Raw genomic sequence first — 72,089 nt, 5'->3', positions numbered from 1 at the left:
ATTTGAATAATAGTTTTTCAATGAAAGACCTTGGTGAAGCATCGTATATATTAGGCATCAAGATTTATAGAGATAGATCAAGACGTCTAACAGGGCTATCACAGAGTACATACCTGGACAAGATTCTAAAGAAGTTTAGAATGGACGAAAGTAAGAAAGGGTTCTTACCTATGTTACCAGGCAAGGTCTTGAGTAAGACTCAAGGACCGGCTACGGCAGAAGAAAGAGAAAGGATGAGTAAAATCCCCTATGCCTTGGCAGTAGGCTCTATCATGTATGCCATGCTATGTACTAGACCGGATATAGCACATGTTGTTAGTTTAACTAGCAGATATCAAAGTGATCCAGGGATAGAACACTGGACAACGGTCAAGAATATCCTGAAGTACTTGAAAAGAACTAAGGATATGTTTCTTTGTTATGGAGGTGACCAAGAGCTCGTTGTAACCAGTTACACCGATGCAAGTTGGAACACTGATCCTGATGACTCTAAGTCACAATCTGGGTACATGTTTATATTGAATGGTGCTGCAGTAAGCTGGGCAAGCTCGAAGCATTGCACGGTGGCGAAGTCTTCAACAGAATCAGAGTAAATAGCGGCTTCAGAGGCTTCATCAGAAGCGGTATGGATGAAGAGGTTCATTGTAGAGCTCGGTGTGGTTCCTAGTGCATTGGACCCACTAGTCATCTACTGTGACAACATGGGTGCCATAGCCAATGCACAAGAACCAAGGTCACACAAGAGGCTGAAGCATATCAAGCTGCGTTATCACTCGATTCACGAGTACATCGAAGATCGAGAAGTAAAGATTAGCAAAGTACACACTGATCTGAATGTAGCAGATCCATTGACTAAAGCTCTCCCTAGGGCAAAGCATGACCAACACCAGAATGCCATGGGTGTTAGGTACCTTACAATGTAATCTAGATTATTGACTCTAGTGCAAGTGGGAGACTGTTGGAGATATGCCCAAGAGGCAATAATAAAAGTGGTTATTATATATCTTTGTGTTTATGATAAATGTTTATATACCATGCTATAATTGTATTAACCGAAACATTGATACATGTGTGTTATGTAAACAACAATGAGTCCCTAGTAAGCCTCTTAACTAGCTTGTTGATTAATAGATGATTAGAGTTTCATAATCATGAACATTGGATGTTATTAATAACAAGGTTATATCATTATATGAATGATGTAATGGACACACCCAATTAAGCGTAGCATAAGATCACGTCATTAAGTTATTTGCTATAAGCTTTTGATACATAGTTACCTAGTCCTTTCGACCATGAGATCATGTAAATCACTTATACCGGAAAGGTACTTTGATTACATCAAACTCCACTGCGTAAATGGGTGGTTATAAAGATGGGATTAAGTATCCGAAAAGTACGAGTTGAGGCATATGGATCAACAGTGGGATTTGTCCATCCCGATGACGGATAGATATACTCTGGGCCCTCTTGATGGAATGTCGTCTAATGTCTTGCAAGCATATGAATAAGTTCATAAGAGACCACATACCACGTTACGAGTAAAGAGTACTTGTCAGGAGACGAGGTTGAACAAGGTATAAGAGTGATACCGATGATCAAACCTCGGACAAGTAAAATATCGCGTGACAAAGGGAATTGGTATCGTATGTGAATGGTTCATTTGATCACTAAGTCATCGTTGAATATGTGGGAGGCATTATGGATCTCCAGATCCCGCTATTGGTTATTGGTCGGAGAGAGTTCTCACCCATGTCCACATAGTTCGCGAACCGTAGGGTGACACACTTAAGGTTTGATGTTGTAATAGTAGAACTTGAATATGGAATGGAGTTCGAAGTATTGTTAGAAGTCTCGGATGGGATCCCAGACATCACGAGGAGTTCCGGAATGGTCCGGAGAATAAGATTCATATATAGGAAGTCATTTTATAAGTTTGAAAATGATCCGGTGATTTTATGGAAGGTTCTAGAAGGTTCTAGAAAAGTCCGGAAGAAATCACTAAGGAAGGAGGAGTCCCGGAGGGACTCCACCTCCCATGGCCGGCCAACCCTAGAGGGGTGGAGTCCAAGGTGGACTCCACCAAGGGGGCCGGCCACCCCCCTCATGGAAGGTTGGGAATCCCACTTGAGGTGGGAGTCCCACCTTGGGTAGGTTTCCCTACACATGGAAGGTTTTGGGTTGGGGTCTTATTCGAAGACTTGTAGTCCAACACTTGGGGGTTCCACCTATATAATGAGGGGCATAGGGGAGGGGGCCGGCCACCACAAGCCCTCAAGCTGGCCGCACCCCATAGAGGCCGGCCACCCCCCTAGCCACCCCACTCCTCCCCCTCTCCCGCAACGCATAGCGAAGCTCCGCCGGAGATCTCCATCGCCACCGCCACCACGCCGTCGTGCTACCGGATTCAAGGAGGAGCTACTACTTCCGCTGCCCGCTGGAACGGGGAGGTGGACGTCGTCTTCATCAACACCGAACGTGTGACCGAGTACGGAGGTGCTGCCCGATTGTGGCACCATCAAGATCTTCTACTTGCTTTTGCAAGCGGCAAGTGATCGTCTATCGCAGCAACAAGAGCCTACTCTTGTAGGCTTTGGAAATCTTCAAGGGTGAGTCTCGATCATCTCCTCGTTGCTCCCGTCTTCTAGATTGCATCTTGGCTTGGATTGCGTTCTCGCGGTAGGAAATTTTTTGTTTTCTATGCAACGAATCCCTACAGGATAGATATACTCTGGGCCCTCTCGGTGGAATGTCATCCAATTAGCTTGCAATCATATGACTGGTTCACAAGGGATGTCATATCACGGTACGAGTAAAGAGTACTTATCGGTAACGAGGTTGAACTAGGTATAGAGATACCGACGATCAAACTTCGGATAACTAAAATATCACGCGAAAAAGGGAATCCGTATCATATGTTAATGGTTCTTTCGATCACGAAGTCATCGTTGAATATGTGGGAGACATTATGGATCTCCACGTCCCGCTATTGATTATTGATCAGAGAGGTGTCTCGATCATGTCTGCATAGTTCACGAACCGTAGGGTGACACACTTAAGGTTCGATGTTGTTTAAGTAGATATGGAATATGGTATGGAGCTTGAATGTTGTTCAGAGTCTCGGATGGGATCCAGAACATCATGAGGAGGTTCGGAATGGTCCGGAGAATAAGATCTATATATAGGAAGTCATTTTCCAGGGTTCGGAAAAAGTTCGGTGTTTTGACCGAAGCTTCTAGAAGGTTCTAGAAAGATCGGAAGGGTTTGGAATATTATGGAAGGTTCCGAGATGACCCGGGATGTCTAAGGAAGTCCAGAGGGTTCCATAATAGGTGTATCCATTTTTTCCTTAAGGGTTAAGGAGTTTCCCCTAAGGAAGATTCAGATTTGGCAAAAGAGTCCTAGTTCTAGTAGGTTTCGGCTGATAGAAACCTACCGGAACTCTCCCAAACTTTGGGGCAGGTCTTGGATGACCCAAGGGCCTTTTCCACCTATAAAAGGAGGGCAAGAGGAGCCCCAAGAGCTGCACAAGTCGCAGCCCCTGCCCCCTCTCCCCAAACCCTAGCCGCCCTTCCTTCTCCTCCCTCTTTCACGGCTACGGCGAAGCCCTGCAGGATTTCACCACCACCACTGCCACAACGCCGTCGTGATGCCGGGATTCCAAGGATGATCTAATATTTTTGCTGTCCACTGGAACAGGGAGAAGGACATCTTCATCGACACCGTACGTGTGATCGAGTGCGGAGGTGCTGCCCGATTGTGGCACCGTCAGGATCTTCTACGCGCTTTTGCAAGCGGCAAGTGATCGACTACATCCACCACGAGATTTATCTCGTTAATGCTTAGAGATCTTCGAGGGTATGTTGATCTTCAACTCGTTGCTACCATCTACTAGATTAGATCTTGGCTTGTTATTCGTTCTTGCAGTAGGAATTTTTTTATATGCTACGAATCCCTACAGATACAAAACAAGTCCTAAGAAAGGGGCTTTTTTTTAGTGTCTAACCAATAGATTGTTAATGCGAGACTGGGACGTGCCATCGACATGTTCAAGCTATGACAAAAAAAAAACACAATATATCACAATTTTTTAATGAGAGTTTTTGCTTTTCTTTTAGGGTTGCACGGCCATATGCATCACATTTTTGATGCATGTCTCCTATGGGTTTAGCGGCCAGACACCTTGAATATCTCCTTTCCACTAATGCGGCAAATTTAGAATCTAGGTAGTATATGTGAACGGTGAACCTGCATATAGAACTTTTTTCTCTCCATATATTTTAGTTTCAGAAAACATGAAAAATAGTCGTACTGAGTAGAAATTAAACAATGTAAATTTTCACAAAAGGTTATGACCATTTAGAGCATGTGTCTTAGCTACTAGGTCTCCATTTCTTCACTTGCCCGATGTCGTGTCGACCAGCATGCACATGGGCATGAGGGAAAACGGGCAAAACCAAATAGTCTCTTGGTCCTAGAATATAAGATGTATTTTTTTTTATCAAAAGTTAAAGTTTTTTTAGCTTTTCCATGTTTACTGACAAAAATGTCAACGTCTATAATATATCAAATCAATATCAATAGATACACATGTTTTATAGCGTATTTAGTCGATAATGTTCATAGTAAAATTTGTGGAACTTTGACTTTAACAAAAGTTGTGTGCATTTTTACTTTAGACCGAGTGAGTACTTGATAAATTTTTAGCAATATTTGGTAAGACAAATTGTGTACTACAGTTAGTTTCATCTGCACGTCGTGGCTTATGTCCGGTACATAGGAGTAGGACGAGACTAACGAACAACGTCGCCCGGTTATCTCTTGGTCCATGGAAACATCAGGCGAGTACTCCACTAGATCACTGTACCACTCTCTCTCGGCAGGGGCCGTGCTGACTGGCTTCTCGGATGTTTGGAAATAGAGAGTCCCCCAAAGATACATATCTTTCTTTGGCAACTCATCCGGGGTAAACTTCCAACTTGCGAGCAGGTTGCCAAGGGACGTGGCTCATTGGATGGGATGTGCACCCTTTGCAGGGAGCATGAGGAGTGCAATCATATTTTCTTTATGTGTCCAATAGCTACGTTTACGTGGGCGGGAGTGAGGGAACTCCTTAGCTCCGACTGGAACCCAGCAGGGGCTGCGGACTTCCTGGCCCTATCGCAAAGCTTCTCTGGCTCTTTTTGTAGGGTAGTATGGTTTACTTCTGCAGCCCTTGTTTGGGCCTTATGGAATATACGCAATAAACTAACTATTGAGGAAAGTGCATAGGCAACCCGACTGATGTCTTCGTCCAAATGTGTTTACACTTGCAGCTCTAGAAGGTTCGGGTCAGACTGAAGGACAGACCGCTGTTGGACGAGGCGCTGGGCAAGATTAGGAGGCTACACGCGTCGCTCCGAAGTGAAGATGGAGCTCCCACTACTTGATTCGAGCCTCTTTAGTTTGAGTGAGCTGTAGTTATTCCTAGCTCGAGTTGGTCGGGATAACCATGGATGATTTGTAATGAACTATCTTTTGACTATGCGTGTGGTGTGTGTTCTATCCAAACTATGTGGGTGTCGATCATGAATTTATATATAAAGCCGGGCTAGAAGCCTTAATTTAAAAAACCTTGGAGGCACACCAAGTTGCTTTCATGGTGATATATGCATATGAATGAACGGCATAGCCTTTTATTTTCCTCATCATCATGACTGTCGTCGGCAGCCATAAGAGCAAATACAATAAGTTTAGGCAGCTAGGTATAAGGATTAAAATAATATATTGTTTCTTAGTTGGAGGAGAGAGAAGAGGATGCAAGAACCATCTCTAGCACGTGTTTCTAAACATTTTGTGAGAGTGAAAGATATAACAAGCATTGATAAAGTAGTATAATTTTGTAGCTCACTATTATATATGTTGGGTCTATGCATGTTAATTATAGATGATATGACACTTGGCTTAGGCTGACCATAGTGCAAAGTATCATATAGTAGTATCATCCATATGATACCAGTCTATGATACTACATCTATAATGGTTAGTATCATCTAGTAGTATCATAATCTCATGATATTTAATTATTTGTAGAATCTCAATGCAAATATAATAGGATGATTTAACATTAAATTATCTAGTTTCACGTGCTATGATACATTATCATATTAGGCTGATCATAGTGGTAAGTATCATGTAGTAGTATCATGCATATGATATTTGTGTATGATACTATCTCTATAGTGGGTAGTATCATAAAGTAGTATCATAGGCATGCTATATTTATTGTTTTTTAGAATCTCAATGCAAATTTGTATCCAAGATTTGTTTGGCATTCAATTTTCTTGTAATATGTGCTATGATACAGTATCCACCTATGTTACTCTAATCTTCTCTCTCCTCCTTAATTAGCTGCCACATCATCATTTTTATGATACCACTAGCATATCTGTATTCATTAATTATAGCGCCACAACAAATTTTTACCAAGGTGGCATGCATGATACTTCTTACGATACTAGCACTATGAATAGCCTTATAGTTGGACGATTGACTTCACTATTTAACTTGCTCTAAACAGAATAGAAGTAGCACACGCACTTCTATGTACACACCACGCCCGATCGGATCGATCGATCAAAGCGTTGTTCCGAAGCATGTCTGCGCTGCGCGTATCATCAGTCGCCGTCACGCAGTGTACACATTCCACTCGACGATCGAGTCAATTGCTAGCGAGCATCCTGACCTGATCAGTGATCTGTATAGTTGCGGTCCCCTACACGACGAACGTACGTACGTACGTACACTACCTAGTTGTACGTACCAGCGTTGCGTGGGGGTTATGGGGGCAGCATGGGCTTTGTAGCTGCAACACTTCCTTCCATCCGTTATTTTTTCTCCGTCGTTGCGGGCGTGTTTCTGTGCCATGATTCGGCGTCAGAGCCATCGTGCTAGCCTGGCTACTACTTGCTGACCATTTCTCCATGGTTGCATTGTATCACACTTGAAGGTCGGCTGTTTAGCTCAAGCTATTCTTGTTTAGCTCAAGCTATTCTCTGACAGGTTGGACCCTCCTGTATTTATTTTCTTCTTCTTTGTAAAAGAGATGCTATTTTAGCCCATATATATCAGCCAATACATAAGAAATTGAAAAATTACAAGCCCGCGACCATAAGCCTACTTTTGCTGATTACGGAGCTCATGGTTATGGCTATTCCTCTAGTGCCGTGGTAGACCATCTCCGGTCGCGTCCCCAAAACGGCGTTGAATTGAGCGTTTGGGGACGTTTTTTCTTCGTGCCGCGTTTGCGGGACGTCGCTCCCAGACGCGTCCCCCAAACTTGGCTCCCAAACTTGTTTTTACGTTAAATTTTTTTTTTTGCATTTTTATTTCAATAGAGAGGAGGAACATTACACAAACTAATACATAATTGGGAATATGGTTGTACACAAATTAATACATAATTTGAAACATGGTTTACACAAACTAATTCATAGTTTTGCAAAATAAGGAAACCTAACTAGAGTTGGTCTCGCAGATTTCATATGTTCCCTGCTAAGAAAGAACACTCTCAAGCACTTTCACTCACCCAAACTGGAAAATCCAGCGGCTAATGATAGCCATGTTGGTCCTATGCAGGGAGAACATACAGAAACCTCAGTGACCATTTTCGTTGCGAAGAAAGATCACTCGACGTGTTCAATCGTCGTCCTCTTCGTCGTCGCATTGGTAGTGTCGGCGGTAGGACGTGTCGTTGAACACCTTCACGCTCATCTCCGGGTCGCCTTGGTAGGAGAATGTGAGGACACAACCGGCTTGGAGGTCGTGGAAATGCGCGAACTTCTCCCAGCCGGTGTGGAGGTACATCTTGCCGCGCCCGTAAAGAGCACGTCCACCGGGCACCGGCAGAAGCCGCAGCCAGCCTCCTGCAGCAAGCGTGGCCGGATCAATGTCGGTGATGAACTCGGTGAACTTGTTCGGCAGCCTCTTGATATGTCTCAAATGTATCTATAATTTCTTATGTTCCATGCTAGTTTTATGACAATACTCACATGTTTTATACACACTTTATATCATTTATACGCATTTTCCGGCACTAACCTATTAACGAGATGTTGAAGCGCCAGTTCCTGTTTTCTGCTGTTTTTGGTTTCAGAAATCCTACACAGGAAATATTCTCGGAATTGGACGAAACGAAAGCCCAGGGTCTTATTTTCCACGGAGCTTCCAGAAGACCGAAGGAGATACGAAGTGGGGCCACGAGGCGCCGACACCATAGGGCGGCGCGGCCAAGGAGGGGCCCGCGCCGGCCTATGGTGTGGGGCCCCCGTGCCTCCTCCGACTCTTCCCTTCCGCCTACTTATACTATCCGTCGTGAAAACCCTATTATCGAGAGCCATGATACAAGAAAAGTTCCAGAGACGCCACCGCCACCAATCCCATCTCGGGGGATTCAGGAGATCGCCTCCGGCACCCTGCCGGAGAGGGGAATCACCACCCGGAGGACTCTACATCATCATGATCGCCTCTGGACTGATGTGTGAGTAGTTCATCCTTGGACTATGGGTCCATAGCAGTAGCTAGATGGTTGTCTTCTCCTCATTGTGCTATCATGTTAGATCTTGTGAGCTGCCTATCATGATCAAGATCATCTATTTGTAATGCTACATGTTGTGTTTGTTGGGATCCGATGAATATGGAATACTATGTCAAGTTGATTATTGATCTATCATATATGTGTTGTTTATGATCTTGCATGCTCTCCGTTGCTAGTAGAGGCTCTGGCCAAGTTGATACTTGTAACTCCAAGAGGGAGTATTTATGCTCGATAGCGGGTTCATGCCTCCATTGAATCTGGGAGAGTGACAGAAAGTTCTAAGGTTGTGGATGTGCTGTTGCCACTAGGGATAAAACATCAATGCTTTGTCTAAGGATATTTGTGTTGATTACATTACGCACCATACTTAATACAATTGTCTGTTGTTTGCAACTTAATACTGGAAGGGTGCGGATGCTAACCCGAAGGTGGAATTTTTAGGCATAGATGCATGCTGGATAGCGGTTTATGTAATTTGTCGTAATGCCCTAAGTAAATCTCATATTAGTCATCATGATATGTCTGTGCATTGTTATGCTCTCTATTTGTCAATTGCCCAACTGTAATTTGTTCACCCAACATGCTATTTCTTATTGGAGAGACACCACTAGTGAACTGTGGACCCCGGTCCATTCTTTTACATCTGAATACAATCTACTGCAATCATTGTTCTTTACTGTTTTTTGCAAACAAACATCATTCTCTACACCATACATTTAATCTTTTGTTTACAGCAAGCCGGTGAGATTGACAACCTCACTGTTAAGTTGGGGCAAAGTATTTTGATTGTGTTGTGCAGGTTCCATGTTGGCGCCGGAATCCCTGGTGTTGCGCCGCACTACACTCCGTCACCAACACCCTTCACGTGGCCTTCGTCTCCTACTGGTTCGATAACCTTGGTTTCTTACTGAGAAAAAACTTGCTGTTGTACGCATCACACCTTCCTCCTGGGGTTCCCAACGGACGTGTGCTTCACGCGTTATCAAGCTCTTTTTCTGGCGCCGTTGCCGGGGAGATCAAGACACGCTGCAAGGGGAGTCTCACACATCCAATCTCTTTACTTTGTTATCGTCTTGCTTTACTTTACTTTATTTACTGTTTTGTTTGCTTTCTTTATATCGAAAATACAAAAAATTAGTTACTTGCTTTACTTTACTTACTGTCTTGTTTGCGTTCTCTATATTAAAAACACAAAAAAATTAGTTACTTGCATTTACTTTATTTAACTTTTGTTCATTTCATCATGCTTCCTCCTAAGTTCACTCTGAAAGATATACCAGTAGGGCATGGGTCTATCATTGGAAGAGATAATATAGAAGCATTTTTCACTCATGTTAGTACGGTTAGAGATTTTGAAGATAGACACTTGGTAAAACTTGTTCCTACTTATGAAAGTGCTACTGCCTCTTTAGTACACATGTTGGAAAATAGATTTGTTAATCTCAATCCTATAATGCAACATATGTTTCTTACACTCTCTGGTATGGGAATGGGAGAAAAGAGAGATTTTGTTTTAGAGGTCCTTCTTAGAGAATTTGGTGATATAGCTAAAGAAGCTAGGAAAGTTTTTATTAAGCATAAGAGGCTTGGCATTTATACCGATTTTGAAAAACACTTGAAAAGATGGACAAGGATAGATTAAAGTACACTAATAACGTCAATGGTGAGGGGGAGATTAAAGTACCAACACCTAGTAAGCTCCTAGGAATGCATGAAGCTCTAGAAAATAACTATGCTTGGCTTGTTCCTGAAAATTTGTTTGATGAGGATAGTAAGCCTAAGAGTAACGAAAGAGGAGTTCCTTACATAGATAATATACAATGAATAGTTGAGAAAACTCTAAACCCCTCTGTTAATGCTTCATCTCTTGATAATACTTGATTCACACTTTCTGCGCCTAGCTGAAAGGCGTTAAAGAAAAGCGCTTATGGGAGACAACCCATTATTTTACTTCTGCAATTTTGTTTTATATTTGAGTCTTGGAAGTTGTTACTACTGTAGCAACCTCTCCTTATATTTATTTTATTGCATTGTTGTGCCAAGTAAAGTCTTTGATAGTAAGGTTGATACTAGATTTGGATTACTGCGCAGAAATAGATTTCTTGCTGTCACTAATTTGAGTAGGTCTCTCTGTAGGTAACTCAGAACAATCTGCCAATTTTCATGAGTGATCCTAAGATATGTACGCAACTTTCATTCAATTTTAGCTTTTTCATCTGAGCATGTTAAGTGCCACTAAAAAATTTGTCTTTACGGATTGTTCTGTTTTGACAGATTCTGCCTTTTATTTCGCATTGCCTCTTTTGCTATGTTGAATGGATTTCTTTGTTCCATTAACTTTCAGTAGCTTTGAGAAATATCCAGAAGTGTTAAGAATGATTGTGCCACCTCTGAATATGTGAATTTTTGATTATGCACTAACCCTCTAATGAGTTTGTTTTGAGTTTTGTGTGGAGGAAGTTTTCAAGGGTCAAGAGAGGAGGATGATACAATATGATCAAGAAGAGTGAAAAGTCTAAGCTTGGGGATGCCCCCGTGGTTCATCCCTGCATATTTCAAGAAGACTCAAGCATCTAAGCTTGGGGATGCCCAAGGCATCCCCTTCTTCATCGACAACTTATCAGGTCACCTCTAGTGAAACTATATTTTTATTTTGTCACATCTTATGTGCTTTACTTGGAGCGTCTGTATGTTTTTGTTTTTGTTTTTGTTTGAATAAAATCGGATCCTAGCATTCTTTGTGTGGGAGAGAGACACGCTCCGCTGTTTCATATGAACACTGGTGTTCTTAGCTTTACTTTTAATGTTCATGGCGAAGGTTGAAACTGCTTCGTTCATTGTTATTTGGTTGGAAACAGAAAATGCTTCATGTGGTAATTGGTATATGGTCTTGAATAATTTGATACTTGGCAATTGTTTTGCTCAAATAGATCATGTTTAAGCTCTTGCATCATGTACTTTGCACCTATTAATGAAGAACTACCATAGAGCTTGTTGAAATTTGGTTTGCATGATTGGTCTCTCTAAAGTCTAGATATTTTCTGCTGAAGTGTTTGAACAACAAGGAAGACAATGTAGAGTCTTATAATGCTTGCAATATGTTTTTATGTAAGTTTTGTTGTACCGGTTCATACTTGTGTTTGCTTCAAACAACCTTGCTAGCCAAAGCCTTGTACTGAGAGGGAATGCTTCTCATGCATCCAAAACCTTGAGCCAAAACCTATACCATTTGTGTCCACCATACCTACCTACTATGTGGTATTTATCTGCCATTCCAAAGTAAATTGCTTGAGTGCTACCTTTAAAATTCCATTCTTTGTCTTTGCAATATATAGCTCATGGGAAAATAGCCTTAAAAACTATTGTGGTAAATAATATGTAGCTTATGTATCTTATTTCTTATAAGTTGCTTGTTGAGCGGTAACCATGTTTCTGGGGACGCCATCAACTATTACACCTTTGTTGAATATCATGTGAGTTGCTATGCATGTTCGTCTTGTCTAAAGTAAGGGTGATTTATCATGATCAAATGGTTTGAGTATGCATATTGTTAGAGAAGAACATTGGGCCGCTAACTAAAACCATGTATCATGGTGGAAGTTTCAGTTTGGACATTAATCCTCAATCTCTTATGAGAATATTATCTGTTGTTGAATGCTTATGCATTAAAGAGGAGTCTATTATCTGTTTTCTATGTTGTCCCGGTATGGATGTCCTTAGTTGAGATCTATCAAAAACGAGAAATCAAATGCGATCTATCTCCTTGGACCTTTGTACAGGCGGCATAGAGGTACCCCTTTGTGACACTTGGTTGAAACATATGTTATGCAATGATAATCCATGTAAATCCAAGCTAATTAGGACAAGGTGCAAGCACTATTGGTATTCTATGCATGAGGCTTGCAACTTATAGGATGTCTTATGAATAACACATATGAATTATTACTACCGTTGACAAAATTGTTTCTATGTTTTCAAAATGAAAAGCTCTAGCACAAAAATAGTAATCCATGCTTCCCTCTGCGAAGGACCTTTCTTTTACTTTTATGTTGAGTCAGTTTACCTACTTCTTTCTATCTTAGAAGCAAACACTTGTGTCAACTGTGTGCATTGATTCCTACATACTTGCTTATTTGCATTCATCATATTACTTTGTGTTGACAATTATCCATGAGATATACATGTTGAAGTTGAAAGCAACTGCTGAAACTTATATCTTCCTTTGTGTTGCTTCAAAACTTTATACTAAGAATTTATTGCTTTATGAGTTAACTCCTATGCAAGTCTTATTGATCCTTGTCTTGAATGTACTATTCATGAAAAGTCTTTGCTATATGATTCACTTGTTTAGTCATTGTCTTTACCATTGCTTCGAATCACTTCATTCATCTCATATGCTTTACAATAGTATTGATCAAGATTATGATAGTAGCATGTCACTTCAGAAATTATCCTTATTATCGTTTACCTACTCGAGGGCGAGTAGGAAGTAAGCTTGGGGATGCTTGATATGTCTCAAACGTATCTATAATTTCTTATGTTCCATGCTAGTTTTATGACAATACTCACATGTTTTATACACACTTTATATCATTTATACGCATTTTCCGGCACTAACCTATTAACGAGATGCCGAAGCGCCAGTTCCTATTTTCTGCTATTTTTGGTTTCAGAAATCCTACACAGGTAATATTCTCGGAATTGGACAAAACGAAAGCCTAGGGTCTTATTTTTCCACGGAGCTTCCAGAAGACCGAAGGAGATACGAAGTGGGGCCACGAGGCACCGACACCATAGGGCGGCGCGGCCAAGGAGGGGCCGCGCCGGCCTATGGTGTGGGGCCCCCGTGCCTCCTCCGACTCTGCCCTTCCGCCTACTTATACTCTCCGTCGCGAAAACCCTATTACCGAGAGCCACAATACGAGAAAAGTTCCAGAGACGCTGCCGCCACCAATCCCTTCTCGGGGGATTCAGGAGATCGCCTCCGGCACCCTGCCGGAGAGGGGAATCATCACCCGGAGGACTCTACATCATCATGATCGCCTCTAGACTGATGTGTGAGTAGTTCATCCTTGGACTATGGGTCCATAGCAGTAGCTAGATGGTTGTCTTCTCCTCATTGTGCTATCATGTTAGATCTTGTGAGCTGCCTATCATGATCAAGATCATCTATTTGTAATGTAGGATAACGTTGCATAGAAAACAAAAATTTTCCTACGGCGAACACGCAATCCAAGCCAAGATGCAATCTAGAAGACGGTAGCAACGAGGGGGTATCGAGTCTCACCCTTGAAGAGATTCCAAAGCCTACAAGATGAGGCTCTTGTTGCTGCGGTAGACGATCACTTGCCGCTTGCAAAAGCGCGTAGAAGATCTTGATCACGATCGGTTCCGGCGCCACGAACGGGCAGCACCTCCGTACTCGGTCACACGTTCGGTTGTTGATGAAGACGACGTCCACCTCCCCGTTCCAGCGGGCAGCGGAAGTAGTAGCTCCTCTTGAATCCGACAGCACGACGGCGTGGTGTCGGTGGCGGTGTAGAAGTCCAGCGGAGCTTCGCTAAGCTACGCGGGCAATATGAAGTGGAGGAGCAAAGCTAGGGTTTGGGAGGGGGTGGCCGGCCACTCAAGGGGGGCGGCCAAGCTATGGTCTTGGGGGTGGCCGGCCCCCTCCCTTGGCCCCTCATTATATAGGTGGATCCCAAGTGTTGGTGTCCAAGTCTTCGAATAAGACCCGAAACCAAAACCTTCCATAGGATGGGGAAACCTAGCCCAACTAGGACTCCCACCCCAAGCTGCGATTCCCACCACCCATGTGGGGGGTGGCCGGCCCCCTATGGTGGAGTCCACTTGGGACTCCACCCCATCTAGGGCTGGCCGGCCATGGAGGTGGAGTCCCTTGTGGACTCCACCTTCCTTGGTGGTTTCTTCCGGACTTTTCTAGAACCTTCTAGAACCTTCCATAGAACCTTCCGCGACATTTTATTTCACATAAAATGACATCCTATATATGAATCTTATTCTCCGGACCATTCCGGAACTCCTCGTGATGTCCGGGATCTCATCCGGGACTCCGAACAAATATTCGAACTCCATTCCATAATTCAAGTGCTACCATTTCAACATCCAACTTTAAGTGTGTCACCCTACGGTTCGAGAACTATGCGGACATGGTTGAGTACTCACTCCGACCAATAACCAACAGCGGGATCTGGAGATCCATAATGGCTCCCACATATTCAACGATGACTTTAGTGATCGAATGAACCATACACATATATTACCAATTCCCTTTGTCTCGCGATATTTTACTTGTCCGAGGTTTGATCTTCGGTATCACTCTATACCTTGTTCAACCTCGTCTCCTGACAAGTACTCTTTACTCGTACCGTGGTATGTGGTCTCTTATGAACTCATTCATATGCTTGCAAGACATTAGACGACATTCCACCGAGAGGGCCCAGTATATCTATCCGTCATCGGGATGGACAAATCCCACTTTGTTGATCCATATGCCTCAACTCATACTTTCCGGATACTTAATCCCACCTTTATAGCCACCCATTTACGCGGTGGTGTTTGGTGTAATCAAAGTACCTTTCCGGTATAAGTGATTTACATGATCTCATGGTCATAAGGACTAGGTAACTATGTATCGAAAGCTTATAGCAAATAACTTAATGACGAGATCTTATGCTACGCTTAATTGGGTGTGTCCATTATATCATTCACACAATGACATAACCTTGTTATTAATAACATCCAATGTTCATGATTATGAAACTAATCATCCATTAATCAACAAGCTAGTTTAAGAGGCATACTAGGGACTTCTTGTTTGTCTACATATCACACATGTACTAATGTTTCGGTTAATACAATTCTAGCATGATATATAAACATTTATCATAAACATAAAGATATAAATAATAACCACTTTATTATTGCCTCTAGGGCATATCTCCTTCGATCTCCCACTTGCACTAGAGTCAATAATCTAGATTACATTGTAATATACCTAACACCCATGGCATTACTGGTGTTGGTCATGCTTTGCCCTAGGGAGAGCTTTAGTCAACGGATCTGCTACATTCAGATCGGTGTGTACTTTGCAAATCTTTACTTCTCCATCTTCGATGTACTCGCGAATCGAGTGGTAACGCAGCTTGATATGCTTCAGCCTCTTGTGTGACCTTGGCTCTTGTGCATTGGCGATGGCACCCATGTTATCACAGTAAATGATTAATGGGTCCAATGCACTAGGAACCACACCGAGCTCTACAATGAACCTCTTCATCCATACCGCTTCGATGAAGCCTGCGAAGCCGCTATGTACTACGATTCTCGTTGAAGACTTCGCCACCGTGCACCGCTTCGAGCTTGCCCAGCTTATCGCAGCACCATTCAATATAAACACGTACCCAGATTGTGACTTAGAGTCATCGGGATCAGTGTTCCAACTTGCATCGGTGTAACCGTTTACAACGAGCTCTTGGTCACCTCCATAACAAAGAAACATATCCTTAGTTCTTTTCAAGTACTTCAGATATTCTTGACCGCTGTCCAGTGTTCCATTCTGGATCACTTTGATATCTGCTAGTCAAACTAACAAAGCATGTGCTATATCCGGTCTAGTACATAGCATGGCATACATGATAGATCCTACTGCCGAGGCATAGGGGATGTTACACATCCTTTCTCTTTCTTCTCGTAGCCGGTCCTTGAGTTTTACTCAATACCTTGCCTGGTAACATTGGTAAGAACCCTTTCTTACTTTCGTCCATTCTAAACTTCTTTAGAATCTTGTCCAGATATGTACTCTGTGATAGCCCTATTAGGCGTCTTGATCTATCTCTATAAATCTTGATGCCTAATATATATGATGCTTCACCAAGGTCTTTCATTGAAAAACTATTATTCAAATAACCCTTAACACTTGCTTAATAGTTCTATATCATTCCCGATCAATAATATGTCATCTACATATAATATCGGGAATGCTACAGAGCTCCCACTCACTTTCTTGTAAATACAGGCCTCTCCATGACCTTTGTATAAACCCGAAGTCTTTGATCACCTTATCAAAGCGTCGGTTCCAACTTCTTGATGCTTGCTTCAGTCCATAGATTGAACGCTGAATTTTGCATACTTTGTCAGCATTTTTAGGATCGACAAAACCTTTGGGTTGTACCATATACAACTCTTCCTCAATGTCTCCATTAAGGAACGCCGTTTTGACATCCATCTGCCAAATCTCATAATCGAAAAATGCAGCTATTGCTAACAAAATCCTCACAGATTTTAGCTTCGCTACAGGTGAGAAAGTCTCATCGTAGTCAACTCCTTGAATTTGTCGGAAACCCTTTGCGACAAGTCGAGCTTTATAGACAATATTACCATCGGCATCTGTTTTTCTCTTGAAGATCCATTTATTCTCGACAGCCTTTCGGCTATCGGGTAAGTCTACCAAAGTCCATACTTTGTTATCATACATGGATCCCATTTCGGATTTCATGGCTTCTTGCCATTTGTTGGAATCTGGGCTCATCATCGCTTCTTCATACGTCAGGGTCCTCATCATTGTTATCTACAATCATGACATTTAGACAAGGATCATACCAATCGGAGTGGCACGTTCCCTTGTCGATCTGCGAGGTTCGTAGTTTCCTCGTTCGAAGTTTCATGATCATTATCATTAGCTTCCTCTCGTTGCCGGTGTAGGCGATTGTGCACAACTTCGATCGCGCTACTACGATCAACGAGTATAGATTCATCAATCTCATCGAAGTTCTACTTTTCTTCCAGTCACTTCTTTAGTGAGAAATTCTTTCTCAAGAAAGGTTCCGTTCTTAGCAACAAAGATTTTGCCTTCGGATTTGTGATAGAAAGTGTACCCTATAGTTTCCTTAGGGTATCCTATGAAGACGCATTTCTCCGCTTTGGGTTCTAGCTTGTCCGGTTGTAACTTCTTTACATAGGCTTCGCAACCCCAAACTTTCAGAACGATGACTTAGGTTTCTTATTAAACCATAATTCATACGGTGTCGTTTCTACGGATTTTGATGGTGCTCTATTTAAAGTGAATGCGGCTGTCTCTAATGCATAACTCCAAAATGATAACGGCAAATCTGTAAGAGACATCATACTACGAACCATATCTAAGAGAGTTCGATTACGACGTTCGGACACACCGTTTCGTTGAGGTGTTCCCGGTGTCAATTGTGAAAGTATTCCGCATTTCTTTAAATGCATGCCAAACTCATAACTCAGATATTCACCTCCACGATCAGATCGTAGAAATTTGATCTTCTTGTTACGTTGATTTTCTACTTCACTTTGAAATTCCTTAAACTTCTCGAAAGTTTCGGATTTATGTTTCATGAAATAGATATACCCATATCTACTCAGATCATCTGTGAAGGTTAGAACATAACGATAACCACCGCGCGATGCTACGCTCATTGGTCCACATACATCTGTATGTATGATTTCCAATAAGTCAGATAGCTCGCTCCATCATACTGTAAAATGGAGTCTTTGTCATTTTACCCATTAGACATGCTTCGCATCTATCAAGTGACTCAAAGTCAAGTGATTCAAGTAATCCATCAAGATGGAGTTTCTTCATGCGTTTCACTCCAATATGACCAAGACGACGAGTGCCACATATAAGTAGAATTATCATTAAGTTTAATTCGCTTAGCATCAATGTTATGTATATGCGTATCACTACTATCGAGATCTAATAGAAATAAGCCATTCTTTTGTGGTGCTCGACCATAAAAGATATTATTCATAAAAATAGAACAACCATTATTCTCAGACTTGAATGAATAACCGTCTTGCATTAAACAAGATCCAGATATAATGTTCATGCTCAACGCAGGTACATAATAGCAATTATTTAGGCTTAAAACTAATCCCGAAGGTAGATGTAGAGGAAGTGTGCCGACTGCGATCACATTGACCTTGGATCCGTTTCCAACGCGCATCGTCACTTCATCTTTCAGCAGTTGTCGTTTATTCTTTAGTTCCTGTTTCGAGTTACAAATATGAGCAACCGAACCGGTATCAAATACCAGTGTACTAGAACGAGAACCATGAAATGAACATCTATAACATGTATATCAAATATACCTTCTTTCTTCTTCTTGACAAGGCCGCTTCTTCAGATCAGCCAGATACTTGGAGCAATTACGCTTCCAGTGTCCCTTCTCCTTGCAGTAATAGCACTCAGGATCAGGCTTAGGGCCGTTCTTAGGTTTCATAGGAGGCGTGGCAGCTTTCTTGCCACCCTTCTTGAATTTTCCCTTAGACTTGCCCTGTTTCTTGAAACTGGTGGTCTTGTTGACCATCAACACTTGATGTTCTTTCTTGATCTCAATCTCAGCAGCTTTTAGCATGCCAAAAAGTTCAGGTAACTCCTTGTTCATGTTCTGCATATTGTAGTTCATCACAAAGTTCTTGTAACTTGGTGGCAGTGATTGAAGGACACGATTAATCCCCAGTCTGTTAGGAATCACTATTCCCAAGTCACTGAGTTTCTTCGCATGCCCGGTCATGGCTAGCATGAGCTCACTAAAGGACCTCCCTTCTACCATCATACACATGAAGAAAAGTTTCGATGCTTCATAGCATTCCACAGCCGCATGAGTCTCGAATATAGCTTTCAGCTCATTCATCAACTCATGAGGATCATGGTGCTCAAAACGTTTTTGAAGATCGGATTCCAGACTGCACAGGATGGCACACTGAACTTGAGAGTACCGAGTTTTCCGAGTCGCGTAAACAGCTTTTACTTCATCGGATTCATTTTCTGCAGGAGGGTCACCTAGCGGTGCATCAAGCACAAATTGCAGATTTCCGCCAGAGAGGAAGATCCTCACATGACGGAACCAGTCGGTGAAGTTGCTACCGTTGCTCTTAAGTTTCTCTTTCTCTAGGAACTGATTAAAATTGATTGGGGACGCCATCTCTACAACATATATTTGCAATAGTTTAGACTAAGTTTATGACAAATTGAGTTCAAATTTTAATTCAACATAATTAAAAACCTAAGTGAACTCCCACTCAAAATAATATCCCTCGCATTGTCTTAGTGATCACACGAACCAAATCCACCGCACCTAAACCCGATCATCACGAGAAAAGGTGTGATTTCAATGGCGAACACTCAAAGTGTTCATCATATCAACCATATGATTCATGCTCTACCTTTCGGTATCACGTGTTCCGAGACCATGTACGTACATGCTAGGCTCGTCAAGGCCACCTTAGTATCCGCATGTGCAAAACTGTCTTGCACCCGTTATATGTACTTATTGAATCTATCACACCCGATCATCACGAGGTGCTTCGAAACGACAAGACTTGGCAACGGTGCTACTAAGGATGAACACTTTATTATCTTGATATTTTAGTGAGGGATCATCTTATAATGCTACCGTCGCGATCTAAGCAAAATAAGATGCATAAAAAGGATTAACATCACATGCAGTTCATATGTGATATGATATGGCCCTTTTGTTCTTGCGCCTTTGATCTTCATCTCCAAAGCACGGATATGATCTCCATCATCTTCGGGCATGATCTCCATCATCGTCGGCGTAGCGTCAAGGTCAATGGCGCCGTCTTCATGATTGTCCTCCATGTAGCAACTATTACAACTACTTTGAAATACTACTCAACATGAAATTTAAAGACAACCATAAGGCTCCCCGCCGGTTGCCACAATACAATAATGATCATCTCATACATATTCATCATCACATTATGGCCATATCACATCACCAAACCCTGCAAAAACAAGTTAGACGTCTCTAATTTGGTTTGCATATTTTACGTGGTTTAGGGTTTTCGAGAGAGATCTAATCTACCTACGAACATGAACCACAACGTTGATACTAATGTTTTCAATAGAAGAGTAAATTGAATCTTTACTATAGTAGGAGAGACAGACACCCGCAAAGCCTCTTATGCAATACAAGTTGCATGTCGAACGAGGAACAAGTCTCATGAACGCGGTCATGTAAAGTTAGTCCGAGCCGCTTCATCCCACTATGCCATAAAGATGCAAAGTACTCAAACTAAAGATAACAAGAGCATCAACGCCCACAAACCATTGTGTTCTACTCGTGCAACCATCTATGCATAGACACGGCTCGATACCACTTTGTAGGATAATGTTGCATAGAAAACAAAAATTTTCCTACGGCGAACACGCAATCCAAGCCAAGATGCAATCTAGAAGACGGTAGCAACGAGGGGGTATCGAGTCTCACCCTTGAAGAGATTCCAAAGCCTACAAGATGAGGCTCTTGTTGCTGCGGTAGACGATCACTTGCCGCTTGCAAAAGCGCGTAGAAGATCTTGATCACGATCGGTTCCGGCGCCACGAACGGGCAGCACCTCCGTACTCGGTCACACGTTCGGTTGTTGATGAAGACGACGTCCACCTCCCCGTTCCAGCGGGCAGCGGAAGTAGTAGCTCCTCTTGAATCCGACAGCACGACGGCGTGGTGTCGGTGGCGGTGTAGAAGTCCGGCGGAGCTTCGCTAAGCTACGCGGGCAATATGAAGTGGAGGAGCAAAGCTAGGGTTTGGGAGGGGGTGGCCGGCCACTCAAGGGCGGCCAAGCTATGGTCTTGGGGGTGGCCGGCCCCCTCCCTTGGCCCCTCATTATATAGGTGGATCCCAAGTGTTGGTGTCCAAGTCTTCGAATAAGACCCGAAACCAAAACCTTCCATAGGAGGAAACCTAGCCCAACTAGGACTCCCACCCAAAGGTGGGATTCCCACCTCCCATGTGGGGGTGGCCGGCCCCCTATGGTGGAGTCCACTTGGGACTCCACCCCATCTAGGGCTGGCCGGCCATGGAGGTGGAGTCCCTTGTGGACTCCACCTTCCTTGGTGGTTTCTTCCGGACTTTTCTAGAACCTTCTAGAACCTTCCATAGAACCTTCCGCGACATTTTATTTCACATAAAATGACATCCTATATATGAATCTTATTCTCAGGACCATTCCGGAACTCCTCGTGATGTCCGGGATCTCATCCGGGACTCCGAACAAATATTCGAACTCCATTCCATAATTCAAGTGCTACCATTTCAACATCCAACTTTAAGTGTGTCACCCTACGGTTCGAGAACTATGCGGACATGGTTGAGTACTCACTCCGACCAATAACCAACAGCGGGATCTGGAGATCCATAATGGCTCCCACATATTCAACGATGACTTTAGTGATCGAATGAACCATACACATATATTACCAATTCCCTTTGTCTCGCGATATTTTACTTGTCCGAGGTTTGATCTTCGGTATCACTCTATACCTTGTTCAACCTCGTCTCCTGACAAGTACTCTTTACTAAATACCGTGGTATGTGGTCTCTTATGAACTCATTCATATGCTTGCAAGACATTAGACGACATTCCACCGAGAGGGCCCAGAGTATATCTATCCGTCATCGGGATGGACAAATCCCACTGTTGATCCATATGCCTCAACTCATACTTTCCGGATACTTAATCCCACCTTTATAGCCACCCATTTACGCAGTGGTGTTTGGTGTAATCAAAGTACCTTTCCGGTATAAGTGATTTACATGATCTCATGGTCATAAGGACTAGGTAACTATGTATCGAAAGCTTATAGCAAATAACTTAATGACGAGATCTTATGCTACGCTTAATTGGGTGTGTCCATTATATCATTCACACAATGACATAACCTTGTTATTAATAACATCCAATGTTCATGATTATGAAACTAATCATCCATTAATCAACAAGCTAGTTTAAGAGGCATACTAGGGACTTCTTGTTTGTCTACATATCACACATGTACTAATGTTTCGGTTAATACAATTCTAGCATGATATATAAACATTTATCATAAACATAAAGATATAAATAATAACCACTTTATTATTGCCTCTAGGGCATATCTCCTTCATGTAATGCTACATGTTGTGTTTGTTGGGATCCGATGAATATGGAATACTATGTCAAGTTGATTATTGATCTATCATATATGTGTTGTTTATGATCTTGCATGCTCTCCGTTGCTAGTAGAGGCTCTGGCTAAGTTGATACTTGTAACTCCAAGAGGGAGTATTTATGCTCGATAGTGGGTTCATGCCTCCATTGAATCTGGGACAATGACAGAAAGTTCTAAGGTTGTGGATGTGATGTTGCCACTAGGGATAAAACATCAATGCTTTGTCTAAAGATATTTGTGTTGATTACATTACGCACCATACTTAATGTAATTGTCTGTTGTTTGCAACTTAATACTGGAAGGGGTACGGATGCTAACCCGAAGGTGGACTTTTTAGGCATAGATGCATGCTGGATAGCGGTCTATGTAATTTGTCGTAATGCCCTAAGTAAATCTCATATTAGTCATCATGATATGTATGTGCATTGTCATGCTCTCTATTTGTCAATTGCCCAACTGTAATTTGTTCACCCAACATGCTATTTCTTATTGGAGAGACACCACTAGTGAACTGTGCACCCCGGTCCATACTTTTACATCTGAATACAATCTACTGCAATCATTGTTCTTTACTGTTCTTTGCAAACAAACATCATTCTCTACACCATATATTTAATCCTTTGTTTACAGCAAGCCGGTGAGATTGACAACCTCACTGTTAAGTTGGGGCAAAGTATTTTGATTGTGTTGTGCAGGTTCCACGTTGGCGCCGAAATCTCTGGTGTTGCGCCGCACTACACTCCGTCACCAACAACCTTCACGTGGCCTTCGTCTCCTACTGGTTCGATAACCTTGGTTTCTTACTGAGGGAAAACTTGCTGCTGTACGCATCACACCTTCCTCTTGGGGTTCCCAACGGACGAGTGCTTCACGCGTTATCAAGCAATTTTTCTGGCGCCGTTGCCGGGGAGATCAAGACACGCTGCAACGGGAGTCTCCCACATCCAATCTCTTTACTTTGTTATTGTCTTGCTTTACTTTACTTTATTTACTGTTTTGTTTGCTTTCTTTATATCGAAAATACAAAAAAAATAGTTACTTGCTTTACTTTACTTACTGTCTTGTTTGCGTTCTCTATATTAAAAACACAAAAAAATTAGTTACTTGCATTTACTTTATTTAACTTTTGTTTATTTCATCATGCTTCCTCCTAAGTTCACTCTGAAAGATATACCAGTAGGGCATGGGTCTATCATTGGAAGAGATAATATAGAAGCATTTTTCACTCATGTTAGTACGGTTAGAGATTTTGAAGATAGACACTTGGTAAAACTTGTTCCTACTTATGAAAGTGCTACTGCCTCTTTAGTACACATGTTGGAAACTAGATTTGTTAATCTCAATCCTATAATGCAACATATGTTTCTTACACTCTCTGATATGGAAATGGGAGAAACGAGAGATTTTGTTTTAGAGGTCCTTCTTAGAGAATTTGGTGATATAGCTAAAGAAGCTAGGAAAGTATTTATTAAACATAAGAGGCTTGGCTTTTATACCAATTTTACAAAAACACTTGAAAAGATGGACAAGGATAGATTAAAGTACACTAATAACGTCAATGGTGAGGGGGAGATTAAAATACCAATACCAAGTAAGCTCCTAGGAATGCATGAAGCTCTAGAAAATAACTATGCTTGGCTTGTTCCTGAAAATTTGTTTGATGAGGATAGTAAGCCTAAGAGTAACGAAAGAGGAGTTCCTTACATAGACAATATACAATGCATAGTTGAGAAAACTCCAAACCCCTCTGTTAATGCTTCATCTCTTGATAATACTTGATACACACTTTCTCCGCCTAGTTGAAAGGCGTTAAAGAAAAGCGCTTATGGGAGACAACCCATTATTTTACTTCTGCAATTTTGTTTTATATTTGAGTCTTGGAAGTTGTTACTACTGTAGCAACCTCTCCTTATCTTTATTTTATTGCATTGTTGTGCCAAGTAAAGTCTTTGATACTAAGGTTGATACTAGATTTGGATTACTGCGCAGAAACAGATTTCTTGCTGTCACTAATTTGAGTAGGTCTCTCTGTACGTAACTCAGAAAAATCTTCCAATTTTCGTGAGTGATCTTCAGATATGTACGCAACTTTCATTCAATTTGAGATTTTTCATCTGAGCATGTTAAGTGCCTCTAAAAAATTCATCTTTACGGACTGTTCTGTTTTGACAGATTCTGCCTTTTATTTCGTATTGCCTCTTTTGCTATGTTGAATGGATTTCTTTATTCCATTAACTTTCAGTAGCTTTGAGCAATGTTCAGAAGTGTTAAGAATGATTGTGTCACCTCTGAATATGTGAATTTTTGATTATTCACTAACCCTCTAATGAGTTTGTTTTGAGTTTGGTGTGGAGGAAGTTTTCAAGGGTCAAGAGAGGAGGATGATACAATATGATCAAGAAGAGTGAAAAGTCTAAACTTGGGGATGCCCCCGTGGTTCATCCCTGCATATTTCAAGAAGACTCGAGCATCTAAGCTTGGGGATGCCCAAGGCATCCCATTCTTCATCGACAACTTATCAGGTCACCTCTAGTGAAACTATATTTTTATTCCGTCACATCTTATGTGCTTTGCTTGGAGCGTCTGTATGTTTTTATTTTTATTTTTGTTTTTGTTTGAATAAAATCGGATCCTAGCATTCTTTGTATGGGAGAGAGACACGCTCCGCTGTTTCATATGAACACTGGTGTTCTTAGCTTTACTTTTAATGTTCATGGCGAAGGTTGAAATGTAGGATAACGTTGCATAGAAAACAAAAATTTTCCTACGGCGAACACGCAATCCAAGCCAAGATGCAATCTAGAAGACGGTAGCAACGAGGGGGTATCGAGTCTCACCCTTGAAGAGATTCCAAAGCCTACAAGATGAGGCTCTTGTTGCTGCGGTAGACGATCACTTGCCGCTTGCAAAAGCGCGTAGAAGATCTTGATCACGATCGGTTCCGGCGCCACGAACGGGCAGCACCTCCGTACTCGGTCACACGTTCGGTTGTTGATGAAGACGACGTCCACCTCCCCGTTCCAGCGGGCAGCGGAAGTAGTAGCTCCTCTTGAATCCGACAGCACGACGGCGTGGTGTCGGTGGCGGTGTAGAAGTCCAGCGGAGCTTCGCTAAGCTACGCGGGCAATATGAAGTGGAGGAGCAAAGCTAGGGTTTGGGAGGGGGTGGCCGGCCACTCAAGGGGGGCGGCCAAGCTATGGTCTTGGGGGTGGCCGGCCCCCTCCCTTGGCCCCTCATTATATAGGTGGATCCCAAGTGTTGGTGTCCAAGTCTTCGAATAAGACCCGAAACCAAAACCTTCCATAGGAGGGGGAAACCTAGCCCAACTAGGACTCCCACCCAAAGGTGGGATTCCCACCTCCCATGTGGGGGTGGCCGGCCCCCTATGGTGGAGTCCACTTGGGACTCCACCCCATCTAGGGCTGGCCGGCCATGGAGGTGGAGTCCCTTGTGGACTCCACCTTCCTTGGTGGTTTCTTCCGGACTTTTCTAGAACCTTCTAGAACCTTCCATAGAACCTTCCGCGACATTTTATTTCACATAAAATGACATCCTATATATGAATCTTATTCTCCGGACCATTCCGGAACTCCTCGTGATGTCCGGGATCTCATCCGGGACTCCGAACAAATATTCGAACTCCATTCCATAATTCAAGTGCTACCATTTCAACATCCAACTTTAAGTGTGTCACCCTACGGTTCGAGAACTATGCGGACATGGTTGAGTACTCACTCCGACCAATAACCAACAGCGGGATCTGGAGATCCATAATGGCTCCCACATATTCAACGATGACTTTAGTGATCGAATGAACCATACACATATATTACCAATTCCCTTTGTCTCGCGATATTTTACTTGTCCGAGGTTTGATCTTCGGTATCACTCTATACCTTGTTCAACCTCGTCTCCTGACAAGTACTCTTTACTCGTACCGTGGTATGTGGTCTCTTATGAACTCATTCATATGCTTGCAAGACATTAGACGACATTCCACCGAGAGGGCCCAGAGTATATCTATCCGTCATCGGGATGGACAAATCCCATTGTTGATCCATATGCCTCAACTCATACTTTCCGGATACTTAATCCCACCTTTATAGCCACCCATTTACGCAGTGGTGTTTGGTGTAATCAAAGTACCTTTCCGGTATAAGTGATTTACATGATCTCATGGTCATAAGGACTAGGTAACTATGTATCGAAAGCTTATAGCAAATAACTTAATGACGAGATCTTATGCTACGCTTAATTGGGTGTGTCCATTATATCATTCACACAATGACATAACCTTGTTATTAATAACATCCAATGTTCATGATTATGAAACTAATCATCCATTAATCAACAAGCTAGTTTAAGAGGCATACTAGGGACTTCTTGTTTGTCTACATATCACACATGTACTAATGTTTCGGTTAATACAATTCTAGCATGATATATAAACATTTATCATAAACATAAAGATATAAATAATAACCACTTTATTATTGCCTCTAGGGCATATCTCCTTCAGTCTCCCACTTGCACTAGAGTCAATAATCTAGATTACATTGTAATATACCTAACACCCATGGCATTACTGGTGTTGGTCATGCTTTGCCCTAGGGAGAGCTTTAGTCAACGGATCTGCTACATTCAGATCAGTGTGTACTTTGCAAATCTTTACTTCTCCATCTTTGATGTACTCGCGAATCGAGTGGTAACGCAGCTTGATATGCTTCAGCCTCTTGTGTGACCTTGGCTCTTGTGCATTGGCGATGGCACCCATGTTATCACAGTAAATGATTAATGGGTCCAATGCACTAGGAACCACACCGAGCTCTACAATGAACCTCTTCATCCATACCGCTTCTGATGAAGCCTACTGAAGCCGCTATGTACTACGATTCTCGTTGAAGACTTCGCCACCGTGCACCGCTTCGAGCTTGCCCACCATCTGCAGCACCATTCAATATAAACACGTACCTGCATTGTGATTTAGAGTCATCAGGATCAGTGTTCCAACTTGCATCGGTGTAACCGTTTACAACGAGCTCTTGGTCACCTCCATAACAAAGAAACATATCCTTAGTTCTTTTCAAGTACTTCAGGATATTCTTGACCGCTGTCCAGTGTTCCATTCCTGGATCACTTTGATATCTGCTAGTCAAACTAACAGCATGTGCTATATCCGGTCTAGTACATAGCATGGCATACATGATAGATCCTCTTTGCGAGGCATAGGGGATGTTACACATCCTTTCTCTTTCTTCGCTCGTAGCCGGTCCTTGAGTTTTACTCAATACCTTGCACAGTAACATTGGTAAGAACCCTTTCTTACTTTCGTCCATTCTAAACTTCTTTAGAATCTTGTCCAGATATGTACTCTGTGATAGCCCTATTAGGCGTCTTGATCTATCTCTATAAATCTTGATGCCTAATATATATGATGCTTCACCAAGGTCTTTCATTGAAAAACTATTATTCAAATAACCCTTAACACTCGCTTAATAGTTCTATATCATTCCCGATCAATAATATGTCATCTACATATAATATCAGAATGCTACAGAGCTCCCACTCACTTTCTTGTAAATACGAGGCCTCTCCATGACACTTTGTATAAACCCGAAGTCTTTGATCACCTTATCAAAGCGTCGGTTCCAACTTCTTGATGCTTGCTTCAGTCCATAAATTGAACGCTGAAGTTTGCATACTTTGTCGCATTTTTAGGATCGACAAAACCTTTGGGTTGTACCATATACAACTCTTCCTCAATGTCTCCATTAAGGAACGCCGTTTTGACATCCATCCGCCAAATCTCATAATCGAAAAATGCAGCTATTGCTAACAAAATCCTCACAGATTTTAGCTTCGCTACAGGTGAGAAAGTCTCATCGTAGTCAACTCCTTGAATTTGTCGGAAACCCTTTGCGACAAGTCGAGCTTTATAGACAGTAATATTACCATCCGCAGCTGTTTTTCTCTTGAAGATCCATTTCTTCTCGACAGCCTGTCGGCTATCAGGTAAGTCTACCAAAGTCCATACTTTGTTATCATACATGGATCCCATTTCGGATTTCATGGCTTCTTGCCATTTGTTGGAATACGGGCTCATCATCGCTTCGTCATACGTCGCAGGGTCCTCATCATTGTTATCTACAATCATGACATTTAGACAAGGATCATACCAATCAGGAGTGGCACGTTCCCTTGTCGATCTGCGAGGTTCGGTAGTTTCCTCGTTCGAAGTTTCATGATCATTATCATTAGCTTCCTCTGTTGCCGGTGTAGGCGGTACAGGTACAACTTCCGGTATTGCGCTACTCTGATCAACGAGTATAGATTCATCAATCTCATCGAGTTCTACTTTTCTTCCAGTCACTTCTTTAGTGAGAAATTCTTTCTCAAGAAAGGTTCCGTTCTTAGCAACAAAGATTTTGCCTTCGGATTTGTGATAGAAAGTGTACCCTATAGTTTCCTTAGGGTATCCTATGAAGACGCATTTCTCCGCTTTGGGTTCTAGCTTGTCCGGTTGTAACTTCTTTACATAGGCTTCGCAACCCCAAACTGTCAGGCACGACAGCTTAGGTTTCTTATTAAACCATAATTCATACGGTGTCGTTTCTACGGATTTTGATGGTGCTCTATTTAAAGTGAATGCGGCTGTCTCTAATGCATAACTCCAAAATGATAACGGCAAATCTGTAAGAGACATCATACTACGAACCATATCTAAGAGAGTTCGATTACGACGTTCGGACACACCGTTTCGTTGAGGTGTTCCCGGCGGTGTCAATTGTGAAAGTATTCCGCATTTCTTTAAATGCATGCCAAACTCATAACTCAGATATTCACCTCCACGATCAGATCGTAGAAATTTGATCTTCTTGTTACGTTGATTTTCTACTTCACTTTGAAATTCCTTAAACTTCTCGAAAGTTTCGGATTTATGTTTCATGAAATAGATATACCCATATCTACTCAGATCATCTGTGAAGGTTAGAACATAACGATAACCACCGCGCGATGCTACGCTCATTGGTCCACATACATCCGTATGTATGATTTCCAATAAGTCGCAGCTCGCTCCATCATACCGTAAAATGGAGTCTTTGTCATTTTACCCATTAGACATGCTTCGCATCTATCAAGTGACTCAAAGTCAAGTGATTCAAGTAATCCATCAAGATGGAGTTTCTTCATGCGTTTCACTCCAATATGACCAAGGCAGCAGTGCCACATATAAGTAGAATTATCATTAAGTTTAATTCGCTTAGCATCAATGTTATGTATATGCGTATCACTACTATCGAGATCTAATAGAAATAAGCCATTCTTTTGTGGTGCTCGACCATAAAAGATATTATTCATAAAAATAGAACAACCATTATTCTCAGACTTGAATGAATAACCGTCTTGCATTAAACAAGATCCAGATATAATGTTCATGCTCAACGCAGGTACATAATAGCAATTATTTAGGCTTAAAACTAATCCCGAAGGTAGATGTAGAGGAAGTGTGCCGACTGCGATCACATTGACCTTGGATCCGTTTCCAACGCGCATCGTTACTTCATCTTTCAGCAGTTGTCGTTTATTCTTTAGTTCCTGTTTCGAGTTACAAATATGAGCAACCGAACCAGGTATCAAATACCTGTACTAGAACGAGAACCAGTGAAATGAACATCTATAACATGTATATCAAATATACCTTCTTTCTTCTTCTTGACAAAGCCGCTCTTCAGATCAGCCAGATACTTGGAGCAATTACGCTTCCAGTGTCCCTTCTCCTTGCAATAATAGCACTCAGCATCAGGCTTAGGGCCGTTCTTAGGTTTCATAGGAGGCGTGGCAGCTTTCTTGCCACCCTTCTTGAATTTTCCCTTAGACTTGCCCTGTTTCTTGAAACTGGTGGTCTTGTTGACCATCAACACTTGATGCTCTTTCTTGATCTCAATCTCAGCAGCTTTTAGCATGCCAAAAAGTTCAGGTAACTCCTTGTTCATGTTCTGCATATTGTAGTTCATCACAAAGTTCTTGTAACTTGGTGGCGGTGATTGAAGGACACGATTAATCCCAGTCTGTTAGGAATCACTATTCCCAAGTCACTGAAGTTTCTTCGCATGCCCGGTCATGGCGAGCATGTGCTCACTAACGGAGCTGCCTTCTTCCATCATACAGTGAAGAAATGTTTCGATGCTTCATAGCATTCCATCGCCGCATGAGTCTCGAATATAGCTTTCAGCTCATTCATCAACTCATGAGGATCATGGTGCTCAAAACGTTTTTGAAGATCGGATTCCAGATCGCACGGGATGGCACACTGAACTTGAGAGTACCGAGTTTTCCGAGTCGCGTAAACAGCTTTTACTTCATCGGATTCATTTTCTGCAGGAGGGTCACCTAGCGGTGCATCAAGCACAAATTGCAGATTTCCGCCAGAGAGGAAGATCCTCACATGACGGAACCGATCGGTGAAGTTGCTACCGTTGCTCTTAAGTTTCTCTTTCTCTAGGAACCGATTAAAATTGATTGGGGACGCCATCTCTACAACATATATTTGCAATAGTTTAGACTAAGTTTATGACAAATTGAGTTCAAATTTTAATTCAACATAATTAAAAACCTAAGTGAACTCCCACTCAAAACAATATCCCTCGCATTGTCTTAGTGATCACACGAACCAAATCCACCGCACCTAAACCCGATCATCACGAGAAAAGGTGTGATTTCAATGGCGAACACTCAAAGTGTTCATCATATCAACCATATGATTCATGCTCTACCTTTCGGTATCACGTGTTCCGAGACCATGTCCGTACATGCTAGGCTCGTCAAGGCCACCTTAGTATCCGCATGTGCAAAACTGTCTTGCACCCGTTATATGTACTTATTGAATCTATCACACCCGATCATCACGAGGTGCTTCGAAACGACAAGACTTGGCAACGGTGCTACTAAGGATGAACACTTTATTATCTTGATATTTTAGTGAGGGATCATCTTATAATGCTACCGTCGCGATCTAAGCAAAATAAGATGCATAAAAAGGATTAACATCACATGCGGTTCATATGTGATATGATATGGCCCTTTTGTTCTTGCGCCTTTGATCTTCATCTCCAAAGCACGGATATGATCTCCATCATCTTCGGGCATGATCTCCATCATCGTCGGCGTAGCGTCAAGGTCAATGGCGCCGTCTTCATGATTGTCCTCCATGTAGCAACTATTACAACTACTTTGAAATACTACTCAACATGAAATTTAAAGACAACCATAAGGCTCCTGCCGGTTGCCACAATACAATAATGATCATCTCATACATATTCATCATCACATTATGGCCATATCACATCACCAAACCCTGCAAAAACAAGTTAGACGTCTCTAATTTGGTTTGCATATTTTACGTGGTTTAGGGTTTTCGAGAGAGATCTAATCTACCTACGAACATGAACCACAACGTTGATACTAATGTTTTCAATAGAAGAGTAAATTGAATCTTTACTATAGTAGGAGAGACAGACACCCGCAAAGCCTCTTATGCAATACAAGTTGCATGTCGAACGAGGAACAAGTCTCATGAACGCGGTCATGTAAAGTTAGTCCGAGCCGCTTCATCCCACTATGCCATAAAGATGCAAAGTACTCAAACTAAAGATAACAAGAGCATCAACGCCCACAAACCATTGTGTTCTACTCGTGCAACCATCTATGCATAGACACGGCTCGATACCACTTTGTAGGATAACGTTGCATAGAAAACAAAAATTTTCCTACGGCGAACACGCAATCCAAGCCAAGATGCAATCTAGAAGACGGTAGCAACGAGGGGGTATCGAGTCTCACCCTTGAAGAGATTCCAAAGCCTACAAGATGAGGCTCTTGTTGCTGCGGTAGACGATCACTTGCCGCTTGCAAAAGCGCGTAGAAGATCTTGATCACGATCGGTTCCGGCGCCACGAACGGGCAGCACCTCCGTACTCGGTCACACGTTCGGTTGTTGATGAAGACGACGTCCACCTCCCCGTTCCAGCGGGCAGCGGAAGTAGTAGCTCCTCTTGAATCCGACAGCACGACGGCGTGGTGTCGGTGGTGGTGTAGAAGTCCAGCGGAGCTTCGCTAAGCTACGCGGGCAATATGAAGTGGAGGAGCAAAGCTAGGGTTTGGGAGGGGGTGGCCGGCCACTCAAGGGGGGCGGCCAAGCTATGGTCTTGGGGGTGGCCGGCCCCCTCCCTTGGCCCCTCATTATATAGGTGGATCCCAAGTGTTGGTGTCCAAGTCTTCGAATAAGACCCGAAACCAAAACCTTCCATAGGAGGGGAAACCTAGCCCAACTAGGACTCCCACCCAAAGGTGGGATTCCCACCTCCCATGTGGGGGTGGCCGGCCCCCTATGGTGGAGTCCACTTGGGACTCCACCCCATCTAGGGCTGGCCGGCCATGGAGGTGGAGTCCCTTGTGGACTCCACCTTCCTTGGTGGTTTCTTCCGGACTTTTCTAGAACCTTCTAGAACCTTCCATAGAACCTTCCGCGACATTTTATTTCACATAAAATGACATCCTATATATGAATCTTATTCTCAGGACCATTCCGGAACTCCTCGTGATGTCCGGGATATCATCCGGGACTCAGAACAAATATTCGAACTCCATTCCATAATTCAAGTGCTACCATTTCAACAACCAACTTTAAGTGTGTCACCCTACGGTTCGAGAACTATGCGGACATGGTTGAGTACTCACTCCGACCAATAACCAACAGCGGGATCTGGAGATCCATAATGGCTCCCACATATTCAACGATGACTTTAGTGATCGAATGAACCATACACATATATTACCAATTCCCTTTGTCTCGCGATATTTTACTTGTCCGAGGTTTGATCTTCGGTATCACTCTATACCTTGTTCAACCTCGTCTCCTGACAAGTACTCTTTACTCGTACCGTGGTATGTGGTCTCTTATGAACTCATTCATATGCTTGCAAGACATTAGACGACATTCCACCGAGAGGGCCCAGAGTATATCTATCCGTCATCGGGATGGACAAATCCCACTGTTGATCCATATGCCTCAACTCATACTTTCCGGATACTTAATCCCACCTTTATAGCCACCCATTTACGCAGTGGTGTTTGGTGTAATCAAAGTACCTTTCCGGTATAAGTGATTTACATGATCTCATGGTCATAAGGACTAGGTAACTATGTATCGAAAGCTTATAGCAAATAACTTAATGACGAGATCTTATGCTACGCTTAATTGGGTGTGTCCATTATATCATTCACACAATGACATAACCTTGTTATTAATAACATCCAATGTTCATGATTATGAAACTAATCATCCATTAATCAACAAGCTAGTTTAAGAGGCATACTAGGGACTTCTTGTTTGTCTACATATCACACATGTACTAATGTTTCGGTTAATACAATTCTAGCATGATATATAAACATTTATCATAAACATAAAGATATAAATAATAACCACTTTATTATTGCCTCTAGGGCATATCTCCTTCATGAAACTGCTTCGTTCATTGTTATTTGGTTGGAAACAGAAAATGCTTCATGTGGTAATTGGTATATGGTCTTGAATAATTTGATACTTGGCAATTGTTTTGCTCAAATAGATCATGTTTAAGCTCTTGCATCATGTACTTTGCACCTATTAATGAAGAACTACCATAGAGCTTGTTGAAATTTGGTTTGCATGATTGGTCTCTCTAAAGTCTAGATATTTTCTGGTGAAGTGTTTGAACAACAAGGAAGACAGTGTAGAGTCTTATAATGCTTGCAATATGTTCTTATGTAAGTTTTGTTGTACCGGTTCATACTTGTGTTTGCTTCAAACAACCTTGCTAGCCAAAGCCTTGTACTGAGAGGGAATGCTTCTCGTGCATCCAAAACCTTGAGACAAAACCTATGCCATTTGTGTCCACCATACCTACCTACTATGTGGTATTTATCTGCCATTCCAAAGTAAATTGCTTGAGTGCTACCTTTAAAATTTCATTCTTTGTCTTTGCAATATATAGCTCATGGGAAAATAGCATTAAAAACTATTGTGGTAAACAATATGTAGCTTATGTATCTTATTTCTTATAAGTTGCTTACTGAGCGGTAACCATGTTTCTGGGGACGCCATCAACTATTACACCTTTGTTGAATATCATGTGAGTTGCTCTGCGGAAACTGCACCATCGCTGCGCTTCAATAACTTCCGTCGCGAAGTAGGCGATGGTTAGGTTAAATTTGAATGTGCCAATGGCGCGTCGAGCCCGCCACTCCCCGCCTCGCTTGTCGCTCTGTCCGGCGTGCCCGAAGTATACCCTGTGGATCGGGGACGGGCTCAGGGTGCCGGGCACCGTATTGGGCCGCACCGGACGGAAGAATGTTTTGGGGCGCGCGTCTGGGAATGAAAAATTGTCCGGCGCGCCCAAAAAGCCTTTGGTGGACGCGGCTAGAGATGCTCTTAGGGTATCTTCAAGGGAGCCCTGATATCTCTCCTCCGGTCCTCCCTGGCTCAACGGTATCCGTGCCTTTTTTTGACCCCATTGCCATGGCCTTAGTTTTTGGGAAGGTTTAAATTCAGACACAAATGCCATGACAGTGTCCGCTTTCTCCTACTGACCCCTTTCTCCCGTCGTTTTGCTAGTGTGGACGTCCATGTCCTTTTTGCCATCGTTGTCACCCCTTTCCCTGTACCGCCACCCGCCAACCCACCACCGCTTGTTCATGCGTGTTGAGGTCAGGCGCGCAAGGATCTGGCCGCGACAACCCCGTCAGCGGCGCCTCCATGCTGAGCTCGGACTGAGCTCGAGCAGCTTATGTCAAGTTCTCGCAGCCACCGCTCCTCATTCTAGTCGTTCGTCCTAGCCATTGAACTCCCGGTGGTCTCACCCGTACACATGTTGTTCAATTTTTTGACAAAAAAATCTTGTAGGTGTTGCAAACTTTCTATGATGAATATCGATATAACTTTTGTGACATGTGTTGCATTGCCTGATGTGTAGGCCATGCATAGAGTTCATGAGTTATTCTATGATGAATTTATGGAAACGTCATCCCTTGATGAATCATCTGACGATGATCACATAATTGTTGTCATGGCTCTTCTCACATTCAAGGAGCACAATGCATCCCTGGTTCCGAGGTACAACACTGATGCACTTGGTGATTGACCGTGACAGGGTTGCCAGCCATGTTCTCCTATACATCGACTGTTTTAGAAACAATGCAAATTTGGCCAAGAATGTGTTTATATGTCTTGTCGAGGGTGTGAGGGACTATAATGACTACCGCAAACTCAAGATATATTGCACCCAGTGGCGGACTAGGAACTTCCCGAAGCATGGTAAAACAAGGTTAAAATACAATTTTTTTAAAAATATATATAGAAAATCATGAAATGCAAGTTTTGCTCCGGCCGCTCTTGCTAGATGGGCGCTAGGTTTCCCCTGACTACATAGGGCTACTTGGGTTCTCTTCTATTTATAAATGCACAACTTCTATCTGGATTCTTGCATATGGAGTTGATGTCGATCAGATAGACAAGTGCATTCACATGGGAGATTCCGTATGTCTTGATGGCATGTATCCTTTTTGTGCAACGGTAGTGAAAGTTTTCGGAAAACATACTCTAGGGAACCAAATGCTCGAGACACAGCTCGTCTCTTGGCTGCTGGACCTGAAAGAGGCTTCCTTGAGATGCTTAGATGCATCGATTATTTCATGCATTATAAATGTCTTGTTGGAGCATCCAATGTCATACATGAAGCTATATCATCATATAATCTATGGATTTGGATCTCTTTCTTTGACATGGCGTGATCTCACAATGACATCAACATGCTGCAAGAAATGCTCTTTGCTGTTTGCAAGATTTGGTGAAGGCAACACTCTAGATTGCAACTTTGAGATCAGTGTCCACCAATACAACAAGGGGTATGACCTACCCTAATGGTATCTATCCTCGGTGGAAACATGCGTGGAGACAATCCCTGCCCCCAAGGTAGTGAAAGATCTTTGTTTGCACAAAAACAATAGAGTTTTAGGAAGGTTGTAGAGCGTGCATTTGGTTTGCTCCAACCTCGTTGGAATATTGCTCTCCACCCTGCTAGCACACTGAAAAAGAATAGAACACCTGAGATCATAACTCGTTGTGTCATCATGCAATACATGATTGTGGAGAATGAGCATGATTATCATCGAGTACATATTATAATTGGTACATCATGGCCCCTCTAGTCTAACCAGGTCATACACCAGCTGAGTTCAAAGGTTTCCTCAAGACGCACCGCCAAAATTCCTGACCAAAGTGTTTATCAACAACCCCAAGATGATCTTGTTGAGCACATTTGGATCGAGGAAAACCAATAGGTTTCATAAAATGTGTTGTAGTGTGATACTTTGTCTATTTTTAGGAAGTATCCAAATTTAAATTTAATATGTAGTATGAACTATGTTACTTGAATGTTTCAATTGTTGTATAATTAATTGGGAGTTAAAAATTTGTCTTGCAATAGTTTTGATTCATCAAGTATAAAATTATGAAGAGAAAACGAAGGCTAAAAGCCTAAAACAGATACTTGTCATGTCGAGGGTGCTCTAATGCACACATGCTCAAACAGTCTTTGAAGAAGCCCTTATCTCAAAACAACCCCCCTAATGTAAAGGGGACAAGTCACCCAGCTACGCTATCAAGTTAGTGTAACACCCTGAAGGAAAGTCTGGAATTGTAGTGGGCGCTATGTACCATAAATTGTACTGTAGTTAATTCGTGTAGATAATTACTTAACAATAATTGTCTTAACTAAAATATGTTACATCATAATTTTTATTTCAAGTAATGAATGTAGAAATACATGATATACCTCTATACTTTGAAAAAAAAGTAATGAATGTAGAAATACTAAAATTTGTTACAAATGAACATGAATTGTTTTAGACTTAAACAATAAGTCTGTGAATAAGGCATTATGAACCGGTGTTTTGTCTCATGGTACTAGATGCAACCGTTACGGAAAAATGTTAGAAAAAATTCATTTTTTTTTTAGAATGTACATGTATGTGTCTTTTACATGCCTCACATATTTTGCGTAGGAATAACTTTTGAGTGTTGTTTGCAAAAAATACAAAATTATCTATCATGAAAAATCATTTTGTAGCACCGAAATTGTACTTTTTTTACAGATGTTGGAATTTTTTTATGAAACTTATATGCGTCATGCGTGCCTAGAATATATAGATGTACACCCGTGTTTTTCTCCCATATTATATACAATTTCAAAAGAAATATTTTTACAATGAAAGCAGCTAGTCATACGAGCAAAGATATATATTTTTCTATTTATATGACTATGTCGATTTGACAGGTGAAAACAGAAAGATGATTAAACCAACCTTGGGAGGGATCGTTTGTTCCGAGGTTGAATAGGGGGCACTTCTTTTAGGCTTCTAGCCCGGCTTCTAGGTCTGGTAGAGTCCAACCTGAAAAGAAGTCTCGGGCTTCAGTCGAGCTTATTTTCACCCTTAAGCTCGTTTCCTGTGTATTGCGAGAAACTGCTCGTAGGCAGTTTCCCGAGCTTCTATGCCATCCCACAAAAAACTCGATTGGATCCATCGATATGCCTCCCGTCCCGTACCTTATCGTCGCAGAAACGTATCCCCGTCTGTGCGGGCGACGGTTTCCGCCGCCAGCCGCCGGCCACCCCTCCTCGCCCAGACCACCCCCACTGCTACACGCCCTGCCCCGGCCACTCCAGCCACCGTCGACTATCCCCCACCTGAACTTCTCCGCTCGACAACCTCGCCTCCCCCGGCCGTGGTTCTTCTCCATCAGACGAGCGCCTCCACCACATGAGCTCTCTCCCGAGTTGAGATCCTCCGCCCGAGCACTCTCCCCCGAGTGGAGATCCTCCGCTGAATTTCCTCCTCCTACATCCTCTCTGGCCCGAACTGGACATCTGCATCACCATTGATGGAAAATCTTATGTTCCGCCCCGCGCTGACATGTTCCGCACGGCCGGATAGGACATGAAGCTACGCCTCCATACTGACCGTGTGCCAGGAGCTCTTCATCCATGCTGTAGATTGATTTTGTTGATTCATATTTGATGATTGTCCAACATTGGAATTTGTTCATCCTGTCCAACACTGAAATGAACAGATTTGGCCACAATTTGAAATCTGCAGATGAATGTGCCATGCCTGTGATTGATTAATGACAATTTGCAAATTTATTCATGTTTTGAAATGTGCATATGAATGTGTACATCAGTACATGCCAGTGATCCATTATTGATTATCTGGTACATATATCAAATTCAATGGCAATATAGACATTCCACAACTTAACCTAACAAATCTCAGAAGCCCAAAAGAAGTGGAAGAGCAGTTTCTACGAGCTTCTCCCCACCGAAATCCATAATCCGGCTTCTCTATAAGGGCATCTCCAACCGGGCGACCCAAACGGACGCGCTGGGCCATTCGTTTTGGGCCGTTTGGGTGGCCGAGCGGACGCGCGGACGGAGCCCCGCGTCCGCGCGTCCGTTTGGGTCGCGCCCTGCGCCCAACGCGGCAGTTTTGGGTCGCGGCGCCGTACAGTACGTGTTTCTTGTAAATTTACTATAAAAACACAAAATAAATTAGAAAATATATAAAATAATTCAAATGCTCAAAATTTATTACACATTACATTGTCCACGTAATCAAGGATAAAGTATTATTCAAATAAAATGAAAAAACGATACAAATGCTCTAGGCTTTCGGATTTCCTTCATCATTGTTGTTTGCAACATTGTTGACTACATGCTGCCAGACGTGCTTGATCAAATCTGCCTGCAACTGGTTGTGTACAGCTAGATCTCGAATTTCATGGTGTGCATGAAGAATTTCCTGGAATGATGCCGGGCCACCTTGAGGAGTAACCAACTCTCTCTGGCCCTGCCAGTCATTATCATAGAGTGAATCATCCCGCTCTACCTCAACAATTATGTTATGCATGATTACACAAGCGGTCATCACCTTCCACAGAGTTTGCACATCCTAGGCTCTGGCAGGGTGTCTGACGATAGCCCAACGAGCTTGGAGGATGCCAAACGCCCGCTCGACATCTTTCTGGGCTGCCTCTTGCTCTTTGGCAAACCTTGCCTCCTGCTCTGAGTTGGGTTTTCGGATTGTCTTCACGAGTGTAGCCCAAGGTGGATAGACACCGTCAGCAAGGTAGTACCCCTTGGTGTACTGGTGGCCATTGATCTCAAAATCCACATCAGGGGATTGACCGTATGCTAGCCTATCAAACACCGGAGAGCGCTGCAGCACATTGATGTCATTGTGCGAGCCAGCCATTCTGAAGAATGAGTGCCAAATTCATGTATCTTGTGAAGTAACAGCTTCAAGAATGACTGTGCACCCCTCAGAATGACCGCTGTATTCCCCCTGCCAACCAAAGGGGCAGTTCTTCCACTCCCAGTGCATGCAGTCTATGCTGCCAAGCATCCCAGGAAACCCCCTTGAAGCGTTGATTGACAACAGACGAGCTGTGTCCTCTGCATTAGGTTGCCGGAGGTATTGTTCTCCGAACGGGCGATCACAGCTCTGCAGAACCTGTACATCGCTTCCAAGCCGGTTGACTCACTCATGCGCGTGTACTCATCTACGAAATCACCGACAACGCCATATGCGAGCATCCTAATCGCTGCCGTGCATTTCTGGTACGAAGAGAGGCCTACCTTGCCAATTGCGTCCACTTTCGCTTTGAAGTAGTCGTCGTAGAGCTTGACGCCATCCATTATCCGGCGGAACAACAGTCCGGACATCCGAAAACGACGGCGAAACATGGCCGGCGTGAACAATGCCTTGGGTTGGAAGTAGTCGGTGAAGAGCTGGTCGTGGCCGCGTTCTCTTTTGCGGTCCAAGGCGGCCGCGCGCCCCGGCAAGGACCCCCGGTGCACGGGGATCTGCGAGACAATGTGCTCGTGGATGATCAGCGCAACATCCGTGAAAAATTTGTCGTTGGAGTCCTCGTCTGACGACGTGTCGATGAAGTTCTTGAAGAAGTAGTCGTCGTCGCTGTCCACCATGATCTACAGATGAAAACGGACAAATTTTAGTATGCCCATTTCATCGAACACCTCGCAGGCGGAGGCCATCCAATGTGTCCGTAGGGACCTGCAGGCCATGGCCGTCTCGGCCGACTTGCGGTCTGCAAACACGGTGCACGAGAGCTCACCTCCGGCGGCAACGGCGCAGCTGCGAACGGCGGGACGTCTCGCGACGGTGGGAGGACAACAGCGACGGCGACGGCGTCCTCCGACTCTGCTACGACGCGGCGAAAGCAGCGCGGGGCCGCGACCTATGCTTCCGCCCCGCTTGCCGGCGTCTCGACGACGGTGGCCAGCGTCGACGCCGCTCACAAATCGCCGGTCCTTGGCTGGCGGCGGAGCGGCGGGAGATGTGTGCGAGGGGTTTGTGTTTTGGGAGACATACATGCGGGCCAGGGGCGGACAAGGGGAGGATGCGAGCGACCAGCATTCGGCGTCCGCGGCCACGCAAACTCGTCCCAGATTTGGGCCGGGTTTGGGTCGTCTCGGACGCTGCGGCCATCCGTTTTAGGGATGAGTCCGCGCGCTGGGCTGCGTTTTTGTTCGACTCGACCTATCCGGACGCGCGGGCGCGGTTTGGATCGCCCCGTTGGAAATGCCATAAGCATAAGCCCAAATGAAGTGGCCCTAGATATGCTATGCTATGTTCGGACCGGACTTGCTCCTAAACAAGAGAGCATGCATGCATCTATTCATCGTCCATCCTGATCGATCATCCAGCGTGCGACCGAAATCTAGTTGGTAGATAAAGGCATCTTACTTTTCTTTCTTTTTGCCAAGTAGCTAGCTAGGTATGGTCTCATACTGTGCCTAGACACATCTGGAGATTACATGACACGACACTTAATACGAAAATAGATTGGACGAGACACCCCTTACATCGATCTGACAACTAACATGATCGACCATGCTTGATTAACAGAACATTTCTATCGTTTCAGGTGGAAAAGAAAGCAAAAAGATGCAAAATTTGGAACGATTGATGCAAAAAAGAAAAAGATGTCACCAACTTCTCCCACATATCCTCTGAGTTGTGGTTGCAAGAAATAATAATAAAGGGAGCCAGAGACACCGTAAACAAACATGGAAAATTGCAATGCACAGTGTAAGGACACATGCCCATATGAGGATACCTAGGCAGCAGTTGTTGCATTCTTCAATGACACCCATATGGCCATGTGGAGCTCCCACCTATGCATCATCATGCATTGTGTAAATCTAGGTCATCTGCCTCTGCCGTGCCATGGCTGTACGCAGAACCGTGCCTATGTTCATGGACTCACCCACTTGGGAGGGTAAACTCCTGAGTTAATTACTCCCCGCTGTCAACTTGTTTAATCCATGGACGCACCACTTAAGGATCTTGTTGCTTTGGGACAGCGTCAACAGAAGCAACAACACAAAAGATACCATGTGCTAGCTTACAGGTTAAGTACCAAGGCAAACTTGGCTATTACAATGTTAGTTACCATGACTGATTGCTTAAACCTACTTGAATGTCATTGGGTTCATGTGTGTGCGTGCATGTGTGTGTTGCCTGGTGCACGCGTGATTAGCACCGTGGCACATGTATTTTTAGATTTTGTTTTCAATAGTTAGCTAGTATAGAAATGGCCAATCTTGATATGAGCCAAGCTTATGCTATAGTACTTCCTCTTCTAGCAGTATAGTGTACCGTAAAAAAGATCGTTAGGAAAGGTGAGATCCAGGTCTCAAGGGTGAAGTTTAGTTTTATGTCATGAAAGGCCACCTCCACTGGACACCATCAAGTACATGTTGCCAAGTATGTCTCTTGCTATCAAGCAGAACATGTGCACTGGAGATGAATGTCTGCTGCAAGTTTTATTTGTATTAATATAAGCATCTCTTGTCTTTTAGATCATAATTAAGATCATTGACGAATAGTAAGGGTGACTACTCAACAAGCCGTGAGGCGAATGTATTTCCGTTTTGTTTATCAGTGTGCAAATGATTGTATTGTTCCCCTCTATGTTTTGTGGCGTGTAAAGTCTATATCGGCCTTGTATGCCTGTGTGATATGATATTACCTGCTATAAGACACACTAATAATAAAATCAACAGACACTAATAATAAATCATATATATTCATTCGATCAAATGGCGATCCTTATTAGTCTAGGTGTTACTTTAAGTCTATCTTTCTCTATGGTCATGATCCGACAATGATTTTTATTTTTTGCATAATCACCAGAAAATATAAACATTGCCAAAAATAAAATCACATATATCCATCTGACATACACTCGCCACACATACCCATGATCCATAATCTTAGTATTGACCGAATGGTTTCAAAAAGAAATTAACCCATAGGTCTGATATTTGTTGGTTGTACCCCGAAATGACGTAGTTCACGCATGGTTCCATTGTTGAAGGCAACATTTCGTAAGACTCTATCTCTGGGGTAAAGACCCGCGCTCCGACCTTCACTGGTGAGAACTGACAACAGTGTCTGCGAGACATTGTTTTTAGAGAATCTTTCTCATGGTGCTTGTGTTTTCAATGGCGGTGATTAGTGTTGATGCTGATTTTTGAGTATTGTTGGCCGTTGTGGCATGACTTTTGCCTTTATATTTTTTCTTCTTTATTTTGTTTCTTTGGGGTGAAAACTCATAATCTAGCCTTCACCGGTGAGAGCCGCCGTTCTTTTCTTGGAGGCGTTACTTTAGGAAATCTTTCTCGCGGTCCTTGTCTTTTCAATGGTGGTGGTTGACGTTGATGGTTGTTGTTGCATGTTGTTGGCTGCTATAACATAACTTTTGGCCTTTATATTAATTTTTTAATAATTTAGTTTTGTGCATTCTCGAAGTCTTGATTATTCCATGACATCGTGCCATTACAGAGCCATGTTTATTCGATATCACCATGATGTTAATGCCCTTTATCGAAAAATACAAACAGACCAATGCAACATTTTGATTCCTCTGCACTCATGATCATTAGTTTGAAAATGTTTATAGCTTGTAAATATGGTCCGTGAAGAGGTGCCTAGCTAACCCATGAACTCTGAACGTGTTCATTCTAATGTACTACTACTCCAGTTTATTTGCAGTAGCCTCATTTTAATTAGACATTGGTCCCACCAACAATTCAGCTGTTGCTAGATCTCATCCTAATCCGCATCTTTTGGGACAAGTTGCTGGTACATTGTGCGCATCGCCTTCTCCTCCAGCCTTTTTTGACCCGAATCCACTGTGTCGCGAGAGCGAGCATAGCACAGAGCAGGAGCTCAACAAGGACGCCGCAAGTAGATACAAACTTGAGCGTACGTGCGGTGCGCTCGCTAGCTGTAACGTTAGATGGTGTCTCTACAATGCAACAGTAGAATCCGGCCGTGTGTGTATGGCTTACATGGATGGACCAAATTAAGCAACTGTGGCTTGGGTCTCTGTCTTCCTTAGCTCTATCCATGCTGTACAATCATGTGGGGAAAGAATCAAAGATGCAAATTGGGGAACTGATGTGTGCAGAGATGGATCATCCATTTTTCTCCCCTTTGTTTGTATTTATTTTCAGTTTGAATACAGAATACACACCTGGATCATCCAAATGCAGTTATGTCCAAGATCAAAATTTTACAGGTTTGTAGTGTTACCAATTCCTCTAGATCACTGCATTTTCCTAGTATTTTCTAGCAACTTAATTCGACATGCGGTTTCCACAGAGTTTTCATTGTCAGGGTTGTCTCCACTAGCTAGACATTGTTGTTTTGATTAATCTGGCCTGGAGGGATGATTTCCTAGTACTACATACAAAAATGAATTTGCATGAAGGGGACATTTCCTTGAGGAGCCATAAGTTCAGATGTGGGCTATATTGACCAACAGTGAGACAAATAATTGCAGGCGTCCCCCTTCCTCCTTTGAGAGAAGAAGACCCTTCTTCTGTTCTCCAGTACACACATGGTCATCAGGATTCAGGAATGTCCAAACTCTGGATCGTGATGATGCATGCCATCCATACACGATGCACTCATGCAAGCTTTATGGGATCTATGGAGACAGACATGCCCTTGGATCCAATAATAAGACCGTAGACACAGCAATGCTGGCTGCCATCATTCCAGCACGCAGAGTCAGCATGGCCACCGGCCTTATCCCTCTCTTGCTCCATGACGCTGACCAAGAGCCGTCCGATCCCGGCCACAGCCATCGAGCGTCCAAGAGATGTAGCACAATTGTTTGTTTTCTTAACAGGTTGGAAGCAGAATTGCTAGTTTAGCCTGGCAATGGTCGTGATCATGTGCGCGTCAGCAGTTTGGCAGACGATGCCATTAGAAATTTGGACCCAAGTACACTTGTTGGTTTGGATCTTCTTTTGGATGCAAATGCTACAGGCGATCGAGGCATACTTTTGCTGCTTTTTTGGAAGATTTGGGCAACTTTGATCTCGTTATCTGGAATGGGCTTGGAGAGATATTCGTTCTCGATCCTAGAGAGAGAGATACGGGTGTTGTCCTATGGCTTCTTTAGAGTTTAGACTTGGAAGTGAGCCAATGGGTCAAAGATCTATATCCTCCCAGGTTTCATCGCTTTAGGGTCAAATCTGCGGGTGATTCCGGGATGTACCACATGTACATTGCATTTCTTTACCTTTATTTCCTTTTCACCCAAAAAATATCCTGACATAAACAAGGCATCCTTCATATTGACACAAAACGTAACCCATTTTGTCCCTCCAACACAAATAACCCACGATACACACCAATGGCTTTTCAGTAGCACATATTCCCCCGTTTGAAAAATAAGTGACTTAATTTTGTTTAGATATGAACGTACCTAGACGGTTTTTTCTTTTAAACGGAGGCAAAAGCTTTGCCTCATCCATTAATTAAAAAGAAGGTGTCCGGTTTTTAGGAGAAAACCGGGCAAAAACCTACAAAGATAGGGCCAAGCCCACACCCACCCACACGGACGTCACTAAGGGCGAAGAGCATACCGAGCCACCCTGACTACCCACAGAAGGGCCTATGCTAAACAGATGGCTCCCCAAGAAAAAATCGATAGCTCTGATTTTGACGACGAGCCCCGGAGAGGAGATGCACAAGACCTGCGCCGAAAAGGACCTTCACCGCCAGACCGCCCCTCGAAGTTCATCGTACACCACCCAAAGGCAGCTTCGACTTCACAGCAAGAGGAGACCAACCTGAAGACATTCGGACACGCCGGGACGGAGCCGACTAACACGGTCTTGCAGCAACCAAACCATGCTCAACACCATTATCGTTGCCACCCAAGCCCACCGTCGAGAGTCACCTTATCGCCCACACGACCCAAGGTCAAGCACCCTCGAAGATGACGAACATTCGGAGCGACCGCTCCGGCATACCGCTGCTCCATCGCGCCCTCAACGTCCACCAAGACCACCACCTTCTGGGGCCGCCGCCCCGACGTACCACCGCTCGCTCTCGAGCTGCAACGCTGCACGTAGACGTATTTATTTGGTGTGTAGATATATTCGTATATGGAAAGAGTTAAGCGAGTGTGGCATTTTGTAGCTCGGGCTACATGAAAACCGTTTTTTTAATTCGAAAATGGTATTTTATAGTTTCAAAAAATTAAGAACAAAAATTCGATAGGTAGACAATGATATACTCTAGGACTGTGAAAAAAAAATACAAAGGCTCAGTATTTTGAGCTTGGAAAATTCACAAATCCATGTATCTGAAACGTGAACAGTACATATTTTGAAACCTCCAACATTTGTCAGAATTTGTTATTTTTTTTGTAGCCTCTAATATAACGCACTATTTCATCTTGAAATTTTGTATAGTAGAGTACATCATTGACTACATTCAGATTTTCTTTAGATTTTTTTGAAACTTTAAATGTTAAATTCAAATTTTGTAAAAAAACAGGAGATGTGAGCTCGGGCTACACCGAGTTAAGCCAGTTATTTCCGAAAGGAGGTTCGAAGCTATACATTAGACCTATGTGTGTTTGTGCTTCAGCACCAGATTGTCTGCGTAGCTGGTCATGTAACTCTTCATCGGGCACATCGTTTTGAAGCCGTCGATGGATCAGTTGCACCTACAAATCGAGCAAGGCGGCAGTAGCCGTAGGTGGACACTAACACTTGACGTCATAGTTTTTTTTTCCTGGGCAAGGAGAGGTACGTATACATATGACCCCATGACCTAACCCCTTCCCCGTCCCCCCATGCGGCGGCGCTGCGCCGCACCGGGGCTCCACCCTGCCGCCGCTCCGAGTACCCCTCCCCTCCGCCCTCCCTTCCCTCCGCCGCCGCCGAAGGCGCTGCCGGGCAAAGCTCGCGTGGTGTGGCGGCGGCGGAGCTCCTGCTGGTCGCGGCAGGGCTCGGCGACGGCGGAGCTCGATCTCGGGCCTTGCGGTGGTGGTGCGTGGCAACGGCGGCCGGAGGTGCGGCGACTGGCGGTTGGCAGATGGCGGTGGGGTGGTTGGGCTCGATCTGGACCCGCATGGGTCTGGAGGGCCCCGAGCTCCTGCACCATGTTGATCCATCGCGGGTTGCATCGAAGGTCTGCGGCTCTGCCCGCAGCACTTGGGCGTCGGGGCGGCGGCCCCGACCTTGGCGGCGGCCTCCTCCTTCCGCCGGAGATGGCCAGCAAGATACGGTGGATCTTGGGATCTCATGTCTTGCAGAATAAAAGACGGCGGTCCTAGGGCCTCTCTTGCGTGAAGAGGAGGACCTACCGAAGGCCTGGACTCGTGATCTGGCCGGAGGGTTGAGTTTCGGAAGGCTCCGCTGGCGAATGTAACAGTGCTTTGCCTGGAGTTTGCCGGATCGGAGGTATTCGGTCGTGCGCACCCATGCTTTTATTCCGATCGATTGGTTCTGGAGGGAGCGGCGCGAAGCTCTTTTTCTGTGTTGACATCAAGTGACTATGGATCCATGATGAACGTCGGAAGAAGAGAATTTCATGAAGGCCGGAGGGGAGGACTAGCTAAGGGAGATTCAAGTCTCCACGCTGTTGAGAGACTGGCTTGGTGTTCCGGGCTTCACAGCAGCGGTATAAAAGTGGGGGCGACAACACAGGTGAAGCGCAGAGTCCTACCTTTCAGGGTGAAAATCCAAGGTCTGGCCTTAACTGGTTGTGCCTGGCAATGGCCTTGGTGGAGGCATTGTTTTGAGAGCGGGGACTATCTTCAGGGTGAAAACCTAAGATCTTTGATCGGGCGACGATGGTGTTTGAGCACTGTTCCCTTCTTGGAGGCGTCGTTTTTTGGAGAGTCTGTGATTCAGGTGTTGTCTTGGCGGTGGATGTACTGCTGTTGTTAGGCCCGAGATGCTGTAGCGGGGCTTTTGTTTCTTAGTTTTCTTTTCCTTTTTTTGGTTGTGTGCATCCGTAGTGCCATTAGGGTGGTGCGTTGTTGCAGAGGCTGGGTGTAATTGGTGATGATGATTTTTTTTAGTAGAGGGCATACATGATGTGATAGGTGTGGTTATCATCGCACTATGGAATGCCGTGAAGCCTCTGCTCACCGTCCACCAGGCCCAACTGGCCCCTCTCTCTCTCAGTTAGGTCTTGGCACTTGGATCAAAGGTAGGATGAAACTACCCGTGCAGAATGACCTCTCTCATTAAAAAAGGGCCAAATCACCCAACGAAATAAAATGGCAGCGCCTATAGCGCGCTCATTAGCGTTGGTTTATACGCAACGCACGCACGGTGATTCAAGATGGGCTTGGCCCATTAATTCGTTCATGAGGATAGAGCGTCGAAGGATGCCCATAATCTGGTTCGAAGTACACTGTCCCTAGAGTTTGGCGGACTTTCAAAAACAAAATGGCCATGCGTTTCTGCTAAAAAAAAGTACCATCTTTCTCTGTTTCCTACACGATCCTGCCAATAGCCCAACGGTTTCAGCTCAATTTGAATATGCGATAGACCGTTCAAACCATCCTCTCCACACAAATTTGAATTTGAACAGATTTTGAATCTAAGAAAAAATTTAAATTTCGAATCTGAGCAAAAGATTATGTTGTGCAAATTTTGAATCTGAGAAAAAAATAATTTTGAACAAATTTCAAATCTGAGTAAAAAAAAGAACAAATTTCAAATCTAAGCAAAATTTGATCGAATATAAAATTTTCTTGATTTTGAAATAAAGAAAGAAACCAAAAAAGAAAAGAAGGAAAAATGGAAAACCGAAAAAACCAGTGAAAATTTTGTTCATATTTTTTGTTTACAAACAAAATTTGTTCAATTTTTTTCTCAACATTCTTTTGTTCAGAAAAAAATTGTTCAGAATTTTTTTTCTCAATTATTCTTTTCGTATTTAGAAAATTTTAAAAGACATTCAGAAAAAGAAGAGAACAGAAAAATGAAAAACCGAAACCAGAGAACCGAGAAGAACAAGGAAAAACCAAACGAACCAGATCGGAAGGTTCCAGAACCTTCACAAAACCGGAATGACCAAAAAAACGTATTATGGGCCGAGGCCAAGGTGGCAATGTATAGGATTTGCGAAATAAAATGGTGTCTTGGCCCGAGAAAAGAGGAGCCTGCACCGGACCATCTCTTTGTTGGCCTCGTCTCATGAAAAGTGAATTTTTTCATCCTATTTCTCCAGCAATTTTCTTCCCTTTTCCCCTTGTTTCATAATTCATGGTTTATGTTTTATCTTTCATTTTGTTATAATTATATTTTGTTTATTCTATGATATTTATTATTTATTTTTGTTCGCACTTTTTTGTTCATTCTTACCTTTTATTCTTATATAAGATATATGATGACTACCTTATGTTTTAACAGTTTAATTGTTTTTTATTTTTGTGTACATACATCTACACTATCCTGAGCTGCAAAAATACTCCATCCATCCTGAAAATGATGTATTGATTTTTTCTAAATTTAGATGTATCTAACACTAAAGATACATCTAAATTTAGATAAATCTAGGACATCCCTTTTAGGATGGAGGGAGTATTATTTTAGAAGTCATGGACATTTTTTTCGGGACACATGAATATATTCATGAGTGCCTTGAATACTATTATTTTCAAAAACTTATCACCTTTTTTCAAATTCATTTTAAAAACAATATATGAACATCTTAAAAATGTTAGCATAAAAGTAATTTTAGTATACCACAATATATGCTTGTTATTATAGAAACGTCACTTAAGAGTAGTAGGAAATTTCATATTTGATATGCATACATAAATATCAATGAATACTATGGAGAATGTGAAAACTTAAAGTAATAATAATAAATATATGATTTTTTTAAATGATATAAAAGAAAGAAAGTGAACAAAATAAAAATTGTTCAAAATGTTTTTGAGGTACTTTTTATTCTTGGGTGAGAATTTACATTTCAATAGTGTATTCTTGTTTGTTTTAAAAGTTACAACAATAGTTGTCGTGTCCACGTGTTTTATTTTAACATTTCATTTACTCTAAATATTTTTCACCAATGTTGAAACACTTTCTATGATCTATCATAACCTTTTTTAAACTATTGTGGATATTTATATTCATTTTATCTTTATTTTTTATTAATTGTATTTTAAAATTTTATATCATACATCATTAGAATATTTGTTAAAATCCATTTTATATTGTAATTAATAATTTTAACAATATTTTGTATTAATAGGACCTTGTTATTTATCTTCGTAAAAAGAAATAACATCTCTCATGCTAAAATAGGAAAAGAATATAATGCAGATAATTAAGTATCGTGTTCATGGGAGAATTTACAAGTAAGACATTGTATTCTCGTGTAAAAACAATTTGGTGCAGATAAATTACGTTTATATTATGTGTATTGTCGGGTCTTTTTAGTGTGACCGCAAATGAATTCAGTTTGCACTAAAGTTGGCCGATACACAATGTGCTATATGATCTAGAGGACTGTATCAGTGTTACTGAAACTTTCGTGGGGCATTTTGTGGCTTTGAATCTTTTCCTTCTGTCACATAGAAGGTGGCGTGTAAACTTAGTAAAAAAGTCAATGTTTTCAAACTTTGATCAAATTTATTGAAGAAAAAAATCAATAAACATAATATTAAATAAGTATATATTATAAAAGTATATCTTATGATGAATGTATTGATACTGATTTAGTATTAGAAATATTTATAGTTTGATAATATTTTTAGTCAAACTTAAAAATATTGACTTTTTTATCTAAGTTTATACACCATTTATTTAGGGATGGATGGAGTAATTTTGTATATACCTAGATTAAAGGGACCATAATGGACCATAATAATTCGTAAGCAAGGTCACAAAATTTATCAAGCCACAATAATACTTGCGATAACTTGTCAATTACATGCTTGCAGCGCAACTTGACTATTTTGTTCCAAATTGACTTCTGGTGTGACTCCATTCTGGCACCCTGCCGGGACGAAGATTTGGAGGAGATCATCGCCATCGCCATCACCGATGCCTCTTAATCAACCATACATGATTCCTCCAACCATGTGTGAGTAATTTTCCACTGTAGGTTGTAGTGGATGGTATGGATTGGATGAGATTGGTCATGTAATAGCTATGAGATTTCTATGAGCATAGTGTCTAGTATCCGTTGTTAGTATTTTTGACATTGTTGCAACTTGCTATGCTTAATGCTTGTCACTTTGGACCCGAGTGACATGATCTCAGATCTGAACATGTTAATGATTCATGATGGTAATCATTGTTTTTGATCGTACCTACAAATTGTATACACAAATTGTTGTCCGGAACCCGAGGCCCCGAAGTGATAGAAATTGGGATAACCGGAGGGGATGGCTATGATGTGAGGATCACGTGTGTTCATGCAGTGTTAATGCTTTGTTCCGGTACTCTATTAAAAGGAGTACCTTAATTACCAATATTTCCCTTGAGGCCCTGCTTCAACGGGCTGGTAGGACAAAAGATGTCGTGCAAGTTTCTCAAATCGAGCACGCACGACTAAATAGGAACACACGCCTATGGTTATTTTATACTAGGATGCTTATATCATTATTACTTGCAATGCATATGTTCTGCGATTATATGGACAGTCTCATTCATGCAGCGTCCGTTTATCCATCTTTGTGCCTACAGTATTTTAATCCTGTTGTCTATTGCAATCATCGCTAATGATGTTTTCATTTTATTACTGCTGTTAGAGCATCTCCACCGGCACCCCCTATAGTGGCCCCGATAGCGATTTGGGGGACGGGAGCGAAAATGGGCTCACACCGGCGTGCCCCAAATAGCACCGGCAATTTTCCGAGCCCAATAGAAACGCCGGCAACCCCGTGCCGGTCCCTTGGCCAAGGGCGCAAATCGGGCGCGCCGGCGCCTCTCGAGGCTGAAAATTTTGGGCGTGGGAGCCGTCTGTCAGCCACACGTCCCCAAATTATACATCTTCTCCACCAAAACCCCTTCCCCTACGCCGCTCCTTTCTCCCGCCCGCCGCTCCATCTCCCATCCAGCCTCCAACTCGAAAACCGTCGCCGCCGCCATGCCACCGAAGAGAAAGGCTGCAGCGAAGGCGCCACTGAAGCCGTGCACCATCGCGCTGAAGGAGAAGCCGACGAACATGTCACAGGAGGAGTGGGACAAGGAGATGGAACACTGCTCCTTCATAACGGCCGACCGCAGAAGGCGCCGCATCGCTGCTATCGACGCTGCGAAAGTGGCGTCCACTGCGGATGCGTGCCTTGGCTTGGGCGGCTACCTCAACAACATATTGAGCTCACCATCGTCGCCGGGTTACTACGCGGGGTACAACGCGGACGGGCCATCGATCTCGCAGATGCGACTGTCGCTGATGGACGGTCGCACCCGCAACTCCCCCGAGTACGGGGACAGCGACATGACCGTCGACCACAACACGCTGTTCTCGCCGGATTCAACGGCGAGCGGCAGCGGCGCCTTTCGCTTCCCAGACCTGAACTCGTCGCCTGACCTGCATCACACCGAGGGCCACGTGACAAATGGCACCGGCCCTCCCCGCCACCTCTTCCTCGACAAGGACAGGAGCACCCACCAGGTGTTCGGCAGCGCCTCCGGCGTGTCCATGGGAGAGGATGAGGTGCATTTACTTACTTTTTATGTGTTATGTGCATCGTAGACATCGGCGGTGACTGAAAGTAGGTAACTTGTTGTGTAGATTGCCGCCGGGGAGGAGATCCTCAATGGCTTCATACGCGGCCATGCCTACGAACCCCGCGTCGACGAGTATGAAGAAGAGGCCGAGCAGGACCAAGGTGAGGAGGAGGTACAAGAGGAGCTGATCGACGCCGACACCGGCGTGACCATGACGATGACACGCAAGCGTTCCGGCGGCACTCGTGGTCCGAGGTGGAGGTCTTTGGAGGGTGAATGTAACATCGAGGCGTGTAAGCAAGTGAGCTTTTGCCCCATCACTGGTGCCAACCAAACCGGAGGCAAGTACTACAAGCGCATCCTCGATTCCTTCAACGAGAAGAAGAACTATGGTGACTACGCCACCATCAACATGAACCGGAACGAGGGCGCCCTCTCCCACCGTTGGAACATGACCAAGGCGGCATGTAGCAAGTTCCATGGCTACTATGAGAAGATTAAGAACCGGAAGGAGAGCGGCAAGACGATGGTGGAATGGATATGATCTACGCCCATCTTGTTCATAATGCATTATAGTGTATCTATTTGATGATCCATCGTTCCATATCTTGTTTTGCATCATGTATTGTTAGATGCTCCAAGCCCTCTACATGTACAAGTTCAACGACGATGACAAATACTTCCCCTTCATGCATTGCTTCAACAAGCTACAAGGTTGCAAGAAATGGGACGACCTCCTCCACACCCTAATGAAGGACGGGGAAGATGGGCCGGTCGATCCAGCCGGCGCCTCCATCGGGCGCCCCATTGGCAACAAGAAGGCCAAGGACAAGAGGAATGTGGCGCCGGCATTGCCAGCCATGGACACCTCCCTTGAGAAGATGATCACCTCATTCTCGGTGGATCAAGGAAGCGGCGGATAGGGCCGCTGTCGTGTGGAAGGCAATCCTCGACAAGCAAGACATGAAGATCGAGTTGGAGAGGGAGAAGGTGGAGGCGGCGAAGATGGAAGCTCACACCGCTGCCATGAAGGCCACCAACAAAGCGGCGCAGCTTTCGTTGGCCAAGATGTCTCAAGAATCCAAGATCTTGATGGCCGACATGGAGAAGATGGATCCGTTGTCTTGGGCGTGGCACGAGATGTACCCCGAGCGCACCGGCCAAGAGGTGATGGCGGCGCAAGCTACGTCGGCGTCTCCTCCGCCACCCTCCACATTCATGTCTCTGTCGACACCCTCCATGTTAATGTCTCCTCCGGCACCCTCCATGTTCATCTCTCCGCCGACACCGTCGATGTTCATGCCTCCCCTGGCGACCGTGGATCCTGTTGCAGCGACAGAGCTGCCGCCGGGGCTCGCCACCGATGAGGAAGTCGTCGAGGTTGAGCCACCCGTGACCTCGTTCATCTGATCAGCTGGCTTGGAAGCCGTTTTTTGCGCCGGAGATGGCGATTTCGTGGCCGTATGTTGGCCCAAACTTCATATTCGAAAACCTATTCGAATTTGGTGGTCGTGTGTTGGTGCAAACTTTAAATTCATAAACTTATAATTTCTATGCTTTTGTTTGAGTTTTCAATTCAAATAATCTATTGGGGCTGTCGTATGGGGCGCGCCGGCGTGGGAGCAGCTCCCCCAAATGGAGGATGTTGTGCCAGAGCGCCCCATACGACAGTGTCGGCGCCCCTGCCAGCGACTATATGGGGCGCGCCGGTGGAGATGCTCTTACTTCATTACTACCACAGCTATAAAAATGTTACTACTGATAAACGGTTGCGAGCAAGTCTATTTCTAGGTGCAGGTGAATTGACAACTCATCTGTTAAAACTTATAAATATTCTTTGGCTCCCCTTGTGTCGAATCAATAAATTTGGGTTTCACTTCCCTCGAAGACTATTGCGATCTCCTATACTTGTGGGTCATCAAGACTGTTTTATGGCGCCGTTACCGGGGAGCATAGATTTATTTACAAGCCCACTTGAAGGTGATATTGTTCGCTGCAATTTATTTATTATGGGGAAAGCTCCTGAATCGAAGTTCCCTATATTGCCATCCACTACAAGAAGTGGTACAACTCTGAAAACTTATGTTGCTCTTGAGTCGCCATCTGTTATGAGTAAGCTTCTTACTCCACCACATGCTACTGCTACTTCTGCTGAATCTGGTAAAGCTCCTGATGATTTTAATGATGCTTCTACTGTGCTTGGTAAGAGTGGTTCGTTAGGTCCTTTTCTAGATACTACAATTGCTAGAGCTACACAAATTGAAAATGCTGAAAATACTATTACACTTGTTAGTTCAGCTCAAGATAGGGGGGATCCTAGTGATGATCTTGATGAAACTTATATTGAACTTGGTGATGACTTCATTGAAGAATGTCATGCTACTAGAGATGCAAGTTCTATGAAAAGTCTTCTTGCAAGACGAGTTGTTAGATATAATTTGTCTCCTGATTCTAAGTTTGCTACATCTCCCATAAACATTATTGATAAGGATTATGATTTCTCTCTGGATTTATCTTACATATCTATTGTTGAGAAAGAACCTTTTTGTGGTACTGAAAATGAAAGTGCTATGAAAAATATGAATGAACTCTCTACTTTGAACAATTTATTCTCCGATGATATTAAGATACACACTTACTTTGTCATTAAATTTTCCCTTTCTCTCTGAAAGGGGCAGCTAAAATTTGGTATGATAATTTGTCTCCTGGATCTATTGATAGTCCTATTGGTTTTGTTAATGCTTTCTTTCAGAAATATTTCCATGCTAGTGCTCAGCATGCTGCTTTGCAGAAAATCTTTGACTTTGTACAGGTAGAAGGAGAGAAATTGCCTGAATCTTGGGCAAGATTTTGTTCTTTAATTAGAGCACTACCTAAATATCCATTAGCTAAAAATGAACTCCTTGATATATTCTATAATGGACTAACTATTGAATCTAGGACATACCTGGATAGTAGTGCTGGTTGTGTTTTCAGGAAAAGAACTCCTGCCGAAGCTGAGGAATTATTGGCCAAAATTAGCAAGAATTATAATGATTGGACTACACCTGAGCCAACACCAACACCGAAGGAAAGGAGAATGATTGAATTAAATGATGAAGTGATGAGGGAAGCCAATAAATCTCTTAAGGAAAAGGGTATTAAATCTGAAGATGTGAAGAATCTACCACCTATAGAAGAATTATGTAAGCCAATCCCTCGTTCTTCCACTATTAAGGTACACTCTCTTCGACGCTTTGATAGTAGAGATATTCCCTACTCCAAACCTCCTGATCAATGCTTAGATGAATTTGATAATTATATTGTTAAGCAAGATAATTTTAATACGAGAATAGAAAATCACCTAATGAAAAATTCTAGAGCTGTCAATAATTTGCATGATATTGTTGAAAGAACCTCTAATGATGTTAAAATGCTTGTTAAACAGTTCCATATGGTTCAAACTCAAATTGATCAGCTCACTAAGGTGCAATAAGGTTTGCTAGTTAATGCTTCTAGGGAAAACATGCTTATGAAATAAGAACTAGAAGTAGTGTTTCTACTCAGGATCCTTTATATCCTGAAGGACATCCAAAAATAATTGAACATGATTCTCAACAAGCTAATGAAGCTAGGACTAAGTTTAAGAAAAAGAAAAGAACATAAAACTGTTGAAAAATCCTCTGAACCTGCTAAAGATCCTAATAGTATATCTATTTCTGATGCTAAAACTGAAAGTGGTAATGATAAAAATGATGCTTCCGATAAAGAAGAAATTGAAGAACCACCTGAAAATCATACTAAGAATACAAAATACACTAAGGAAGATTTCATTGATGCTAAACATGGTAGTGAGAGAGAACCTTGGGTGCAAAAACCAATGCCTTTTCCTGATAAGAAACATAAATCGAAGGAAGAAGAGCACTATAACAAGTTCTATGAATGGATGAAACATTTGTTTTTGCAAATTCCTTTAACGGATGCTATTAAATTGCCTCCTTATTCAAAGTATATGAAAGATATTGTCTCTAATAAGAGGAAGATTCAAAATGAGGAAATCTCCACTATGCTCGCTAATTACTCTTTTAATGGTAAGGTTCCAAAGAAGCTTGGTGATCTAGGTATACCCACTATTCCATGCTCCATCAAAAATAATTATGTCAGAACTGCTTTATGTGATTTGGGAGCAGGAGTTAGAGTTATGCCTTTTTCTCTCTATAGAAGACTTGATCTAGAAAAATTAATACCAATTGATATATCCTTGCAAATCGTTGATAACTCTACTACTATTCATGTTGCTATATGTGAGGATGTTCCTATTCAAGTTTCTCATCATTGTATGATATTAACTGACTTTGTTGTGCTGGAAATGCCTGAAGATGATAATATGTCTATTATTCTTGGGAGACCTTTTCTTAACACTGCAGGGGCTGTTATTGATTGCAACCAAGGAAAAGTAACTTTCAATGTTGATGACAAAGAGCATACGGTTTATTTTCCCAAGAAGATTGATATAAATTATGGTCTAAATTCAATTATTAATGTTGATACCATCCAAATTAGGAAATTTCATTTATCTTTGCCCAAGCCCAAGAAAGAGAATGATATTATCATGATTGGGACTATGCCTATCAAGATTGAGGTAACATAATCATATTGTGAAATGCAAAGTTTTGATTCATATAAAATTGTTTTGATAACAAGACTTGATAAACCTTGTTAGCAAAGTAATTTTGAATGAATGAAACTATGTTTTCACCTATGTACTATTGATTGACTTTATATTAGAATGTCTTAGAATTGTTGTAGATTTGGTTTTTAATTGGTTTTTCATCATTCCATAATTGTTTTCCTACGATAGAATCATTATTCAAATTCTGAAAATTGCCCAAAAATAAAGTTTCTCGAAAAATTCCAGAAAATATCTCTAAAAATTTTGCGCATGAAAAGGGGCAGGGAGGCACCTGGGTAGTCCAGGGGAGCCCCAAGGCCGGCCACACCATGTGGTGACACGGCTGCCACCCAGGACACGCCAAGGCCTAGAGTGGGACCCCTGGCCCTCCACTTGCTCCTTCCTCTGCCATTCCACTCACTTACCCGAGAAAACACATCCCCATTGCTCAAACCCGTGTTCTTGTTGTTCTTCCTCGCGAATTTTTGATCTCCTTGCTCAGCCCATATTTCCTGCTGAAATTTGAAGCATTTGCTCTCCGGTATGTGACTCCTTCGATTATCCAAATAGAATTTTGTTTGGTGGAGTATATCTTGAGTATTTTGCTGCTGCAGAAGACATGTTAAGTGAGCTTGCATCCTTGTATTATGATGGGATAAGTTGTTTTGATGCATGTTTAGTCCTCTTATAAGTCTCCATAGTGGTCTCCTTCATTTGTTTGTCTTAAAATCACTTTTTATGAGGTTTGTTAAAAAAAATCAGAGATGGAAGGCAATGCATACCAACTCAATCAACATGAATTGGAGGTGAATGAAGTCATGAAGGTCCACCGGGAAGAAGGAGTTTTCCCTTCTATTTATCCATGTGTGGAATTCATGAGTGCTGCAGGAATTCTGCAGGATTTCCGGACTTTGGTTTCCAATGCAGGGTTGGAAAGTTTTGTTGATGGTGAACCATACCAATATGTAAAGCTAACTATATCTATGGTGAAGGATTTCAGATTTAGTTGGAAATTGCCTAACCCCATGGTTCATTACAAAACATGTAATAAAGCTGTCATTTGCCTCTCGATGATTTCTGTGCAGCTATTAGAGTGCCACAATGGGGATTGTGCAGAAGGAAGGAGCGACCCAAGCTATTGTTGGACCTCTACAAAGAAATTTGCCAGGGGAGGAGCTTCTCAGAGGAGGATGGTAGAATCCGAAGTATTCAACTTCCATCTATTCGGTATTTTACCTATTTTATTACTAAGTGCATTCTAGCTAGAAAGAATGCAAAGAAATTATCCTCTCATGATTTAGCCTTCCTAGCTGTTTACTTAAGACAATATAGAGAATATAATTTGGTTGTTTGATAGCTTCCCGTCTTACTACTAACCGTGAGAAAGGAGGAGTTTGTGGAGGCCTCACCGCCTCTCGTTTATTAGCTTTTCACGGTCTAGCTCCTCATGCTTTGGATTTTCAATTTCCATTAGAGAGGCTTGATCTAAATTCCATGATGCAACACCAATTTGTTTCTTGTCAAGCTAACATTGGCAACCTACCTTATGAAATTACCTTTTTCAAGAAATCATCATCTTGGAGGGTAACTAAGATCGATCGTCTAGTCAATTTGCATGCGCCTCTTTTGCTTAACATTGATGCTAGGGAATGATGGTCACTCATAGAGCAAGATCTTGACACGTACATAGAGGAGTAGGGGCGACAAGTACAGGACGATGGAGGGGAGGCTGAAGATAACTTCGTCCAGCCCTCCAACACTTCTGGATTCCCATATCGACAACCTGACTATGACTATAGGACTTCTACTTCTTCTTCCTCACGAGGGCCGGGGTACGATCATGCTAGGGATGACCCACCATCCTAGAGCCACTACTCACCCTGGGGTGGATCTCCACTTAGGCCAAAAGCCTAAGCTTGGGGGAAGGTATACCGACATCTCGCTCATCTATATATCATATTCCGTCGGAACTTTGTATATCCATGTTTCGCTTTCTTTTTATTCTTTTTAGTTTATTTATGTAATTTATCTTTTATTGAATATTGTAACTTGTTACTGATGTAATAACCTCTCCGTATCTTATTTATTTCGTTTTTATATCAAGGATAGCCTCTAATAGGAAGGAGGTAAGGATTTGGAAAGTTGCTGCCTAAAAACAGATTATGTGTTGTCACCATAAAAATTGTATAAATAGCCAGAATTGGATTTTGAGCTGTCACTTTTTGCGCATATCACCCAGGTTGTTATCTAACTTTAGTTAGTTGATCACTTCTATAGATGAGCTAGAGAACATTTTCAAAAAAATCGATCTTTGCCTATTCTTCTGGGTTGGCAGATTTCTGCTACTAGTTGCATTTGCGTGTTTATGTTAGCTTTCTTTCTTTTTGTTATTATTGCTTTTGTATCTAATTTCCAAAACAAAAAAGACCAAAAATATTTCTGTTATTTCTCTTCATTTGCTTCTTTAGTTTGCTTAATTTTCTCTTTATGTTTTGCTATTCGAAAATCCAATTTTTTTTCTTTGTATGTTGATTAACAATCGAAACCCAAAAATATTTGTTGTTCTTCTTTGGTTTTGTAAAATTGCTGCAGGGTTCAACGGTATTCCATGACTTCATTGGAGTTTGGTTATCATTTCATATTATTCAAGTCACACAAGTGAAGAGCAATAATGACGGTCACGACAATTCGAGTTGTGGTGAGAGGATGGTATGAACTCTATTTGTTTTCATTTTTGTACATATACTCATTTATGTGGAAATGCTTAGTTTTTTTTGCGTAAAGTGTATGCTACTTAATGATGTTCAGTAGTTTATGCTCTCTCATGATTAGTTCCACTTTACTAATATTAGGTAACATGTCATATAGATATTTGTTTGCATTGCTCTATTCATATAACGGTATGACATTGCGGTATCCTCCTCTGAATGCTTCATTTGAATCAACTTGGCACATGCTGTCAACACCCAGGTTTTTAAGTCTGAATGCCTATTATGTCATACATCGCAATCCCAGGAATATTGTTGTTGCGAGGCATAATAGTTAAGTATCACAGTCATCATTCATTACAAACCATAAGGTCTTACAACTTGGAATCACATCATCCATATTACACGAATAGTTGATCTATTGATCAACGAACAAACATAAGTTCATAGCGGAAGCGTAAGATACAAGGACTCTCTAGTCCACAGGCCAACGCTTGACGTCGGAAGACTCCTAGTTGTCGTAGGCGTCCTGCTGGTCATCTCCTTGTTCATCTTCATACTCTGGCCATTTGAATAGCCAGGGACAAAGCCATGAGTACTTCAAGTACTCGCAAACTAATAATAATGTAAGTGCTAGATATTTCTAGTATGGTTTGCTAAGCTCTAGTTTATTTGCATAAAGCCAATTTTTGTTCACAAGTATTTGAGAAAAGCTTATTCAAAGGCTAACTAACTCAAGTGGGAACATTAGTTTCATTCCCACCATTCAAGTGGTGATTTCAATTCAATTCACCGCAAGTCATTTCACCATCATCTTTCAATCATCATTTTCAAAGATATGACATCGAAAACTGTATGGCCTTTCCAACCGTCCGTAACCGTGGACGCGGCTATTCGAATAGGTTTACACTCTGCAGAGGTTGCACACTTGTGCCACAACATTTGATTTCATCCGTCGGGATTACCCCGAATCATCGTAACACAGTACGCGGATCATCAACCATAACCTTTCACTTACAAATCCTAGTATGAGCACCTCTCCCCATGAGCTTGGCCTCCCAGTGAAGACCAACCGTCAACCTGGGAACTGCACAGGGCTTGGCCGTACAATTCACCTCAATTTCACATCATTTCTCAACAACGGAGACAGCTTCAAGCGTAACCCCTATGACGTGTGTTCAGAGGGAACCCATACTAAGATGCATAAACTTCCAGTTAAGCCCTACCCATAATCAGGTATTGTGGGGGTACTTAATATTGGAAAGGTATCGCATTCAAACCATCATCATGTTTATCAAAAATCACCATCTTCTCTTTGTCATATTCACCTTCAAAAACCATTAAATGGGATGCATCATCATTCCAAGGTTTCAAATTCATTTCAAATCACATTGTTCCCATCTAGAGTAGTCAAGTTTTATTCATTAGCAATAGCTCTAAATCATGAGGGGTGCTATCTTGCTTTGCTTGGGAAGGCTAACTTTACTACTCTAGTAAACTTCTTTACTTTGACCAAAGTTAACTATAAAAGCAACTTATTGAGAAAACAAGTAAAAACTTGTAATGTATAAACTTGGGATAGGCTTATGTAAGAAAAGGTAAGATTCATGGTGCCTTGCCCCAAGGGGCTTTGCACTTTGCAAGAATATTAGCTTGCCTTGGTAGTTCTCAAAATTCTCCTCCTCCTCCTCTTGGTAGCAACCTTCTTCTTCAGTGTACTCTCCGGTGCTAGCGTCTAAATTTGAATACGAGTATAATTACTCACTAATTCAATGGCTATTCCATGTATCACATATAAACACACAAAGTATTCTATGCACACAAATAATCTAATTAGGGTGCATGGGTTGTGTTGCTTGAGGAGAATTTACTTCTTTTTATTTAATATGTAAATGATAGTTTCCATAGGGTTCTTGAGAAATAATTTCCTCTCATTGAAATCTTCTTAAGATTTAATTTCTCAAACAATCATATATGAACTTATATTGACCTAAGTCAAACATTCATCATTATCATTTGAGAAAATGATTTAAATGAGGTAGACCACCTCATATCATTTAATAATACTTCATATGATTTAAATCTCTAAGTAATTCATATAAGAGAGTTTGGACCAGGGGTCCAAACATCACATGAATTCAATTGAGACAAAGTTTAAATGAAGTATAAGACTTCATATAATTTACTTAATAGTTTTGGACAATATCAACTACATAAACTAGCCATATTGTCCATTAATTAAACTAGGGCATGATCATGCAAAGTGACCACACCATTTTATTGTATAAACAATTAGTGTAAGTTAAATTTGAGCTATTATAGTTGGAATTAACTTAATATCTATTTTGGTTGATTTTTAATAATTGTTTGAATAGGGAAAAGTCCCTGCCTTCTTCTTTTTATCAAATTAATTCTACAACTAATCTGGCCATGGGACCAGTGGAATTTTGTAGATATTTTCATTAGCTTTCCAACAATATAAAATTCATTGAATTTGGTTAAGCCAATTTGAATCTATGGATTTTCAAAGTTTGGGAAGTATTGAAATTATTTGGAATTGTTTAAATGAAGTTTGAATTAAAAAGGCCGGCGGGAAAACTAACTGGGCCTAAATGATTTAAAACGGCCCAAGGCCAGCCCACCACGCGTCTGTGCCCGCGTGGGCTGCCTGACAAGGGGGCTCCACCCGTCAGCGATGTTTAAACGCCGAAGCGGTACGTTTCAACGTGGAGCGTTGGATTAGATCAGGATCTAACGGCCTAGGTTCATCGTCTTGCCGGCGAGAGAGGGAGTTCGCCGGCGGCTCAGGTAGGGGGTGGGAGAGCTTACGGCGGCTCCAGCAAGGGTTGGCAGTGTGCTCGGTGAAGTTGTAGACGACGGCGAGTCGCCTGGTAGTAGTGGCGTCGCCTGAGGTGGTCGGGATCGTCGGCGATTGCTGCAGAGCTTCCGCGGCGGTGATCTTCCGATTGGCCTTGCTCCGGCGACGATTCGATGGGTGGAGTGGTGGTGGAGAGTCAAGGATGGGAGGAGAGGGTGATGGTGTTCCTGGATTGCTCAGGGGAGCTCGGTATTTATAGGCGCGAGAGGGTGCTGCGGGGCAGTGAGGTGGTCGACATGCTCGCGGCGTCTCTGGCGAGCTAGCGAGCTAGGCGAGGGCGTGGCGCTGTTCTGCGGTTCCTGGCGAAGCGTTTGGCAGCGACAGCGTGGTCGGGCGGTGGCTAGATTGGTCGCATTGCTTCCGCGTCTGTCACGTCTACGGCGGACCAGGGTTCCCTTCTCCAGCGGCGGCGGGCACGGGTCGTGGTCGAGAGCATGTCTGGCGGCTGCGCACGTGTGTGGCGGTGCTCAACTCGTGGCGAGGTGGTCCAGGGCGTGCTCGAGGTGGCCAGGCAGCGCGTGTCCAGGGCGCGTCTGCGGCGCTCACCCGCGACGTCCTCGGCATGGTTTGGCCACCACTGGGCGCGCGTTTTCCGGCGAGTCCACGGCGTCTTCGGCGAGGTGGTCGGTGCTAGCTGAGGTAGGGGAGTGAGGTGGAGCTGTTGGACACCAGGGCCAGGTTGGGGAAGCAATGGAGAGAGGGAGAGGTCGTCGGGTTGGCGACATGGCCAGCATGGCCATGTCCTAGCCTTGCTCCTCCTCTCCCTAGGGTTTCTATTGATCATTGATGGTTAGAGGGAACCAGGGGACCATTTGGACTAGGGTTTAGGTAGAGTTGATGAGGTGATCACTATTTGCAATAGTGTCAAATAGTGCCATATTGATTATGTGTGAATTTTATCCAAATTTGATCCAATTCAAATGGTTGCAAGTTTTTAATTGTGAGCATTTCATTTAGTTAGAAATGACCAGAGGTGATGAAGTGTGGTGGTGGCATTGTTGAATTCAAGTTTTTGCAAAATTGGCTAAGTGTAAGATTGTTACATATGTTAAAAAGTTGCAACTTTGATTGAGCATAGCTAATGATTAAGAAATAATTTGACATGGTGATCTTTACAAAAAAGTGTTCACCTTGATGTTGACTTGGATGTGGTGAAAAGAGTTAGCAAGGTTTGGTTTGAGAAAATTGAATTGCAATGGCTCAAAGTAGTGATCAGGCTATAATTGGCAGTTTTGACCATTATCATATGTGAGCAAGTTTTGCATTTGAAATTCATTTGAATTGTGATTCTTTGATTCCAAAAGTTGTAATAAGTGTTTAGTAACATTATTCAACTAATGGTGAAGACCAAGTTGGTCTAGGGTCAAAATTTATAAAAATGCCATAGGGCATATGTGAGGGTTTTTAGGGTTTTGCATTTATTTGATTTCTTTCTCTTTTTGATTTATTTGGTTGGTGATCTTCTCATGATCACTTTAGGGTTTTAGGGTTTAGCTTATACACATAATAACAATCATCATGGCATATCACTCAAATGCACAAGTCCTATGCATGGCACTATATGCAATTTGAAAAGTTTTTGTTGGTTTGAAATTTTTCTCTCTGGAATTCTTCTAACTTTCTTTTATTGAAATTTGGGATGTTACACATGCTCAAGAATGCATAAGACTAAAACAAAATTCATTTAAGCCTCGATGATTTATCTTGCCTCGGAATTCTTGTATTACTTTTATGCTCTCGTTAATTTTATCTGTCGCAAGCATGATTATGACAGTTAATGCTTTATTGATTGTTGCTTCCTAGTATATTGCTAGCCTTCAGTTGTACTGAGTATGAGCTATACTCATGCATCCAACCACTAAAAACCAAAGTGCCAATTGAGTCCATCATACATACCTATATGTGGTATTTCACTGCCACTCCAAAGTGAATTGCTTGTGTGCTAGCTTTAAACCTTCAAAATTATAACATGTTTTATGTTTTGTTTTAGCTCACGAGGAAGTATTAAGTTCTTTATTGTACTTTCATGACTTCATACCGCGACTATCATGCATAATGTGCTGGTCCATAATATTGCCAAAAGATCAAGGCGATGGGTGCCCATCGCAAACAAAATATAAAATAAATACATAAACAAACACTCCTCCGCACATTATGTACTAGAGAGATCCTAAATAATGGTGTGATTGAAGATATATATGGGAGCCACTCTTGAGGTCACTATATGAAGGGATGATAAATCATTTAATGTCAGTCGTTGACATAGACATGCATGCTTCTCAAAATAAATATTTTCAACACTCCTATTACATTGGAAATGAAAATCTCTAGCCATGAGTAATCTTGCTTCCCTCTGCGCAGGGCCAATCTTATAATTTTATGTTGAGTCACCATCCTTTCTTCGAGCACCTTCTTGAGAGCGCGTCATTCTTAGTGTAATATGCTTGTCCCAGAATAAGATTAATTGTGGTATAACTGTGATGCTTGAATCTTTCGATATTTTTACTTCTAGTCTTCTCTTGAACTTCAGAGGTGCCCCTGGATTTATGTTTTGCTCCACAAATAGGGCAAGCGATCAAGATACCACTTTATCATATCGTATTATGAGCATTGCAATCATGCAGATACTTATGTTTCATGTTGCTTATTATTGTGTTGGTATCTTTTCATAGCTTGCATAACAATTGAGTAGCCTTATTGCATACTTCTTATTATGAATTGGCATTTGATCATGTAGTGAGAATATATACATCATATGAAGCAAATAGATTCATGAAAGTTTCTTTTATCGCACTCAGTTGTCACTGAATTGCTTGAGGACAAGCAATAAGCTAAGCTTGAGGGGAGTTGATATGTCCAAAACGTATCTACTTTCTCGAACACTTTTGATGCCGTTTGCCCTCTATCTTATGTGTTTTGAATAAAACTAACGCTGTTTTCAGCAGAATTGCTCTAGTGTCTCGTTTTTGTGCATAAATTCAACTTACAGGAAAATTCCCAGAAAATATCGCAAAATCCATATTTCACCCGAAGACTCACGGAGCCAGAAGACGAGACGGGGGGCACGAGGGGCCCACACCATCCTTAGGTGCGGGCCAGGCTTGGCCGCGCCTAGGGGTGGTATGGCCACCTCGGCCACCCCCTCGCCCTCTCCTTCGCACTATATAAAGCCCCTGACCAAAAAATACCGGGGGGGGGGGGGTTCAATATTTTTCCAAAAAGAGTTCCGCTGCTCCGCCGCCACCAGAAACCCCAACCTGGGACCAGAAACTCCGTTCTGGCACCCTGCCGGGATGGGGATTTGGAGGAGATCATCGCCATCGCCATCACTGACGCCTCTCCATCAAACATCCATGATTCCCCCAACCATGTGTGAGTAATTCCCCGTTGTAGGCTGTAGGGGATGGTAGGGATTGGATGAGATTGGTCATGTAATAGCTATAAGATTGTTATGGGCATAGTGCCTAGTATCCGTTGTTAGTATTTTTGATATTGTTGCAACTTGCTATGCTTAATGCTTGTCACTTTGGGTCCGAGTGTCATGATCTCAGATATAAACATGTTATTGATTCATGATGATAATTATTGTTTTTTATCATACCTGCAAGTTGTATACACATATTGCTGTCCGGAACCCGAGGCCCCAAAGTGACCGAAATTGGGATAACCGAAGGGGGTGGCTATGATGTGAGGATCACGTGTGTTCATGGAGTATTAATTCTTTGCTCCGGTACTCTATTAAAAGGAGTACCTTAATTACCAATAGTTTCCCTTGAGGCCCCGCTGCAACGAGCTGGTAGGACAAAAGATGTCGTGCAAGTTTCTCATTGCGAGCACGCACGACTAAATAGGAACACACGCCTATTGTTATTTTATACTAGGATGCTTATATCATTATTACTTGCAATGCCTATGTATTGCTATTATATGGACTATCTCATTCATGCAGCGCTCATTTATCCATCATTGTGCCTACAATATTTTAATCCTGATGTCTATTGCAATCATCACTACTGCTATTTTCATTTCATTACTGTTGTTACTTCACTACTACCACTGCTATAAAACTATTACTACTAATAAACTGTTGCGAGCAAGTCTATTTCCAGGTGCAGGTGAATTGACAACTCATCTGTTAAAGCTTATAAATATTCTTTGGCTCCCCTTGTGTCGAATCAATAAATTGTGGTTTTACTTCCCTCGAAGACTGTTGCGATCCCCTATACTTGTGGGTCATCACTAATCCTAGACTTTACTTGGTTTTCTTGCTGCTCATGCATCAATTCCTTGATGATGTGCTTCTGGATACAATTATAAATTGATACTGTGATGATTGGTGAAGTAATGGTGGGCTATCTGCAGTTGTTCAGTAACTCTGATGAGCTACTGGTGCTATGGCTTGTGTTTGCAAGCCCTGGGTGATCATTTGATTACCAATTGCTTGGTAATTACTTACTGGTTTCTCTATCTATGCATATTGATTGATATCATGTACTACTTCTTGGTTGTATAGCTTCTCACCATGTGCTGGTGGTTGCTGATGCTTTTATAAGAATATGGATATATGCAGTGACCTCTCTGATGCTTGCCTAGCATCCATAATGCCTAGCATTTGCATATTTCATTTATCTATGAAGCTTTATCTTGGTAATTTAGATATTTGAGATGAACTGCTATGCAGTAATGATTCTATTACCGTATTGACTTAAGCTAGATGGATGCCAAATATTGTTGGCGACCATAGCTTCATTTTGCACCCTGTTGGGTAATGATAAGTGTGTATGCTTGTTGTTTGGATGGTTTGGTGGTTGAGTTGGCCTTTGCAGTGATGAACTGCTGGCTTAGGTGGCTCCCACTACTGTTGGCTTGTTGGGAAAGTGATACATGATTGTTGGGTGATCATACTTGATTGCCAGTAGCTTTTTATGTTGAAAATACTTGCAGATATATACAATCTACTTTTGTCTAATGGTTTTATAAAGGGCTAGTGTAGTCTAGGTAATCTTGGTAAATCATCTGGGATAGTTTCCTTCCTAGTTCCATTTGGAAGATGCTACTGTTTAATTGGTTGGCATAACCATGGTGACTTAGGTTGGTCAAATTACTGGTCCTTGCCATTTTTACCAGGCTCACTTGGTCTATGACCAAATGATGACCAAACAGGGTTAATCCACCCTATGTGCTTGTGTTTGACATGGCTATGAAAGTTATGAACAAAACCAACTGGTTTGTTTATGATGATTGGTATACCTCACTCTAGCTCCTAGATTTTTGCTGATGTAGAGGATTTCTTCTGTGTTTTTGGGGTTGTGCTTATCCTTCTCCTCCTTACTGGTTGTTGTTGGTGCTACTTCACCATTTCTTGTTCAATAGTGGCTTGTTCTTGGTGGAATAAGCACTGGAACAGTGTGTTGTTCTAGTTGTTCTTGCTGTTCTTGGCTACTGGTGCTTGTGTGCCGATGGTTCCTAGGGTTTGCTTATGGGAAAGGTTTTATATCACATGACAATGGCTCCCTTGGTCAACAGCAAGGTGTAGGATAACATTGCATAGAAAACAAAAAATTTCCTACCGCGAACACGCAATCCAAGCCAAGATGCAATCTAGAAGACGGTAGCAACGAGAGGGTATCGAGTCTCACCCTTGAAGAGATTCCAAAGCCTACAAGATGAGGCTCTTGTTGCTGCGGTAGACGTTCACTTGCCGCTTGCAAAAGCGAGTAGAAGATCTTGATCACGATCGCTTCCGGCGCCACGAACGGGAAGCGCCTCCGTACTCGGTCACACGTTCGGTTGTTGATGAAGACGACGTCCACCTCCCCGTTCCAGCGGGCAGCGGAAGTAGTAGCTCCTCTTGAATCCGACAGCACGACGGCGTGGTGTCGGTGGTGGTGGAGAAATCCGGCGGAGCTTCGCTTAAGCCTGCGGGAAGTGGTGGAGGAGAGAGACCGCTAGGGTTTGGGGAGAGAGGGGGGTTGGGCGCCGGCCCTCTAAGGGGTGCGGCCAAGGCTGAGGCTTGAAGTGGTCAGCCCCCCTCTCCTATGCCCCTCATTATATAGGTGGAAGCCCCAAGAGTTCTAGTCCAAGTCTTCGAATAAGACCCCAACACTAAAACCTCCCATATGTGGGAAAACCTACTCAAGGAGGGAGTCCTACCCAAGGTGGGACTCCCACCTTTCCTTGAGGTGGGGTGGCCGGCCACCTTTAGGTGGAGTCCACCTGGGACTCTTCCCTTTAGGGCTGGCCTGCCATGCTAGTGGAGTCTCTTCGGGACTCCACTTTCCAAAGTGCCATTCTTCCGGACTTTTCTAGAACCTTCTAGAACCTACCATAAATGCACCGGATCATTTCCAAACTTGGAATATGACTTCCTATATATGAATCTTATTCTCCGGACCATTCCGGAACTCCTCGTGATGTCCGGGATCTCATCCGGGACTCCGAACAAATATTCGAACTCCATTCCATATTCAAGTACTACCATTTCAACATCCAACTTTAAGTGTGTCACCCTACGGTTCGTGAACTATGCGGACATGGTTGAGTACTCACTCCGACCAATAACCAATAGCGGGATCTGGAGATCCATAATGGCTCCCACATATTCAACGATGACTTTAGTGATCGAATGAACCATTCACATACAATACCAATTCCCTTTGTCACGCGATATTTTACTTGTCCGAGGTTTGATCTTCGGTATCACTCTTATACCTTGTTCAACCTCGTCTCCTGACAAGTACTCTTTACTCGTACCGTGGTATGTGGTCTCTTATGAACTCATTCATATGCTTGCAAGACATTAGACGACATTCCACCGAGAGGGCCCAGAGTATATCTATCCGTCATCGGGATGGACAAATCCCACTGTTGATCCATATGCCTCAACTCATACTTTCCGGATACTTAATCCCACCTTTATAACTACCCATTTACGCAGTGGCATTTGGTGTAATCAAAGTACCTTTCTGGTATAAGTGATTTATATGATCTCATGGTCATAAGGACTAGGTAACTATGTATCGAAAGCTTATAGCAAATAACTTAATGACGAAATCTTATGCTATGCTTAATTGGGTGTGTCCATTACATCATTCATACAATGATATAACCTTGTTATTAATAACATCCAATGTTCATGATTATGAAACTAATCATGCATTAATCAACAAGCTAGTTTAAGAGGCACACTAGGGACTTCTTTGTTGTCTACATATCACACATGTACTAATGTTTTGGTTAATACAATTATAGCATGATATATAAGCATTTATCATAAATATAAAGATATAAATAATAACCACTTTATTATTGCCTCTAGGGCATATCTCCTTCAGTCTCCCACTTGCACTAGAGTCAATAATCTAGTTTACATTTGTAAAGATATAACACCTTGGCCTTCTGGTGCTTTATCATGTTTTGCTCACAGGAGAGGTTTTAGTCAACGGATCTGACATGCTCAGAACCGTATGTATTTTGTAATTCATTTTCGTCTCAACGCATCACTCATTTCCAAATGAGTCGGCATTAAATATGTTTGGTCTTCTGGTGGAACCTTAATTCCGCGGTCTGAAATATGTCACTAATATTGTCACACACAATATAGCTTCAAAGTTCGACTCATTTAAATACACCAAGTTCTCAAAGAACCTCTTGACTTAACATCCTTTGTCATTGTCAAGACAATGACATACTCTGCCTTCTTTTGTAGATTCCGTCACAATATTTAGAACTCTTCTAAATCTAGCATAGACAACTTCTAGCTCATTGTGCTACCTTTTAAACAACACTTAGTCTAATTTGAGATTGAAATTATATTTTATATGTGACAAAACCAATATCGGTGTAACACCTTACAGCGATTTGTTTGTCATTTCTTCATACAAAAATATATATATATCCTTAGTTCTTCTAAAGTACTCAAGGATATTCTTACTGTCGTCCCATGATCATCTTATGAATCATTCCGGTATATGCTCATAACATTTTAGAGCACAAGATATCTGATTTTGTACATATTATTCGTGATCTAAAATCACTCATGTGTTTTTACTCATCGAGTGTCAGATACACTCAAGTCTTGTTAAACTTTCACATGACAAGAACATTTTCTTAATATTTCTATATTGAACTATTTCAATATCCATTCTATGTACTTTGACTTAAACTTATTATGTGTTTCAATCTATCTTCATAGATCTTGACACTAAATATGTTTTAGTCCATATCCTTTCATTGAAGTTAATTTTCAATGAAACATTTTAATCAAGTATATAATTACATTATTTATAACCAACTATATGTCATCTACATAAAGTATTATAAATATGTCTCAGCGCTCCCACTTAATTTCTTGCAAATGCAAGCCTCTTCATCATTTACGATGAAATCAAAAACTCTTTGACTATTTCATCTGGTGAAGATTCCATCTCCGTAATACTCACTTCATCCAATTGAAGTTCGTATACCTATCTAGTATTCTACGGACTAGCAAAACAATTGGTTGTATCTTGTATACATACTTCTGTTAAGTAGTGTATTTTGCCATCCTACTAGCATATCTCATAAAAGAAATATGTAGTGATTACTAGAATAATCCACATAGACTATAAGCATTGCTACGGAAGATCTAATCTTATCGTAATCAACTCTTTGAACTTTGTCGTAAACAATTTTTCGACAAGTCGAGCTTCTTTAAGGATATTTCATCCAAGTCTATAGATCCATTTACTTTCAAAAAGTATTCATCTATTATGGATTTCATGGCGTATGGCCATTTTAACGGAGTCAGGGCCCATCATAACTTCTTTGTTTGTAGTTGGTTTATCATTGTTCAAAATCAATCCTTTGTCCACAAATCATTTGTTTGATCACAAAGTAAACCATACCTACAAGGTCCAATATGTACTTCGATCTCCATGGCTAAAACACTTTGTAGTCATGGGAGCCATGATAGTCGTGGCCACTTCCGAAACCAATTCCGATGCTGTGCTACTCTGATCATTATGCTCAGGTTCATAAACCTTATCAAGTTCTATTGTCCTCCCACTCAAATACTTCGCTAGAAACAATTTCTTGGAAATAAGAAACATTGACAAACACTTTTGTCTTTGTCTACATAGTGGGAAGAATTCCCAATCAATT

Source organism: Lolium perenne, chromosome 2 (assembly GCF_019359855.2).
Source record: "Lolium perenne isolate Kyuss_39 chromosome 2, Kyuss_2.0, whole genome shotgun sequence".
Lineage (NCBI taxonomy): Eukaryota > Viridiplantae > Streptophyta > Magnoliopsida > Poales > Poaceae > Lolium > Lolium perenne.
This window is presented reverse-complemented; position numbering follows the sequence as displayed.